A 72,089-nucleotide genomic window follows, 5' to 3' on the forward strand; every position below is an offset into this window, starting at 1 on the left:
ATGAAGATAAAGCTGCAAACCTTTGCCTATCTGCTCATCAAAAGAACAAAAAGAAACAGGTACGACATGCTAAATATGAAAAATCCTCTAGTATGTCTCATTATGAATTACAAGCTGCATTTGAAACTTTACACTGTGAAGCTAAAGATGCCTTTAAAAGACTTGCCTCAAATAATTTTTTTTTTACTCATTTGGAACAAAAAATTCGAGAATCCGAAAGGAAACTTGAGGCACTTAAAGCTTCTATAGTAGAAAGCACAAAAGCAGGTTGTGAGGACCTTAGAAGTAGGATGATCAACTTTGGGTGTGATACTTGTTATATTTGGCAAGGTGAAGTAAGAAACCTAAAGGCCAAACTTGACAAGGCTCTTGAGTCCAAGATTACCTTTGCTATCGATAAATCAAACTTTCGAAAAAGTATGGTTAATCCATATCAAAAATATAAATATGTTATAAAGGATGAAGATAGAAAAGGCAATCAAAATGTAAATTTCTCTTGTCTTTATTGTTGCAAGAAAGGCCACTCCATTGCTAAATGCAGGTTTAGGAGATTCTTAGTTCCTAAAGGCATTTATCAATGGCTGCCCAATTGCAACCATTTCGTTACTCACCATTCAGGACCCAATAAGCCATTGGGTACCTTCTCGTGTTAATTGCATTTCCATAAGTACAATGCCTCGAGACTACCGAGAGAATATGGGTTCTCGACAGTGGATGCTCAAGGCACATGTCAGGAGACATATCACTCTTCATTGACTTCGTGGCTAAGAAGAAAGGATATGTAACCTATGGTGACAACAACCGTGGAGCAATACTAGGTAAAGGTAGTGTAGGTAACCCTTACTCCACTACTATCTCTGATGTATTGCTTGTCGAAGGTCTTAAACACAATCTACTTAGCATCAGTCAATTATGTGACAAAGGATACAATGTATCGTTTTCTAAAGACTGTTGCGAAATTGTACATAATGATGATAAGAAGAGTATGTTTAATGGCCTGCGAGTGAATAATGTCTATATGTTAGACTTGAATGAAGTATCGTTAACAAGTGACAAATGCCTTGTAAAAATGAGTGAAGATTCATGGTTATGGCATAGGCGTTTAGCACATGTTAACTTTGACTTAGTAAACAAAATAGCCTCAAAATATCTAGTCTTAGGTCTCCCCAAAATAAAGTTCACCAAGGATCACCTTTGTGATGCTTGTCAAAAAGGGAAGCAAACGAGGATCTCATTTAAATCCAAAAATATCGTTTCAACAACGAGACCTGTCGAACTTCTTCATATGGACTTATTTGGGCCATCTAGGATTAAAAGTCTGGGAGGAAATTATTACGGTTTCGTAATAGTGGACGACTTTTCTAGATTTTGTTGGACTATCTTTTTAGTAAGCAAGAGTGATACGTTCGCCGCCTTTGAAAGGTTTGCTAAGTTTTCCCAAAATAAATTAAATACAAACATTGTTTCAATTAGAAGCGATCATGGGGGTTAGTTCGAAAACCATTTATTTGAAGAATATTGAGGTAACCATGGTATCGATCATAACTTCTCCGCTCCATGTACTCCTCAATAAAATGGGGTTGTGGAGCGTAAAAATCGAATTTTGGAAGAATTGGGAAGAACAATGATTAACGAAAGTGGTTTACCGAAATATTTTTGGGCCGACGCTATTAGTACGGCGTGTTATGTTTTGAATAGGGTGCTCATTCGCCCCATTCTAAATAAAACACCGTATGAGCTTTTAAAAGGGCGAAAGCCAAATGTTTCTCACTTACATGTTTTCGGTTGCAAATGTTTTGTATTAAATAATGGAAAGGAAAACTTGGGCAAATTCGATTCCAAGGCTGACGAAGGTATCTTCCTCGGATACTCTCAATTGAGTAAAGCATATAGAATATATAATAAATGATTACTTGCTGTGGAAGAGTCTGTACATGTCAATTTTGACCAATCCTATCCGAGAAACGTCGGAAAAGGTAGTGTTGTTCATGGTGCAGGTACATCTATGGAAGACATACTCAAGGGTGGCGAGCCGGGGATTGATCAACCCGACAAAGTCAAAGTTGAGGAGGATAAAGATGTACACCATGAGGAAACCGAGGTAGCTCATCCGCCATCAAACGATGATCTCCCTCAAGCTTGGAAGTCTCCCAAAGACCATCCAATTGACAACATTCTCGGAGATATATCAAAGGGTGTTACAACTCGATCGAAGCTAAGTAATTTCTGTTATCACTTCGCTTTCGTTTCACAAATGGAACCTAAAAACCCTAAAGAAGCCCTACTCGATGAACACTGGTTTTTGTCAATGCAGGAGGAACTAAATCAGTTCACTAGAAATGAGGTTTGGGACCTTGTCCCTCCTCCGCGAGGTCATCGAGTAATCGGCACCCGATGGGTGTTTAGGAACAAGTTGGACGAAAACGGGGTAATAACCCGTAACAAGGCACGTTTAGTCGCGCAAGGATATAACCAAGAGGAAGGCATCGACTATGAGGAAACTTATGCGCCGGTTGCCCGACTCGAGGCTATACACCTTCTCCTTGCCTTCGCTTGTGCGAAAGACTTTAAACTATTCCAAATGGATGTTAAGAGTGCGTTCCTTAACGGTTACATAAATGAAGAGGTCTACGTCGCACAACCTCCGGGTTTTGAATCTCATGAGTATCCCGATCATGTTTACAAACTAAAAAGGGCTTTATATGGTCTCAAACAAGCTCCTAGAGCTTGGTATGAGCGACTAAGTAAATTTTTACTTGATCAAGGTTACTCAAGAGGAAAGGTCGACACAACCCTCTTCATTAAACGTCAAGGAAAGAATTTGATATTAGTACAAATTTATGTTGACGATATTATATTTGGGTCTACTAACATGAATCTCGTGAGAGAGTTTTCTGATCTTATGCAGGGTGAATTCGAAATGAGTATGATGGGGGAGCTCACATACTTTCTCGGTTTGCAAATTAAACAACTCAAAGAAGGAACATTCGTGAGTCAAACAAAGTATTGTTTGGACCTTATCAAGAGATTTGACATGGCAAAAGCTAAGGCCATTGACACCCCCATGCCAACATGTGCAAACTTGAATAAAGATGAAAACGGTAAGGACGTAGAGGTAAAAAGGTATAGAGGTATGATTGGATCTCTTCTCTATCTTACTGCTTCTCGTCCCGACATTATGTTTAGCGTGTGTATGTGCGCAAGATACCAATCATGTCCCAAGGAATCCCATCTAAAAGTTGTCAAACGGATACTTCGATATCTATCCGGTACTCCGAAGTATGGACTATGGTATTCCAAAGGAAATGATTGCTCATTGGTAGGTTTCTCCAATTCCGATTTTGCCGGTTGCAAATCGGATAGGAAAAGCACTAGTGGCACTTGTCACTTATTTTCAAATTCCTTGGTCAGTTGGCATAGCAAGAAACAAGTTTCAGTTGCTTTGTCAACCGCCGAAGCGGAATACGTTGCTGCCGGTAGTTGTTGTGCACAAATCCTATGGGTTAAGCAACAACTATTGGATTTTAATCTCAAACTCGAATGTATTCCCATTTTCTGTGACAATACAAGTGCCATTAATCTTACCAAAAATCCTGTGTTGCATTCTCGCACCAAACATATCGAAATTCGACACCATTTTCTTCGGGACCATGTAGAGAAAGGTGATGTTGTATTTCAACATGTTGACACTAAAAACCAACTAGCGGACATTTTTACAAAGCCGCTAGCTACTGAGCCTTTCTTTCATATTCGCCGAGAACTTGGTATTCTCGACATTTCGGAACGAGCGTTATAAATTGCTTTCTTTATCTTATTTCATTTAAAACTATAATCTTGTACTTCTAACAAGTTGATGTTGTTGCAAGCACAAGTTTATTGTTCATCAAGTTACTCCGACATCGAGGTGATATTGTTCCTTTACCCTTCTCTCTCTCTCCAAATCTTCATGGTTAAATAGTTGTATTACATGATAATATTGTATATATATGACTTGTTTCTTATACCATATCTGTTTGGTTGTTTAATGTTGTGTGGCATTCTATTTATGCATCAAACATGTGAGCATATGTGCAGAACAGTGAAAAACTGTAAATTTTGCCTGTATGAGTCGACCATAACAGGGCAATGGTCGACGCACACTTCAAAAAATTTCTTTTTTTCAAAATTCAAACAGTATGCGTCGACGCATGCATAGTGTATGGTCGACGCATCGCACGAAAACTCAGTTTTTCTCTGCAGAAAACCTTCAAACTTCCCATGCATTTACATTCAAATTCTCATTAAGTGTGCATTTACATTTCAAACTTCCCACTACATTGTGAGTTGCATCTACCTAGTGCCTATTGTCTCTCGGCCTCTCCTCTTCCCCAAAACCCTAAATCCTCATCTATAAAAAGGGAAAACCTCCTTCTTGCAAATCATTCTCATTGTGTGTTGCTGACAAAATAACGGATGGTTGTTTCCGTCGAGGACGAGGTCATTAGGACATAAAACTGCATATGCATCTGTAATTTTTGTTGTTTGACTGAACTAATTTTCTGTTGTGCTCGTTTGTGCAAATCCAATTTAATGTTATCTTCTTTTTAATTTGTTCAGTAATAATATTTGGTATGATATTGTTATATGATTCACTATCTCCTGTTGAATATCATGTTACGTTGAATAATAGTTCCTTTTCTCTTTTTGATGTTGTCAAAGGGGGAGAAGAGCATGTACTAAAGGCAAGCCAAAATACTCACAACAATTAACAGTTTGTTTTGCAGACAGCCTTAGATTACAAAAGAAAGGGGGAGTGTGTATAATGTGTGTAAATATTGCATGTTGTTGTCTCTTTGGTTTCACACAGGTTGTCATCATCAAAAAGGGGGAGTATGTAAGGGCAAACTGTCATACAACATACGATCATAGGTTTCGATGATGACAAATGACCACCATGGATGAATCGGCATTGTCGATTCCACCTCTACAAAACAAATGCAACATATCACCTATCATATCTTTTTCTATGCTCATCTAAACTGCTATATTTCATACAACATATGTGGATAAAATGTGGTCATGACAAAATGCATGAAAACCACAAAAATCTGAATTTTTGCAGATTTGCAGGGTTTGAGTCGACCGTAGGGTCAACGCATAACATAGTGCATTTCCCACGGGTCAGTGCACAAAAGGCTTGATTCGACCACAGGTCAGCGCATAACATAGTGCAGTTGGTCACGGGTCAGCGCATGGAGGCTTGAGTCGACCACAGGTCGGCGCATAACATAGTGCAGTTGGTCACGGGTCAGCGCATGGAGACTTGAGTCGACCACAGGGTCGGCGCATGAAGCTTTCACTTTCCCACGGGTCAGCGCACGCCGACCTATGGTCGACGCATATTGTTGTGCTGTTCAGATTGTCCAAAACTGCAGGCTATGCGTCGACACATAGACCTGTTATGGTCGACCGTTCGTGCGCAAATTCAGTTTTTAAGTATTTCCCACTCTGTTTTAAAAGTTGTTAAGTGGGTTGGTTGGTTTGTTACTATAAATAGAAGTTTAGTTACTTGTATCAACTAACATTTGTCAAATTGATTCAAGTGTTCAAAGAAACAAGAAAAAGTGAAATAGGTGTCCAAGATTCATCATCTTCATCTTCAACATCTCACAACACATCAACTACACACAACCATTTTTGAAGTGCTTTGTGATTGGTTAAAGGTGATAAGGTTCGAAGCCGTGATTGGGGAATCCGGTTCGGGTTGAAGATTGTGACAGGTTTTTTCTTGAATAAAACCGTTGGGGTTTTGTCCTCCAAGACTGGTTTGCGTTTGGGGGTTTTGGGACGAATTTCTTCATCAATTTTCAGCTGAGCGAAGGTGATTGAGAAGAGGAAGTCTTCGTCAATCTAGTAGCGGATTCAGTGATATTGAAGGGTAGAATTCGGGCTCGATTTGTTGAAGTTGAGATCAGCTGGGCCGAGGGTTTGAAGAACTAAGGGTTATTCAACAAAGGGGCTGGAATCAGAGGTCTATCAACAACAATCGAAGGGCTTGATTCATCTTGAATCAAGGAACAAGGAGTGAAAGCAACATTCAACGTCTTGAGAATTCTGTTGTATATTTGCTTTGCAATCCTTGTATAAACGGTTATACTCAACAGGTGATATCTATTAAATCATCTCAATTCTAGTTTTAGAATTGAGGGCAGACGTACCCCGAAGCGAGGACGACGGGGGAACTGCCTCATCAAATCTTTGTCTTCTCTAATTTTCTGCGTATTTGTTTTTAGCTTAAAAATAAGTCATTTTCGTATAAGCACTTTTATCAAATCTTGATATTAATTGAATAAGAAGTTGAAACTCTATTTTTGAATCCAAAGTACAATAAAATATTGTACTAGACTGATTAAAATCACTTACTCAACATAAATATCACTTGGAGTGTTTTTACACACCAAGTGTTTGATAATTTGCCTAAACCAAAATTATCTTAGTTGTGTATCTAGTTTGGTTTGCTCTTTAAATCATTGGAATTGGGAATCCTAGTAAGTGAAACAAATCATTGATCGTGTGACTAGTGTAGTGATTCTTATTCCACATTGTCACTAATCCATAGGCTAGACGCATTTCCGGTTTTCCAATAACGGTTCGTTTTAGACTATATTTTCCCCGGCCGCTTCCGCACTTAAAACAAATTTTCAAAACCAATTTTTAATTGGTAGCGCCGACTCAAATTTTAATTGGGATCTATTCACCCCCCCCCCCCTTCTAGATCCGTGCCATAGTCTAACAACATGATCAGAGTCTAAACCTTCAAAAGCTGAAGCACCATGTTCAAAGTCTGGTCCTTCAAAGTCATCAGATTCTGATCCATTAGAATTTGAGACATTCATCTTGTCAACAAATTCTTTCAGCAGGGTCAATTCTATGTTGAATTTAAACTTTCTGATCATGCAGGCTTGAACATATGTTAGTATACCCAATTGTTCTTTAAGTACTTTTTTATCATCAAAACCCAAGGGATATGAACAAATATTGTTCCAACAATCTCCCCCTTTGGGTGATGACAAACAAACACATTGAAGAATTGTGGTTGGTCAACTTGACTAACTTGACAACATCAAAGTATGAGGTTTATAGGTTCCCCTTAAGTATAATAGTTCAAAGGTTGAGCTTTGTAAGCATCCCTTAAGTCCTATCTAAGTTAGTTAAACTTATCTTGATATGATAAAGGATACATGTTCATATTAAAGCATTAAATAAGTCTGGATGAGGGTTCAGGTATATAATAGCATTTCAAAAATAATTTTATCCTCTTAAATACTCCCATAATTTTCTCCCTATTTTGTCATCAACAAAAAGTTAACTAATAAACATGTTAGTAGAGAGAGAAAAATACTTAAGAGTTCTCTTGCATAGAAAGGCAAAATTTGGGTCTGTTTGGTATTTAAAATATCTTTCACCATGATGATTTGAAGACAAGAGTTCTTCATATACTCCAGTTAAAAATGTTTAAATAGGGACAACTGTCATACTCCTAAATTTCACCCTGAGTTTTTTAATTGCATCAGCATGGTATAATCGATCTATTTTATCGTGCATTTCATCAGTTAAAAGCATTTATCAGGGTTTAGATGAAAAGTCAGGAGTTCTGGCATTTCATCTGGTCTTGATGACATTCATTCAGTCATCTGTTGATTAAGAAGTCAAAGGACTTAACTTTTCAATATCAGTTCATCGTTCAAATCCGTTGCATCATGTTTTCAGAGGTTTAGAAGGTGATAATCAAGAGTATTGTTGTCATCTGAATCTTTGTAAGGTTTTGTTTGTGTTTGAGAATCAGAAGCAAATGGTGTAACACCCTAATTTTATCAATTGTTTTATTTTGAATTATTGGTGATTCATGATGATTTTTGGTGTTTTATTTATTATTAGATGTTGGTGTGATTTAAAATAAATTATTTGAATATGTGTCATTTGGGTGTGATAGGAATAGTAGGGTGCGGTGAGACGATATAGTAAGTTAGAAAATGATTATAATAATTAGAATTTCATTTATTATTATTGATAAAATAAGAAATTGAAGAGAATAGGAGTTTTGGCCAATTGTGGGATTTGAGGAGAGTTTGTGGTAAGAAGAGGGAAGCTAGAATTAAATTGGGAAAATATAATAATTAAGAAAAATTAAGGAGGTTACTATATATTTTAAAACTTGGGAGAGAAGCTAGGTTCTTGGGAGATTTTGTCAGGTGAGATTGGAGTAAAAGAGGCAAAGAGGGAGGACCAAAACTTGAGATTGAAGAAGAAGATCAAGAGCTTTTGCTGGAGATCAGGTAAGGGTGAGAACCTGTTGCAAAAGTAAAGGGTATGGTGGAATGGTAGAATGGAGGAACCCTTAACCTCCTTAGGGTTGAGTGTTTTAATTTATAATTTTGAATTGGGAAGCTATGATGGTATTTATATAATGATTATATGATGAACAACTCTAGGTACAAATGCAGACTTTTCATTAGGCATCCTAAAACGGTGTATATTGATATCCAAAGAAAACTGTATTTCAGTTTAAAAGAAATGACGTGTCACTAGGTGAACGGTTTAATCGAAGGTAGATAATGGATCACAAAAGATATGAATGATGTCTTATGTAACACCCGAGGTCGGAGAGGCCTAAATTAAATAAATATTTAGTTTGGGATTAAATATTTGGGAATTAATGTTTAATTGGGTTAAATATAATATATATTGTAAGAAGGGTGTGACAGGGAGGGGAAAAAAGGAGGTTTGAAGCATATCATTAAACAGCGCATCTAAGTTTGTGGAGACCATTTTGGGAGCGATCCTGGGGCAGCGATTTGGAGAGGGAGGAACATCAAGACCTTGAAAGCTCAATCGATAAGGTAAGGGGAAAGATTGCTTACTATAGGGCGGGTTTTAGGCAGCAGAATGATGAAGGTTCCCTTACCCTCTCATCAGCGCTTACTTTTCATCTCTGTGAAATGTATCAAATCAAAATACAAATATTGTTCTGACCATATGGGGTTTGGCCCAACCCCTTTGTTATGTATGATTTTTTTATGAATAATATATTTTTGTATTGAAATTTTGGTTTTGGGAGTCGATCGTTGTTACGATCTATGCCCAAATGGGATAATCCCATTTGGTCATTTTTGGTGATCAATATAATTTTTTGTGATCGATATGATTTTTGGTGATCGATATCACTTTTAGTGATCAATATAATTTTTGGTGATCAATATGATTTTTGGTGATCGATATGATTTTTGATATGATGTTTGGATCGATAAAATGGTTTTTGGTGATTTGTTAATAAAATTGACTTTTGATGTTAAATCATAGTATAATATAATATAAAATTGAAGGTTTGTGATTGTTTTATTAAAAAGTATCGATCCCTGAATGTTTGGTCAAATTGGTTTTTCCCAAAATCCTTTGTCAATTCTATATGATAATATCTCACAAGTGTAACACTTGTGAGATATTATCATATAGAATTGACAAATGATTTTGGGAAAAACCAATTTGACCAAACATTCAGGGATCGATACTTTTTAATGAAACAATCATAAACCTTTAATTTTATATTATATTATACTGTGATTTAACATCAAAATTCAATTTTATTAAAAAATCACCAAAAACCATTTTATCGATCTAAACATCACATCAAAAATCATATTGATCACCAAAAATCATATCGATCACCAAAAATTATATCGATCACCAAAAGTGATATCGATCACAAAAAATCATATCGATCACCAAAAGTGACCAAATGGAATTATCCCATTTGGGCACAGATCATAACAAGGATCGACTCCCAAAACTGAAATTTCAATATAAAATATATTATTCATACAAAATCATACCTACCAAAAGGGTTGAGCCAAACCCCATATGGTGAGAGCAATACTTGTATTTTGATTTGATACATTTAACAGAGATGAAAAATAAGCGCTGATGAGAGGGTAAGGGAACCCTCGTCATTCTTCTGCCTAAAACTCACCCTATAGTAAGAAATCTCCCCCTTACCTTATCGATTGAGCTTTCAAGGTCATAATGTTCCTCCCTCTCCAAATCACTGCCTGAGGATCGTCCAAAAATGGTCTCCCCGGATTCAGATGCGCCGTTTAGCGATATGCTTCAAATCTTCATTTTTTTCCCTTACTGTCAGACTATTCTTACGATATATATTATATTTAACGAATTAACGACTAAACCCACAAACTAACACGGGCCTTTTCAGCATGTTTTGTCCCAACTCGCACACTTTCCGGATTAATTTTAGAGTCTTTAGATTTCCCCCAAAAAGGTTACAGTTAATCATAACCATAAAATAAAGGACAAAGAGTAGCAAATGAGATTATCCTATGAACACTTGTGAGATATTATCATATAGAATTGACAAAGGATTTTGGGAAAAACCAATTTGACCAAACATTCATGGATCGATACTTTTTAATAAAACAATCACAAACCTTCAATTTTATATTATATTATACTGTGATTTAACATCAAAATTCAATTTTATTAACAAATCACCAAAAGCCATTTTATCAATCCAAACATCATATAGAAGGTCACCCATACTGATCACCAATACTTTAGCATGTTTTGTCCTCACTTGCACGTTTTCCGGGAAACTTCCCAGAAGGTCACCCATCCTAATACTACTCCAAGTCAAGCACGCTTAACTATGGAGTTCTTATTGGTTAGGCTACCGAAAAGAAGATACATCTTGTTGGTATAGGTAGTACCAATTAATCCTTATAAGCCTTCATTCAACCATGCAGTCCCCATACCTGCATAGCCTTAGGATCCCTCTCATTCTGATGTGAATTCGGTTTTTCCCCTAGAAGCTGTTAGGAGTGTCTTATTGTCATGCCTTGTGCATCGACAACGACTCCTTTAGCCCTCGGATGTTACATGTAACCACTCTTCGGCCTCTCCGACCTCGGGTGTTACATGCGCACCAGCTTCCGCTTGGTTCATCCCCGAACCACATCGTACTGGGAGAGGTATGGCTTTGATACCATTTGTAACACCCCATACTACTTCCAGGATTATCGACTGACCCCACAAACCAACACGAGTCTTTTCAGCATGTTTTGACCTCACTCACACACTTTCTAAGAAACTTCCCAGAAGGTCACCCATCCAAGTACTACTCCAAGTCAAGCACGCTTAACTATAGAGTTCTTATCTGTTAGGCTACCGAAAAGAAGATGCATATTGTTTTCGGTAGCCTAACCAATAAGAACTCCATAGTTAAGCGTGCTTGACTTGGAGTAGTATTAGGATGAGTGACCTTCTGGGAAGTTTCCCGAAAAGCGTGCGAGTGACGATAAAACATGCTGAAAAGGCTCGTGTTGGTTTGTGGGGTTAGTCGTTAATCCTAAAAGCAGTCTGGGGTGTTACAAATGGTTTCAGAGCCATACCTCTCCCAGTACGATGTGGTTCGGGGAAGAACCAAGCGGAAGCTGGTGGACATGTAATACCCGAGGTCGAAGAGGCCGAAGAGTGGTTACATGTAACATCCGAGGGCGATAGGAGTGGTTGTCAATGCATGAGGCATGACAATGAGACACTCCTAACAGCTTTTAGGGGGAAAACCAAATTCACATCGGAATGAGAGGGATCCTAAGGCTATGCAGATATGAGACTGCATGGTTGAATGAAGGCTTATAAGGATTAATTGGTACTACCTATACCAATAAGATGCATTTTCTTTTTGGTAGCCTAACCAATAAGAACTCCATAGTTAAGTGTGCTTGATTTGGAGTAGTATTGGGATGGGTGACCTTCTGGAAAGTTTCCCGGAAAGCGTGCGAGTGAGGACAAAACATGCTGAAAAGGCCCGTGTTGGTTTGTGGGGTTAGTCATTAATCCTGAAAGCGGGAAAAACCGAATTCACATCGAAATGAGAGGGATCCTGAGGCTATGCAGGTATGCGACTGCATGGTTGAATGAAGGCTTATAAGGATTGATTGGTACTACCTATACAAACAAGATGCATCTTCTTTTCGGTAGCCTAACCAATAAGAACTCCATAGTTAAGCGTCATTGACTTGGAGTAGTATTAAGATGGGTGACCTTCTGGGAAGTTTCTCGGAAAGCGTGTGAGTATAGTTAAGCGTGCTTGACTTGGAGTAGTACTGAGATGGGTGACCTTCTGGTAAGTTTCTCGGAAAGCGTGTGAGTGAACAAAAAGCATGCTGAAAAGGCCCGTGTTGGTTTGTGGGGTTAGTCGATAACCCTTAAAGTAGTTTGGGGTGTTACAAATGGTATCAGAGCCATACCTCTCCTAGTACGATGTGGTTCAGGGACGAACCAAGCGGAAGCTGGTGGGCATGTAACACCCGAGGTCAGAGAGGCCGAAGAGTGGTTACATGTAACATCCGAGGGCGATAGGAGTGGTTGTCGATGCATGAGGCATGACAATGAGATACTTCTAGCAGCTTATAGGGGAGAAACTGAATTCCATCGGAATGAGAGAGATCTTGAGGCTATGCAGTTATGGGACTGCAAGGTTGAATGAAGGCTTATAAGGATTAATTGGTACTACCTATACAAACAAGATGCATCTTTTTTTCGGTAGCCTAACCAATAAGAACTCCATAGTTAAGCGTGCTTGACTTGGAGTAGTATTGGGATGGGTGACCTTCTAGGAATTTTCTCGGAAAGCGTGTGAGTGAGGAAAAAGTATGCTGAAAAGGTCCGTGTTGGTTTGTGGGGTTAGTCGATAATCCTGAAAGCAGTCTGGGGTGTTACGCCTTAAGGCAGAAGAAGGAATAATTAGGAGTATGCTCGCCAAGGATTCACATCCTCGTGCCTACGTATTCTCATCATGCAATGAGAAAATTAGAGCAAACGTAGTTCGTGGAACTACGAAAACAAAGGAAAGAAAAAGAAGTGTTTGCCTAAGCAACTAGGACTAACAAGACAAACAACTTCAAGAATATGATTGTTGTGATGGATAGTGTAACTTGTACCAACAGAATGGTAACATGGGAAATCCACAAAGGCAACTTGGCTTTGAATAAAAGAGTAAACAGATAGACCAATAAGTGAGGGCCCCAAGGCATGGTATCACTGTAGTGGAATGACTGGAAACATAGAGAATTAAATGTCTGACAATAAGTCAAACAACTCTTGATACAAAGATGGACATTAATTAGGGCGTTATAAAAGGGTGAGTACGGAATCCAAAGGAAGTAATGATTAGCATAAGGAAACATATATCACTTGTTGGGGAACAAATAATTTGAAATCAAAGGAGAACAGTATCTTGGATCCATGAAGGAATAAACTATGAACTGCAGATTAAAATTGGTATGAAACAACAAGTGAAGGGCCTATAAGCCAAAAAACTCTTAATTCACAAGGCAAACTATTCATTATGCGTCCTAAAAGGATGTGCATGGAATCCAAGGAACAATTATATTTGATCTCAAAAGGATGGTATTGATTTAATGAAAGAAGGATTAATAAATAGGGTAGCTCGCGGAGAATCTGAATTCTCCTGCCTACGTATTCTCATTATGCAATGAGAAAGTCAGAGCTTTCGTAGTTCAGCCCACTAGGACTGACATCAAGATGATTGAGGCAAAAGAAATGATTGATTGATTATGGAATATGAAGACACTTGATAGTTTCTTGATAATAATCACACTAAAGTCTATGAATAAGTGTGAATGCTTTGAATAACTAGGGCCTACGCCCCGTACGCAAAGTCACTCTAGACAAGGGTAGGAGAAACTTCATCTAATTTTTCCTTATTACTTAAGGCTCATGGTGCATGATACTTCTCATAACTGACAAGTTGTTGGAGAATAATCCTCATTGTTTCTCCTTGTGTTGATGTTGCTTTGTATGAAGAAGACTTGGTAGTTTACTCGATCTGTATTGCACTAAAGTCTATGAATAAGGGTGAATGCTCTGAATAACTAGGGCCTACGCCCCGTACGCAGAGTCACTCTAGACAAGGGTAGGAGAAACTTCGTCTCATTATTCCTTATTACTTAAGGCTTGTATCTTCCAATTTGAATCGTATTTACCAAGTGTTGACCTTTGATTTATCTTGTATAATCCGCTGCTCAATGTCACTAGGATATCTTGCTTGAAAAACTGGTCTTGAAGCTTGGAGATCCAGAGCGTTAGAATTAATCCTATCAAGTGATCAAGTGAATTTTGATCACTTGAATGGAATATGGGGTTATACATGATCAAAGGATTTAATTGATCAAAATTGCTTTTGATCAATTTCAATCGGGGGGTTTGAATTAATTTGGAAACTATGACTAATCGTAATCTAATTGTTAGAATTAAATTCACAAACTACTCCTAAGGGGAACATGCATTGGTTAGTCAAAAACTTGATTAAAACTAATCAAAATTCTAAGTCAAAATCCCTAAGGGAGCATGTTATATGACTAAAATAGTAAGATAAACCCTAAGGGGCAAAATAGTCATTTCACTGAGATATCCAATTACGAGCACAAATTTAAGTCTAATTACAATCTAATTAGAGCTTGACACGATTACGTCCTATAATTTGATTCTGACATAATGGTAGAAAATTAAACTACAATCTAAAATAGATTAAACCTAGTTACTCCTAATTTCTAATCTAATAAAAAATTACACTAATTCTAATTTCTAATTAAATCCTAAATTATTTCTAAAAGTCTAATTAAAATTCCAAAAGGCTAATTAATGTTCTAAGAATCTAAATTATTCCTAAATTTTTTAATTAACCTAATTAACAAACACTAATCCTAATTAAGTCAAAATCTAAAATGGATTAAACCAAAAGGGGGGCCGAACAAGGATTTTATGAAGTAGATGGGCGCAATCTAAATCCCAACTTTATGAAAGGGGTGCAGATTTGATACAGAGGTATGAAGAGACCAAAGTTTGGTCCATTTGGGCCTTGGGCAGATCTGATTCTTTCTTCTCTCCTCTCGAGATCTCCTACTATTATTGTATTCCTGTGTAAGCTTGGTTCTTAAAGCTTCTTCGTGTTTGTAATTGGAATCAAATTCCTGTTATTTTTCTTTTGGTTGTTGATATGCCATTAGTTATTCAAAAAACTACTATGTTATTTAGTTAGCTTGACATTAGTTCTATCAATTTGGTTAGTGAAATGAAATTGTATGTAAGTTGGTTTTGTTTTGAAATGCAAGTGAAACTTGAGCTGCATGTTAAAGTGAACTTTATTGGTGAATCATTAGTATTCTGTTAGATGCATTTCTCTTTGAGTTGCTTGGAAAGTATTGTAACAAAAGGCATGCGTTTGGACTGATTTGAAACTTGCAAGTTGAATCTGAGTTTTATTCTGATGTTCTGAGCTTGAATTTGAGCATGGTATAGAGTGTTAACCTTTCAATGGTGCAGCTTGGACATATTGTGCAAAAGCTGGTCTTGCCTTGGCTTGTGTAATGCAGTTCTTTTTGTATTGGTTGTGTGGAGTGCAGGTTCAATGGACATGCTAGTCATGGAGCTGTAGTGGTGATAATTGAAGAATGACTTAGGACTTAGGATTGTCCATGGTTGGATTTTATGTAAATTTTGAAAAGCGACATTGTATTGGTTTGAATGTAAGGTTATGTATAGCCATGCGATTTGGAATATAATTGGATGAAATTATGTATTAACTTGTGTATGGAATTGAACTTTGTCAAAATGTAAGATGTGTTGGAATTTTAATGTAATATTCTTTTAGTGTAATTTTTATTAAAATGGAATTAGAATTTGTTGTATGGTGCAATCATGGTTATGGTTAAATGAATGTGGTTAGGGTTAAATGCTGGTTAATGATTGCTAATGATTTAGTAAATGCTAATGATTGTTAGTGGATGCTAATGATTGATAATAATGAATGTGCCATGGTTTTTGTATTATGTTGAATTTCTAATCTCATTTCAAATTCTGATCTTGATTCAAAGGCTTGTTTTGCTAGGTTTATGTTCATCAATCAAGCAAGCTATGAAGTGGACAATTGTTGGACAAAACTTCATGGCATCCAAGTTGTAATTCAAAGTATCCATCATGGAATGGTCAACAAAAGATCGAGAGTCAAATATTGAATATTGGATTAGAAATAGGATGGGGATTTAGGGTTTTAGGATGGAGAGGGGTTGAGTTGGCTTTGGTCAAAGTTTACCAAAAAGTCAACTGTTGACCAAAGTCAACATTTGGTCAACATGTTTTTGTGTGTAATTTTTGTAATGTATGTACACTTGTGATGGATTGTAATGATGGAATTGACATTTTTGCATTGTAACTTGGTTGAATATGGTAATGAATGAATTTTCTTGAGATTGTCATGAACATGACATTGAATGCACTGTATGTATGACCATGACTTGAAATGAATTGTACGGATTTGAACATGAGCCAATACATGATCATGAATTAAACATGAATTGAAAGGAAGAGGATGCAAGGTATTCAAACGGATGAACACCTTATCATGATCATGCCTTGAACTAAAGTAATGAACATAATAGAATGAATCCATCAATGATCATTGACTATGAATGAACCAAAACCCCACAAATGAAACATGAAGGATGGCACAACGACATTTGAATGAGACATGAAAAAATGGCACAAAATGGGCTATGAACAAACACCAAGTAATGACAATGGAAAGAGGTTGCATTTACCAGATAAAACGGGCCTAGGCAAGCCATGAACTAGGCACTAGGTATGAGGATGACCAGGCCAAGAATGAAAGTTGATAAAGATAAAGGTGTCAAGTGTTGGTGTAAGCCCTAGAGGCCAATACTTTTGGTACTTGTATCGAATTATTTATTAATAATAAAAGGCTTTTTCTTTATTATGTTTGTTTAATAAAGTCCATAGAATAAATAGTCCGTTTAATGTATCAAGTATGACTTAATCATGAGATCACATTAAACACAAGGACACTATTCTTAAAGTATCCGTAGTCGAGCTTTATTGTGAAGTGGGATAACATTAAAGCATTAAGACTATTATGTTTGTAGACTGATGATCGCATCTCATGGATCATGGATAAAGAGTTATCAAGTCTTAAACATAGGTATGAATATTAAGAGTAATATTTATACCGGATTGACCCACTATGAGAATACTATACAGAAAGTTATGCAAAGTGTCATAAGTTATTCTCATGGTGATAATGGTGTATACCACTCTTCGACCTGAAACCACTATGGACCCTAGATGTATAGTCGAGTGCTTTATTGCTGATCCAACGTTATCCGTAACTGGATAACCATAAAGACAGTTGATGGGTACTCCACGAAGCATGCTAAGGGACATGAGTGACCTAGATGGAATTTGCCCATCCTGCGTAACAGGATAAATGTCTATGGGCCCAATATTGAACTGGACAAGGATGACACGATCTATGCCTTGTGTTCAATATAGACATAGGGGCAAAGGGGTAATTATACACATGATTATTATCACAGAAGGACTTGTCAGATCACATGACATTTTCGTGACTTGGGTAGCAGTGATGTGTTGCTAGATACCGCTCACTGTTTATTATGTTAAATGCGTGATTTAATATAATTGCCAACGTCGCAAAAACCTACAGGGTCACACACAAAGGACGGATTGATGAGAGATAGAGTAACTAAGGAACATCGTAAGGTACGGTGCACTTAAGTGGAATACGAAATATGGTAAGGTACCACACGCTTAAGTGATTTTGGGCATATTATAAGATATGGGCCAAAATACACTTAAGTGGGCTTTTTAGCTTGAAGCCCACACATGTGGTTCTATAAATAGAACCCTTGGGTAGAAGCATTGTCACTCAAGTGAAGACTTGGAATTTCGTTTCCCTCTCTCTCTCTCTCACTCAAAGCCTTCATTCGTACCAGCTAGCACTGGGATTGAAGGAACCCGTTCGTGTGGACTGAGTAGAGACGTTGTCATCGTTCAACGTTCGTGATCGCTCCGTGGATTTGTATCCAAGGTTTTGATCGTTACAAGAGATCTGCACCAAAGGTTTGAATTGCCATAAGAGGTAACAATTCTATCACTAATCATGCCCATTCATAAGGATCACTAAATGGAGAAATTTTTAAATTCCACTGCGCCTTGGATGGCAATTCTCCTTTAACGACATGAAACATGAAGGATGGCACAACGACATTTGAATGAGACCTGAAAAAATGGCACAAAATGGGCTATGAATAAACACCAAGTAATGACAATGGAAAGAGGTTGCATTTACCATATAAAACGGGCCTAGGCAAGCCATGAACTAGGCACTAGGTTTGAGGATGACTAGGCCAAGAATGAAAGTTGATAAAGATAAAGGTGCCAAGGTCATGACCTCAGACCAATGGAAATTGACAAGCATAAGGTGCACCTATGGGAGCATGAAATTAATGGGATCAAAACCAAGAGACCAACATGAATGGTCATGCACAAAAGGTTATTGGGTGAAGCTTTCCAATCAAGAGAATTAAGTCACAATGGAATGACGAAGAATCAGATGACACTAGGGTTAGGAGGTCACACAAAGGGTGGTAGCCAAAAATAGGGTTTACAAGCCCAATCAATGCACAAGAGGTTAAACACAAGATCCCCTAATAGCAAAGATTAAGAATTAGGGTTTGGATTCCCAGATGAATGCCCTGATATAGACTTTGAAAGCCAAGGTCCCAACGAATCCATAGATTAGGGTTTCTTTCCACATGATGAGCAATACCATAATCTTCAGGCCAAAACCCTAATTTTTCTTAACCCTAATCTTGAATCAATGATATTGGTTAGTAGGTGTTAATTATGAATGAAGGATACATATAAATGAGCCACAAATGAGTTTAGATGGATCTCCAATTATAGGTTAGGTGAAAAGCAAAAAAGGGAGGGCAAATTTTGGGGTACAACAACTGCCCCTATTTAATCTTCTTGAACCTGAATACAAGAATTACAAAAGCTTTTAAGGTATTCAAGGTAGAAGAGAATTAAATACTAAAGTATCCAAAAAAAATCCCGTTGAGAGTGGATGTAATGTGATGAGAGTTTTTTGGTTTGCCAAACTAAGGTTAGGCTTTGGGCGAGTCAATAAAAATGGATTTTTGGCTTTTCTCGTTTGAACGGTTTCATGTTATGCTATATGAATGTTATGCATGAGTGAAACAACATGATTTATGCATGAAGATGATTCATGCAAAGGTTAAGCCAGATGCTCATATAGACATGATTCTCCGACATCTACTTCAAGCTCAACAGCTATTGTAAACCTCTAGATTAGGTCTAAAACATGGAGAAAGCTTGTACCTGCATGGCCTACCTGTGCCCCAATATATTGAATATCTACACCAACTGCCCTAGTTACTAGTTATGGAGTAGTCTCATAATCCGAGTATTTCCAACAGGATTGCCCCATCGTCTTAAAACAATATTCTCTCGATTAACCATCTTGGGAATGATTGACTTCTCGTGCTCTCGGGGTAGCCTGTCCCAATGTGAGTCTTGAAGTAACTTCGCCCCTATGTAGCTGATTTAGAGAGATTTGTAGAATCTCGATGTGGTTTCCCCAGATTGATTGACTCTTGAAGAGATCTGAGCTATAGGGTATTAGGAAATTGTTCAACCTTCCTATCATGTAAGCTTCCTTGATGTCAAATGACCGCTCACATGTAAAATGCTCATTTTGAAAATAATAATTATAATGTCATGCTCATGCAAGTTTTGAAACTCAAGTGTGTTCCCTAAGATTATGACATATAGCGAACATATCACAGATTAGAATGTCATATCAGTATCAATACAAGTGACAAGAAAATATTTAGGATTCAGCTTAACACGATCTTACCATAGTATGCTTTAAAAAAATACTGCTTCAATTAGGTCTTTTGAGGGTTGTAACGTGGCCTGGTTCACAGTTTTAGAAAGAAAGGATATAAGGCTTAAAACCTATTTTAACCCACCCGTTCTTCGTGGTGTTTTCTAGTCCTATGTTCAGTTAGCTTAAAACAAGCGTTCATCTATCAGAAAAGGATTTTGGATATTATCAAAGATGGTTATGGAATCCAATAAAAATTTGGAGCGACCGTCACTTACCTTCCGCTTTCGTTTGCAGTCACAAAGATTTGCTCTTACTAAGGATTTTGATATTGATCCTCTTATTATTTTTCTTCCCTTATTTTTGCTTGAACTGATCCTTTTGGACTGAAGCCCACCGGGATGCCCTAACCTTTTCCTAAGTCAATCTTGTTTTTAGGTTTTTGACTTAGCTGACTTTTCACTTGCGTTTGATCTTTTTTCATTTCAGCATTTTTTGAGCAAATCCTGTGATACTTAAATTTGTTGATTCATTGCACGGGTCGTAACCATATCACTCATTTTATAGGTAAGGGATAATCATTATGAATTTGTGATCCCATCCTCTTGAGAGGGATATGATATGATTGATCACTTGATGGAGTATTCTCCTTCTGAAATTTGAACGCAGGTTCAAGTTAACTGAAGACTACCCTTCTCTTGGTTAAACATGAGGGTTTTATGTGTTAAAGAAAGAAAACTCCTACCTCAAGACCCAAATGGGCTGACTAGGGATTAACTTCCTTATATCTCCGGTGTTTAGGGATTTGAAAAATGCCTTACATCATCAACATAGTCTTATTCAAATGCATACAGGCGATGATCTTGCGTACTTTATTGCATCATTCTCTTTTGATTTTGTTTGAGCAATAATTTGATACTGACAAATAAAGTATGACTGAACACAAATAGATTTAATCAAAACATGCACATTTATTTCATTATGATCATTATTAAAAAACAAGCAAGTTCACAATTGAACAACACATTGACAAACAAGAAAATATTACAAATGAAAAAGATTGAAAGACAACATGATTGTTGGCGCGATTGGCCTCATTATTCTTTTGTAGATGCAACCTCAATTATGGGCATTATTCATCAATGACTGCACTTACCCTCCTCAATCTTGACATTAGGCCCTTCACTAGAGAAGGACAAGATCTTCTGATCGATAAGTTCTTGTACCCTGGTTTTGAACAGACCACAATCCTTAGTAGCATGTCCTATGTATCCGGTGTAGAATGCACAAGAAGCCTTAGGATTATACTTCGGGCCATTTGGGTAAACAACAAGTGGTTTTCCCTTTGGCTCAATGAGTCCTTGCTGGACAAGGTAAGATAGCAACTGAGTATATGTCATAGGGATCTGATCACGTTGAGGACGCTTCTTGTTATATACTAGTTTTACTATATTATTATTATTATTATTATTATTATTATTATTATTATCATTTCTATTATTAATATACATATACTCACATTATTATAATTATAATTATTATATACTATTATTATTACTATTATTATTATTATTATTATTATTATTCATTTTTACTAATTATTTCCTTATCATATTTGTTGGTTATTATTTGTTAACTATAATTGTTATCATTTAATTATTGATGTTTGTTGGAACAGGGATAGAGTATCGGGATTTGTTATCGTCTCCACAGGGATTATGTGATATTGTCGCCGTTCGACAGTTGTTAAGTTCTTAACTTATAGTAACAAGGGGGTTTTAGTTTTCGGTTACGGTAGCTTGCATAAAAAGTAAGAAATTGCGGTAAAAGTTTTGGTTTTACGATTTGAGAAAGATTGTCAAAGTTAGGGTTCGACGATCACTTTGCATGCATATGTTCGATCAAACAAAACTCGTAAACTCCATTAGATGATAAACACATTCACAAAATCCTCCCAATGTGTTTATTTCTAACACACATTGTGGGTTTTCCCATTTTGATCCATTGTTGATTTCTCACACAATCTATCAAAATGACAACTTTTAGGTTTAACTTTTTAGTGAACAAACTCATTCAAAACTATCTCTAGCTAAAGAACAAGGATGGATGAAAACCTAGGTCAAGAGTTGGAAAACACCTTTCAATAATAAACCAACACAAAGCGTTATCAATAAAACAAGGTTTTCACCATACATTCATCATCAAAGAGTTTACAAATGAAGATCAACCCATATACATACAAAGCTTATGATCATTTACATCTAACCTTGACAAAATGAAAGACTTAGCTACTCATTTTCATGGTAGCTTGAACAACAAGTTTCGGAAGAAGGTTGATCAACATCCGAGTCGAAGAATTGAGATTGGATGGAAATCCACCTTCTTTTTGTAAAATATTGTTAAGAGAAGAAGAAGAATGAGAAATGGGGTTTCTAGGGCACAAAAATCACCTCTTAGCAAAAAAACAAGTAAAAAGATGATAAAAAAGTCCTGTTCCAAAAAGTAGCCCATACTACTTATAGAAATGGTTGCTGAGCTGTCATGCTCGCTAGGCGAGCAGAATGGTTCGCTTAGCGAGCCCCAAAATAAGTCACCAGAAGAGCCTGCGTCCAGAGGAATCATCCCAGACAAGTTTGCATCTGTTCGCTAGGCGAACAATCCTTCGTTAGGCGAAACCCTCACTTCTCTCATTCGCTCCAGCGAGTCTTGATGTTTTTGCTACTAGAAGTGTTCGCTACTTGCTCGCTGGATGCTTGCCTAGCGAATACTTCGCTACTTCCCTCGCCACAACGAGTTTTGATCTTTTTGCTACTGGAAGTGTTCGCTACTTGCTCGCTGGATGCTCGCCTAGCGAATACTTCGCTACCTCACTCGCCTAGCGAGCTTGCTTATGTTTGCTTTCTTTCTTGGTTCCTTTGCCATCTTTCTTGTGCCTTAGTTTTCTACTCTTTCATGCCTAATTCCTGCATAATAACACACAAATTAAAGGTACCAAGATCATTTCACATAGTATTGCAAATCAACAAAAGCAAGGGCGGTTTCGAACACTTTTTCGACAAAAAGGAGTGAAAGATGCCCATATTTGATAGCTCAAATAAGCAAACTTGGGCATCTAACAATGTTATTTATTTTTATTTATTATTATTGTTTTTCCTTCGAGTCCCTTGGCTTTCTCTTGAGTCTTCTTACAACGAGATTCTTTTATTTTTTCTCAACTTTCTTTTAGATTTTTATTGTTTAACTTATTGTGTTGTATCCCCATTCAGCAAATTATACCCCTATTCATGAAATTGTGTAATAAATTTACTGCTTTCATTTACTTTATTGTATAAGTTGATTGTTAATTCAAGAGATTAAAATCAATCTTTTTCAGAAAAAGACTCGGTCTAACATCGAGTATTTTTTCCAAATCAAATCCAAATAGAATGCAAATTCGAGTATACACCCGCCACATCCAAATTCTTTTCATAAATCAACTTTAGACACTTGATCCAACGTCAAGTCGTCCTCCTGTTTTTAATGCTTTTTCACAATAAAAATGGAAAAAACTGATTAGGTTTAGACTTTCTGTTTTTTTGAATGTTAGGATCATGTTGTAGAGCTCCATGTTCAAACATTCGACTTCCATATTAAAACACAATAATTACCAGAATTAGGTCATTTCTCTTATAGAAGAAAAATATTGGTTAGGTATTGTTAGATACCCAAAAGTGCTTATTTGAGCTATCAAATATGGGTATCTTTCACTCCATTTCCTTGCTAAAGTGTTCGAAACAACCTTTGTTTTTGATGAAATGCAATACAATGATAAACGATCTTGGTACCTTTGATTTGTGTGTTATTGTGCAGGAAGTAGGCATGAAATAATAGAAAATGAAGACACAAGAAATTTGGCAAAGGGATCAAATAAAACAAGCATTCATCAGCTTGCTCGCTAGGCGAGGGCTGTGGCGAAGGACTCGCTAGGCGAGCGTCCAGCGAGAGCCCAGCGAAAAGCTCCAGTATTTTACAGTGGCAAACATCACCACACTCGCTAGGCGAGCTCCCAGCGAGCATTCCAGTAGCAAAACCTCTCAACCTCGCTGGAGCGAAGGTTGAAGCGTGGCCTTCGCTAGGCGAAGGTTTTGTTCGCTCAGCGAACATGACAGTCTGGCAATGGTTGTTTCTCTGGGCGCAGGTGCCTCAGGTGCTTCATTTAGGGGCTCGCTAGGCGAGCCATTCTGCTCGCCTAGCGAGGATGACAGCTCAGTAGCAGCTCTATAAGTAGCAAGGGCTACTTTTTGGAGCCATACTTTACCTTCCATACTTTTGTACTTTTTCAGATATTTTTTCCAGCATTGCTCTTAGGATCTTTTGTGACCTAGAAACCATTTCTCTTCATCTCTAAGCAATCTTTCACAAAAAGAAGGTGGATTCCCATCCAATCTCGATTATTCGACTCGGATGTTGATCAACCTTCTTCCGAAACTTGTTCAACAAGCTACCATGGAAATGAGTAGCTAAGTCCTTCATTTTGTCAAGGTTAGATGTAGATGATCATTAGCTTTGTGTGTAAATGTAAGGATCTTCATTTGTAAACTCTTTAATGGTGAATATATGGTGAAAACTTTGTTCTTATTGAAAACTCTTTGTGTTGGTTTATGATCGAGAGATGTTTACCAACTCTTAACCTAGGTTTTCATCCAATCTTGTTTGTTAGCTAGAGATAGTAATGAATGATTTTGTTCACCATAAGGTTGAACCAAAAAGTTGTCATTTTGATAGATTGTGTTAGAGATAAACAATGGATCAAAATGGGAAAACTCACAATGTGTGTTAGAGATAAACACATTGGGAGGACTTTGTGAAATAGTTTATCATCTAAAGGAGTTTCTAATTTTTGTTGATCGAACATATACATGCAAAGTGATCGTCGAACCCTAACTTTGGCAATATTTCTCAAATATTAAAACCAAAACTTTTACCGCATTTTATTACACTTTTATGCAAGATACCGTGATAAACACCAAAACCCCATTGTTACCTTAAGCTAAGAATTAAAACAACTGTCGAAAGGCGGTGATATCTAACAATCCATGTGGAGACGATAACAAAAACCCGACACTTAAAATTACAATTCAACAAAATGGCGCCGTTGCCGGGGATTGTGAATTGATATTGCGAGCATCGCAATGGTTGCTTAATTTTTAGATTTCGAATTTTTGACTTGTGCTTGTAATTTGTTTGGTTTAGTGTGCAGCCTACGTTTTATGCGAGGGCAAATCCCTGTGGACGAACTTCTTTTTGATCCCGAGATCGAGAGAACCGCAAGGAGGCTTAATAGCAAAACGAGACGAAGGAGGCAACAGGCTAGACACAGACAAGAACAAGGAGAAAGTTCTTCTACCACACATCCACCACCATTCATACCTACCATGGAACCACCACCACCACCCATTTCCACTCCATGCATAAACAGTCCAAGAAACACTGCTCAGTTTGCCAACCACACGGGAAGGCAAGCTGAGATGAAAACGGGAACTCTCAATTTATTATATGGAAGTCCTTTCACCAGAATGGACCATGAAGATCCCTTTGCTTTTCTCACAAAATTTTATGAGATAGCATTGGCGGCCGGAGTGGATCAGGCTCAAGAGCTCCCGTTGTTCAGAAGATTATTTCCCCACGCTTTGCTCGGCAAAGCAAAAGATTGGTACTTAGATCAAACACCTGCCGTCATGACAGACTGGAATGTGTTAGAAGAGAAGTTCATCGAAAGGTTCTTCTCCCATAACCGGTTCATGGAATCCAAGACGGCCATCTCAGTGTTTTCACAAGGAATCAATGAATCATTAAATGAAGCGTGGGAAAGATTCAAATCCATGCTTCAGAAGTGTAAAGGGCATGGATTTGATGAATTGACTCAAATCCATATTTTCAAAAATTGACTTCAACCAAACTGCAAGACGTTGTTGGATGCTACCTCGGGTGGCTCTTTATTGTCTAAAAGTGCCGAAGAAGCTACAAATATCATAAATCGAATGGCTCTAAATGATCTTCAGAGTCAAAGTAGAGGCAACTCTTTGAAGAAGCCGGGAGTGCTTGAACTTGGGACGAACGATGCCATCCTTGCCCAAAACAAACTCATATCACAACAAGTGGAACTCTTAACGCAGCAAATAAAAGAGTTGAGAGAACCTTCTAAAGCTAAACAAATAGCTTGCTGTGAGCTTTGCAAAGGTGAGCATGACACCGGATTCTGTCCACCTCCGGGGTTCGAAGACGTAAACTACATGGCAAACCAAAGGGACTACCAACCGAGACAACAACAACAACAACCTTATCAACCACACCCTCAAAATCAACAACAACATTTCCAAGGGAACCAAGGGTTCCAACCTAGGAGTAACTATTATCATAACCAAGGTTATGGAGGTGGTTCTTCTAGCCGTCAAAACCCTCCCCAAAATCCTTATCAACCTCAACAACCGCCGGTCGTAACTTCTAAGTTGGAAGAGACATTGACACAATTCATGCAAATGTCAATGGCTAACCAAAAGAGCAATGACGCGGCTATAAAAAATCTCGAGACTCAAGTTGGGCAACTTGCTAAGCAACTCGCGGAACAACAATCCGGTCCTTCCTTTTCGGCAAACACGCAAACAAATCCTAATGCACATTGTAAAGCAATCATGACGAGAAGTGGGAGAGAGTTGATCAGTGAGAATAAAAAAAGAGATGAGAGAGAACAAAGAGAGGAAAAGGAAGAAAATAAGGAGGAAATATTGGAGGAAAATATTGATGGTGAAGTGGGGGAGTGGAGTGAGGAGGAAAAAGTTGAAAAGAACGAAAAGAATGGTGAAGTTGAAAAGAAAGAAAGTGTGGAAAGTGAGAAAAACAAGAGTGATGAGGTAATGGGGGAGGAAGTGAAAAAGCCTAGATGGAGGAGTTCTAGAGTTGCAAAGGGAAAGGAGGTAGTGAGCGCTACTCCAATCCAAAACCTTTCTTATCCTCATGCCCCATCCAAAAGGGAGAATGAACGGCATTACGCCCGGTTCATGGATATTTTTAAACAACTGCAAATCAACATTCCGTTTGCCGAAGCCTTGGAGCAAATGCCCAAGTATGCCAAATTCATGAAGGACATACTTACAAAAAAGCGGAGGTATACGGAACCGGAGACCATCGTCCTAGATGCGAGCTGTAGTGCCATTATTCAAAGGACGCTTCCGAAAAAAGAGGTTGATCCGGGAAGAGTCACTTTGTCGGTTAAAATTGGTGATATCTATGTCGGGAAAGGACTAATTGACTTGGGGTCAAGCATTAATCTTATACCTTTGTCTATTATAAAGAGGCTTGGCAACATTGAAATGAAGTCCATCCGAATGACGTTGCAATTGGCAGATAAGTCGACTACCCATCCTCATGGCGTAACCCAAGATGTTTTGGTTAAAGTCGACAAATTCTTTTTCCCGGTCGATTTTATTGTTATTGATATGGAAGAAGATGATGATGCTCCGCTCATCTTTGAACGACCGTTCATGAAAACCGCGCGAATGATGATAGACGTTGATGACGGTTTAATGAAGGTGAGAGTCCAAAATGAGGAAGTAACATTCGATCTATTCGAAGCAATGAAGCATTCAAAAGATAGAAATGATAGCTTTCGCATCGATGTGATCGAAGAGGCAATTTTGGAGGTTTCTAAGCATATTCATGAGATATCTCCTATGGAGTTAGCTCTTGACGACTCATTGGAAGTTTTCACAGCTGAAGAAGAGAAAGCTCTGGAGGAATGCTTAAGGGAACTTGATGGTTTAGACGAACTACAACCGTGGGAAGTTGAGGAGGAAGACTTGAAGAAGGAGGTTAATGACGAAAAAGCGCCTATTGAATTGAAAATATTACCTTCTACTTTGAAGTATGTATTCCTAGATGAGACCGAAGCAAAGTCGGTCATCATAAGCAACCTTTTGTCAAATGATGAAGAAGCCCGCTTGATCAATGTGCTAAAACATCTGTTTTGTAAATATGATGTGGAAAAAAAAGGAAAAAAAATATAGAGAAAATAAAAATGAATGCTTGCTTGGAAGAAAAACAAGAATTGAGTTGTGAAATAAGAGTTGTGAAGGTTTCAAATGAGAAATAAATGGAACGAAGTTGAGATGTGTTAATAATGTACAGTGAATGTCTCTTTTGCATCGGCAATTTCGTTTTCAATGGCCTTAGAAATGACCCTTGTTTGTTAACCTAACCAAGCTTCAACCGAAAAGCCCTTAGTGATCTTCGTGCTTCCACATTACCATTTATAATTGTTAGACATTGTATGAATTGAATTGATTTCTTCATTGTTTGTTAGAGAGTGAGATTATTCCCGCGGTTGCAAACGCGTAATTTCTTCAATCCTTATTCGAAGAGGAGAGATAGGGTGATTCATTCAAGATAATATTGTTGTAGATAGATTCATATTTCGCATTGCTACTAAGTCTTAGTTCTTGTGTATTATTTTATTCGAACCGTTGGAAATTTGTATCTGCTGATTCGCTTGTGTTTGAGCAGTTTTATCCAACTTCGGAGAAACCTTTCTCTTAAAGCAAATCCTCTTGTCCTTCAAGAGGCATACTTTGCTTGAGGACAAGCAAGAATCTAGTTGGGGAGAGTTGTTAGATACCCAAAAGTGCTTATTTAAGCTATCAAATATGGGTATCTTTCACTCCATTTCCTTGCTAAAGTGTTCGAAACAACCTTTGTTTTTGATGAAATGCAATACAATGATAAACGATCTTGGTACCTTTGATTTGTGTGTTATTGTGCAGGAAGTAGGCATGAAATAATAGAAAATGAAGACACAAGAAATTTGGCAAAGGGATCAAATAAAACAAGCATTCATCATCTTGCTCGCTAGGCGAGGGCTGTGGCGAAGGACTCGCTAGGCGAGCGTCCAGCGAGAGCCCAGCGAAAAGCTCCAGTATTTTACAGTGGCAAACATCACCACACTCGCTAGGCGAGCCTTTAGCGAGCTCCCAACGAGCATTCCAGTAGAAAAACCTCTCAACCTCGCTGGAGCGAAGGTTGAAGCGTGGCCTTCGCTAGGCGAAGGTTTTGTTCGCTCAGCGAACATGACAGTCTGGCAATGGTTGTTTCTCTGGGCGCAGGTGCCTCAGGTGCTTCATTTAGGGGCTCGCTAGGCGAGCCATTCTGCTCGCCTAGCGAGCATGACAGCTCAGTAGCAGCTCTATAAGTAGCAAGGGCTACTTTTTGGAGCCATACTTTACCTTCCATACTTTTGTACTTTTTCAGATATTTTTTCCAGCATTGCTCTTAGGATCTTTTGTGACCTAGAAACCATTTCGCTTCATCTCTTAGCAATCTTTCACAAAAAGAAGGTGGATTCCCATCCAATCTCGATTATTCGACTCGAATGTTGATCAACCTTCTTCCGAAACTTGTTCAACAAGCTACCATGGAAATGAGTAGCTAAGTCCTTCATTTTGTCAAGGTTAGATGTAGATGATCATTAACTTTGTGTGTAAATGTAAGGATCTTCATTTGTAAACTCTTTAATGGTGAATATATGGTGAAAACTTTGTTCTTATTGAAAACTCTTTGTGTTGGTTTATGATCGAGAGATGTTTACCAACTCTTAACCTAGGTTTTCATCCAATCTTGTTTGTTAGCTAGAGATAGTAATGAATGATTTTGTTCACCATAAGGTTGAACCAAAAAGTTGTCATTTTGATAGATTGTGTTAGAGATAAACAATGGATCAAAATGGGAAAACTCACAATGTGTGTTAGAGATAAACACATTGGGAGGACTTTGTGAAATAGTTTATCATCTAAAGGAGTTTCTAATTTTTGTTGATCGAACATATACATGCAAAGTGATCGTCGAACCCTAACTTTGGCAATATTTCTCAAATATTAAAACCAAAACTTTTACCGTATTTTATTACACTTTTATGCAAGATACTGTGACAAACACCAAAACCCCATTGTTACCTTAAGCTAAGAATTAAAACAACTGTCGAAAGGCAGTGATATCTCACAATCCCTGTGGAGACGATAACAAAAACCCGACACTTAAAATTACAATTCAATAGGTATCGACCTATTCTTTCCCTATTATTTGGATACTGCAGTAGAGCCCCCTGTCTGAATAATCATCTTCCTTTAATGAAATTTGATCTAATTTACCATACATTTTCATAAATAAACTTTTGGATGAAAAAAGAGTGATTGGACTTAGGCCTCTTTCTTTTCGGGCATTTGAGCACTACAGTAGAGCTCCTTACTTGGATGTCTGTATTCACTTAAAATAAACTCAAACTCATCAAACTTGTTTTCCTCCCTTGTGCAACCCCTAAAACATTTTTAGAAAGGAGTATGCTAGATCCATTTTGACGCACAACAAACAAATACTTCAACCTCCAAGAGCGAGCAACAAATAAAGGTTTAACCGCTCAAATGTGATCCAAACACCACTCTCTTTAAAAGAAATTCATCTAGTAGTTATTTTTTAGTAGAACTACGTATTCCTTGAGTTCTTCATAGCACCTGAAGATAAGTAGGAGTAAGAATATGAAATCTTGCCAGGCACATTAATACTAAAAATACCTAAGTCTCTCGTTTCTTTCTTTCTTTTTTCTAACTCAATAAGTAGAAGTTCTCAAATGATATCACACTCATACTTTAACACAAAACTAATTAAATGGGTCCCGTTGAGTATAACGGATGTGAGGGGTGCTAATACCTTCCCATTGCATAACTGACTCCCAAACCCGATTTGGTTGCGATGACCATTTCCTTTTGTTTTTTGTGGGTTTTATCGATATTTTCCCTTTCCCTCTTTGGGAATAAATAAACTTTAGTGGCGACTCTGTTTTGTTTATTTTTCTAGCGTTCCTTGCGCTTGGGTATTTTTCACGTCGCGACAATAGGATGATCCTCAAGATCAGACTTGGTACATCTAACAGAGAGAGGAATCTCTGAAGCAACGATAGAATTTTTCTTCATCAAATTCATGTTAGCCAGAATAGAAACAGATAAGATATTTCCATAAATCTCATATAGATCTCCATTGTCAGATATGTTTTTAAGGGCATCAATTAGACGTTCCTGAAAGAACCATATTGATGAAAATCTAACATAGGGCACATTCTTCATAAAAAGCTTTATGTTGTCCTTGATGACTTAATAAATATGGTTGAAAATGAAAGCTGATAGATTTGTCTTGTCTTCATTCTTCAGGTAGAAAATGAAGTGTTTGTGAGCCCATGAAATCTAATCAAAACTTCCTTCTCTAGGAATCAGACAACCAATTAAAATTTTGAACAAAAACCTGAAAACATTCTTCATGTTCTTGACCTTTCTGAATTTAGAAGAACATAAATTATCAGCATCATCAAATAAACACCACTTGATAACATCTACTTCAGGACTATTATCTTTGGTGCCCATAAAAAATCTACTAGAGTTTGGTGAACATAAGAGTTTAGCAATCATTTTCTAAGTAATGACCACATCAACACCCATTACGGAAGATCTTATTTCAACCTCTTCAAACTTCTTCAAACCTACGTCTTTCCTTGCCTTTCCCTTCAAGGAACTTTCATTTTCCACCAGAAGTCTAAGTTCCTCACATTCAACAAGTTCATAAAAAACTTTTTCCCTAACCTAGAAATTGTTTATAAGATAAGGATATGTATGAACATTCAACATACCAAAGATAAGATACCACTCTTGAACTATGAAAAAACTCCAAAGATCATACCCATTTTGGCTAAGTGAGTCAATGTCGATAATCTGTTCTACCAGAAGCTTTAGATCATCTTGATTCAAATCCATGGTCTTGGGCTTGATAGTCATAATTTTTCCAGTTTTGACGATGATGTGTGCATTTGAAGAGGATGCCATTGATGAATAAAGTTTTCGGGTTTTAGGGTTATTTTTGAAAAGGGGTTTTTCAGAGAAGGTTAGAGAGAGAAAAAGTGTAGGCAGTGAAGTAGTGAGTTATGTGATTCTAATATAAATGAAGTGTTTTTTAGTGAAAAATAAATTTTTAACACAAAATCATAAAATGTAGTAGGGAAAAAAGAAAAATTTAACTACAACATAACTAAAAAGAGGGGAAATATTTACCCAAAAGATTCGCTCCACGTGCCAGGAGGCGTTTCACATTAATGACACAAAGCGGGACAAGTGCCAAAGGTAGTTACTGTGAAGCGACCATTTGTAAACACAATAGAGGTATATACTTGTATTCATAGTATCAGAGGTTGTGATACTTCATAGGCTATTTGTTTATAAGAACTTGTTAAGGAGCTTATGATCAAGGTAGCTTCTGAACACCATCATATTCTGATATAAAAAATATGTTATTTACCATGTTTTCTTTTCAATAACAACTATCGAGATTATTCAAGAGGAACGATATAGTTCCAATAATGATCTTCTTTAAACCATCAGAAGTCTCTTCAGACTTCTTAGAACAACTTGATAAACTTTAGAGACATGACCAAGAATTTGGAGCACCAGTTCAATTGTGGGAAAATTCCAGTCTTCCCAATACTAGTAATCTTGTCTTATTGGTTTCTTCCAGATTCCACATCTCATTCCTCCTTCAAAGTGAGGATTTGGGATGTAGGCCTTCTTCTTGTTGAAGGTTGTAAGCAACAATTGTCCTGGAGCAGTTGTTACTTTGTTCTTTCCTTTGAGCATATTTGCAACAAAAATAATCTCATTCTTTGGTACCCATACTTTTATGGGTCCTCTGAGGTTAGTCTTATAGGGTTTCTTCTTGCTTTGTGCCTTAGCCTTATAGTAAGGTTTAGACTCCTTCTAGACTAATTGTCTAGGATAAGTCTTAGCCTTGACTTCTGAACCTCTAGGAACTTTAGATATAATAACTTTAGGTTCTGAGTTTTTCAAGATCTTTGACTTGAGAGTTTTAGGTTATAATTTTCTTAGAACTTTTGACCCTTGAGTCCGAGATCTTGAATCCTTCAGAACTTGTGAGTTATTTATCACAAGTTCTTATTGCTTTAAAATTCTACCATTTTCAGCAGCAGGCATAAAGTAAGCATTCAACCACTTTTGAGCAGTGCTTGAAGAAGAAGGATTTATGCCAGCTGCTGAATCATGGAGGTTTGTTAGACATACTTTTCACTCAAGCAATTTGTTCTTTCTAAAAAATCTTTTTTAGAAAGATTTAGCTCATCTTTTAAAAGATCGCATTGCTTCTTCAATGTTTTTATATGGCTGGCTTTCTGTTGGCATCTTTCCATAAGATTATGACATAGAGTACTTAAATCAGATTTGGAGATTTTATAAAATACATGTTCCATGTCTTCTGACTTAGAGTCAGAATCAGCTTCAGATTCTGAGTCTGAGAAAGTTAAGACCATCACATAAAGATTGATTTCTTCATCATCTCCATCATAGTCAACTTCTTCCTATGTTGCCATGAGACTTTTCTTGAACTTGTTTCTGAAAGTTTTCTTCTGCAAGCTCTCATTTTTTCTTTTATCTTTTTGAAGATCGGGATACTTAGAAATGAAATAACCACACTACTTACAGTTGTAACTGCCATCATGGTCTTTACTCAAAGAACATGGCCCTTTAAAGTTATCTCTCTTACTAGAGTAAATGTTCTTCTTCCTGGCCAAGTATTTAAATATTTTGATGATAAAGGCTAACTCATCATCATCAGACTCTTCATCAGAAGCTTCATCATGAGTGGCTTCTTTGAGCTTTTGAGAGGATTTCTCAGATCACGAAACAGATTTTAAAGCCACATTTTTTACTTGCTTTTTAGGATCATCTCCATTTAACTCCATTTCATGACTTTGTAGATTTATAATAAGACCTTAAATACTTAAAGAGTTTAAATCTTTAGCCTCTTGAATAGAAGTCAATTTGGGTCTATATTTGATAGGAAGACTCTTAAGAATCTTCTTGATATGATCCACAATGGTATAGCTCTTATTCAAGACCTAAAGTCCAGACACAATAACTTGAAATCTTGAGAACATAGATTCAATGTTCTCATCATTTTTCATTCTGAACAACTCATATTGCTGAACTAGAAAAGTAGCTTTATCTTCTTGAACCTGTTGATTACCTTCATATGTAGCACATAGAGATTCAAAGATAGTCTTTGCAGTAGACTTATCAATAATATTTATATACTAATAATGAGGTAAAGAATCAACAAGAATGCCTCTGACTTTATGATGTTTTATATAAAAAAAATTCTGATCAAGAATGAGAGACTTTCTTTTAGAAACCATTCCAACACCATTGACCTGAAAGTCAATTCCATCTTCCAAGACATCCCATTACTCATCAACCATACCAATGATGTTAGTGTACATCTTGATTTTCCACCATTCAAATTCACTAGAGTCACTACTGAATCTTGGTGGTCTAGCAGTATAGTTGTTTTGACCAGGTGTACTTTGATCATGGTTTTTATTACCATGAGGAGATCCTTCAACATGGCTAGTTACTTTAGAACTATAAACCATGATGTTTCATACCCCAATTTTGTCCCTACCCCGATACAATTTTCATTTGATCCATGACCCTACTGCACATGCATATATTCATTATTTCTAAAAAAATAAAATATATTTGGGTAACCGGTTACCCTAATCAGCGTAACCGGTTACACAGGCCCAAAATTGAGTTTTTGGCCATTTTTGACTGGGTAACCGGTTACCCTAATTAGGGTAACCAATTACACCTGCGCAGGCAGCTGTAATAGGTCTATTTTTTACGCAGTGTTTTTTTTTATCACCCCCTTTTTCCACCAACTTTCCCTATAAATAGAGGTACTATTTCACCTCATTTTTATGCTTCCTAGCCCCAAAAAGTTATGTCCAAGTACCATTTACTCACCTCTCTAAACCTAAGCCAAAACAAAAAATATTTCTCTCTTAGAAAAGTCACCCTACCAACTTTTTTGCCCACTTTCATATTTTTTTTCAAAACTTCTTACTCTCTAACACTCATAACTCAGCCCCTTCACTATACTTCCACCATCAACACTTTCATCCCAAACTCCTTGCTCTATATCCAAGCTCAACACCACTTCAACCTACCATTTTTCAACATTTTTGGGTAATGATTTTAGCTTAATCTTTGTTAACTTTTTGGTTCTGTTTTTATGTTGAAAATGCTTGTTCATTCTTGGTTGATCTTTTGAGAGGTTTTAGACTCAAGATTGTAAAAATGATTAACTTTGGTTTACACTCATTTTTGGGATTTCTTGCTCTTGCTACTTTTAACCACTATCTTTAATCAAACTTAGTATTTTGTTTCATTTGCTATTTATTGTTGACTTGTTGTTCATATTTATTTGGTTGATGAGATCTATTAGATCATGGCTATGGTTGTTTAGGGTTGATAAAACCTTCAATGTTTCAAACCTATTAATGATTGATCAATAGATCCTTCATGATACTTTGAGGCATTGATAGGTTGCCTCTATTTCAACCATGTTTGGGTCATTTGATACATAGATGAAACCATTTCCTAAACCTTGTTTCTTGTTATCATTTAATGTTTATTGTTGACTTTTTGTTACATTTATTTGGTTGATGAGTTCTATTAGATCATGACCATGGTTGTTTAGAGTTGATTAAATCTTCAATACTTCAAATCTATTAATGGTTGATCAATAGATCATTCATGATACTCTGAGGCATTGATAGATTGCCTCTATTTCAACCATAGTTGGGTCATTTGATACATAGATGAAACCATTCTCTTTACATTAACTTGTTATTCTATTTGCTTATTGTTATTCTACTAACCACTAACCATTAACTACTAACTTCTAACATTTATATTATTGCACTTTACTTCCTTGCAATTTATTTTATTGTCATTTACATTCACTAACCATTATTATTGTGATATTATCTTTCTTTATCTTGTGATTTACTTTTATGTCATTACTTTGTAATTTATATTCAAGTACTCATTATCATCATCATTGTACAAACTCATCATGCATGTTTATTTGTTTGTTATTTATTTTATTGTCATCATATATTGAAAATAACCAAAACATGATAAAATGATAAGACCAAAAATATTCACTCAACTCTTAAGCAAGTTGGACTTAGAGAATCTCATCTTAGGACCTTTGCTTGGAAACCTTCCTTCACTCTTTGTGATACTTTGTAAACAATTGGATTCTCACCCGTAACTTACATGCATGTTTGTAAGACCATTATCCTTTGTTTAACTTAGGTCACTTTAGCACACAAAAGGCTTTCTCTTGGGCTACCTTACAATGAGCCTCTTTTCTTGTTGGTTATTTTTGCATTCAAGTTGCATAAGCTAAAATTTATAAGTAATCTCATTTTGAGACCATTGTCATAATTCGATTCATATGCACATGTAAATACAAACTTCGGTCAATATCGAGTGCGCCTTTCTCAAATCAATTCAAAACACCCTTGTAAGTCGATCGCTTTTAAAACATCGCCATCAAACTCACATAGCTTACTCTTGGGCTTTCTTACAATGAGACCTATTCGATTTTTATCAAGTAGAAGAGCAATACACTAAATAAATTCATTTCATTCAAAACACAAATCTAAAACCTCGATCCAACGTCGAGTATTTTCTCTCAAACTCAATCGAAATACCCCAATTAAATCAAAACATTTTTTACAATAAGTTGAATGAAAAAGGAGTTGACTTTGAGTTTTCAACTTCACTCCTCAATTGGACGAATACGAGTTTTCTTACTCGGTCAGTCGAACAATTGTCATTTTCCGCCAAACATACAACTTAATCAAATCATTTCCTTCAGAAAACTATACGAAAAGGGAGATGGTCTTGAGCTTTCAATTCCTCTTATCAAATGCTTGGATATGAGTTATTTTACTCAGTCATTCGAGTATTTGTCGTTCATGCTAAAATACATCAACCATACGAAAACTTATTTTCGTAATCACTCAGATGAAAAAGAAAGCGGTCTAGAGTCTTCTACTCCCTTTCCCGATTATTAGGATACGAGTTGTCTTACTCGATTATCCGAGTATTCGTCATCCATTTAAAACACCTTAATTATTATCAAATCCTTTCTGCAATTAAGGATGAAAAGGGAGATGGTCTAGAGCCTTCGATTCCTCTCCTCGACTATTAGGATACGAGTTGTCTTACTCGAATATCCGAGTAATCGTCATCCGACCAAAATATCTCAACACAACCAGTCAAACAAAAAATCCAACATATTAATCCAACTTGTCACCCCCGTGTGACCAAAACTCTTTTCAGAAAAAACATTGTTAATCCTTTCTAATGCGCACAACAAACCAATGCTTAAGCCTCCGCCGAGAGTAGACAAGCCAACGTTTAGCCTTTGGAATGTGATTTAAAACAGTTGTTCACTAAAAGAGACCAACCAACTGTAGTTTCCCGAACTACGAATGCTCTAATTTTCTTATTACCATAAGGATACGTAGGCAGAAGATTGTTGTATCTTCGCGAGCACACTAATAAAAAACCTCCCCTTTTCCTTTCTGAGGTTCTCATCCATTTCTATTTTTAATAATTTTATAACCCAAAGATAACAAACAAACATAAATTAACACTTAAAACGCACATTAGAACTAAAAGGTTCCCGTTGAGTACAACGGACGTAAGGGGTGCTAATATCTTCCCCTTACGTAATCCACTCCCGAACCCGAATATGGTTGCGATGACCATTATTCTATTTCCTAAAGGTTTTATCGATATTTTCCTATCCCTTCATTGGGATAAATAAAGTTCGATGACGACTCTGTTCGAACGTAATTTTTTCCGCGACCATCGCGAGGAATCGTATTTTTCGAGATGCGATAGATGGCGACTTTGCTAGGGACTAGCTCCAAGCAAAAGAGAGTGAAGCCTAATTTAGTTCTGTTTTTTTTGTATTTGTGTGTTAATCTTGTTCGTTTGTTTGTTATTTTTATTCTGTTACTATTCTGTTGTAATTATTGTGTTATGGATTATTGACTGTGTCTTATTTGGGGCTATCTGTTAGTGGTACTTTGTGAGATAGACTCTCTACCTGAGTCTGAGAAAAACCATAAGATTAAGTTGGTGGTTGAGTAGTGGGCGCCCACAAGGAGTCTTCCTTGTTGGGAAGAAACGAAGACCCCACCTAGAGGAGATTCTCTTGAAATATTATTGCCCGACGAGTTTTCGTTACGACGATAGTATTCTCAAGTTGGATCAATGACTCTAAGGACCTTTTAACCCATTATATCCGGTGGTTATGTAGTATTTACCTGAAAAGTCTCAAACTTATTAGGTTAATACGAAAGCCCCAATCAGATGAGATCCCTTGGGCATATTATTACCTTACAGTGGTATTCCCAACATCGATCTATGACTCTGAGAACCTTATTAGAACCCTGGACTCGAGAGTTGTGTAGTATGGACCCACTAGGAGTTTTCCTCTTTGGGACCATACGAAGACCTCACCCAAACGAGACTTTGTTTGGAGAGGTTATTTGCGGATGAGTTTTCATCATGACAATAACTTTCCTAAATATTGATTGATGACTTTGGGAACCTTTTAACTTTAGCATCATCCCAAAAGGGTTTTGTTTAGTAACCAAGAGTACCCTCTCTCACGACCTGTATATTAACCTACATGTGGCACACATAATATCATTCATAACATTCATACTATTTTATTTCCAAGGAATATGAGTATCATGAGTTGCAGGAAGTCAAGAAACATGGAATCAAGCAAAAGAAATATTTACTCATTCAAGTTCAAAGATCCCGATCTAAGGAGCTTACTGACTTGGTCTCTCAGATGCACCCAGTATACAGAATCAACTTTGGAAAGAATTATGGCAATTTGCTCAGCATCCTCAATCAACAAGTGGATCATGCTGCCTTAATCACTTTAGCCCAATTTTATGACCTACCTTTAAGATGCTTCACATTCCAAGACTTCCAGCTAGCACCAACATTGGAAGAATTCGATCGTCTGGTTAGGATTCCTATGAAGAACAAGCCACTATTTGAAGAGACAGATGAATCTTTGCCCCTTGAGGTCATTGCTAGTGCGCTTCACATGGATGAAGAGGAAGTAGAGGCTAACTTAGAGAACAAAGGGAATACCAAAGGATTTTCACTAAGTTTTCTTTTGGAAATAGCTCATACCCTATTGAAGGCAGAAAGATGGGATGATTGTTACTCTGCTATTGTGTTGGCCATCTATGGCGTCGTCCTGTTCCCGAATATGGATGGTTTCGTAGACATGACTGGCATTTGTGTCTTCCTTACTGGGAACCCAATACCCACTTTGTTAGCCGATATCTATTATCACATAAGTCATAGATATACTAAGAAGAAGGGATTGATTGCTTGTTGTGCTCCTTTATTGTATCAGTGGTTTCTAGAACATCTTCCTGTAAGACCCCAATTTTGGGCCCTAAGATCCCTCATGGCCCATATCATATCATATCATAACCTCAAGGATCATTGCGTGCCTTTGTCCCCTCTTAGTGGGTAGATTGCCTTGTGGGTTGATTTCTTGATCACCAAGCATACTTTGCATTTGTATATCTTTGCTTTCATATGTTTATCATTCAAAAGTACAAAAATATTGTCAGTCTAACCTTGTTGATTGCAGATGAAGCAATTAGGTCAAAGTCAGTCAACAGTCAGTCAAAGCAGTGGATGGTGGCCATTCTTGCAGAATTTGGGCACCATGACCAATAATCAAGAGTTCATATATCTTATGACATCATTTGAAGTCAAGTTCTCAAAGAATTAGGGTTTGGAATTCATCAGAAATGCATCAGTCATCCAAAACCCTAGAAAAGTCAAACTTGGTCAACAGTTGATTTAATCAGTGATTTGATGGATAGAATTGATTTGAAGGAGCTCATTCATGCTTGTATAGGCCTCATCTATCATGTTCAACCTCATCATGGAAGAAAATCAAGTCAAATCAGAAATTTTCCAGAAATAGCAAGTGGACCTGTAATTTCAACTGCCAAAAATGGAAACTTCTTGATCTTAAACTTACATCATGATACAAGCTTCAAATGAATTTTTGCCCAACATGAAAGTTGAAGATCTTGTCTTCCCATTTTCAAAAAGTCCAAGAACATCAAAATCCCATGTGTGGTTGTCAAGATATGATCAAATCATTTTCATCAATTTTTGAACTTCAACAAGCCATAACTCTCAAACCATAAGGCCAAATTTGGTGGGGTTTTTTCCTACAAACCACATTTTTCATCCTCTTTCCAAAAATATAAATTTCATGACCTAAAACCTTACCATTCAAAATGGCATTTTTGGACCTTTTGCATTTAAATTCAAAGTTTGACCAAACTTTGACTTTTGGCTTCTTTGACTTTTTCTTGATTTTGCCAATTGGGAAATGTTTCATATATTATTTGTGACTTGTCTCAAGCTTTAAATCATGTCCATACCATCATTCCACCATCATTTTGGATCAAAAGCACAATTTGGCAAAATGTGCCAATGGGAGCATAAGAGTAAAAGGCAGGTACAGCAGTACATGTACAACCACAAACAGCATTTTGCAATGTCCTTCTGCAGCCTTTCCAGCCCAAATCGACCAGCTTTATACCTCCCTTCTCCACTTACATACCAATTAGCAAAATTGCAAAATGTGTCATTAAGCATAAACAAGTTTACCATTTGATTAAGCCTTGCAAAACAGAAGTATAAAAGCAATTTTTCTGCTGATTTCAACCCTAGTTTTTGCAGCCTACCATCACAGAACAACACATACTCTCCTTCTTACATTTTGGCCAAAAGAAAAATTCTGCAAAAACCCTTGAAGAAACTCGAGCACACTTGGTTCCTCCATAGTCCAAACAACCTTTTGAAGCTTAATCAACCTCCATTCCCTTGCTGTAACCTTGTTTCTCGTTGCTGCTACATGAAGCCATGTCCATGGTGAAATTTGATTTGAGCTGGATTTGATGGTTTTGAGCTGAGCTTCTCCAACTATCCATCATCATCAAGCATTGTGGATCTTTATTCGAGCTGGAAACATCCAAACCATCACTGTTTCAACAATTTCTTCAAAACCAAGTAAGCAATCGACTTCCATTATATGCCTTGCTATGCTATGTTTGTGAAAGGTCCTTGAATGTTGATTCTAGAATGCTATGCCTTGTTTGAAATGGTGCTCTTATGTTAGAGAAATCTGAGTTTCTTATTTTGTGTCCAAATGCATTTCTGCTCGATTGGCCATGCTTGCATTAGCTTGATGAGTTTTGATGCTATATTCTTTTTGCCTATTGCTTGATGATGCTATTGGTACCTTTGATTTCAATTTCTGGGCACATTAAATTTTCGAGCTCATGGTGGATGAATGTATGCTGCCCTGTTCATAAGCGTATTCCTGCCCAGATTTTTCCTATGATATGCTTGTTTCATCGTTGGTTGAGGGTGCTTAATGATGATGATGTATTGCTTGTTTGGATTGTTGATGTTGGTCACGATTGATGTTTGAATGATGAATGATTAATGTTGAAATCGTGTTGCTGCATAAGCCAAACCCTCATACTGTTTCCAGAAATCCAGCTCATATGTTTTGGTTGCTGTGTGTTATATGTTGTATAAGCATCATGAGTGTATTATCATGTGGTGTCCATGTTGTTGTTTGAGTTTTATTTGTTAATGAACATGAAGATAATGCCTGCTGCTGTTATAATGAGTATGCCCAGGAATTTGGTCTGAATGTGTATTGGTTTGTTGCATCATTGCCATGATTAGTTGTTGCTGCTGTGTTGTTTTGAAAAAAAACTCTAAGATTAATTCCCATAAATTTTCCTGCTGTATGCTTGATGTCTATGCATGATGAAACATGATGATGGTGTTGTATGCTGTGGACTGCTTGCTGCAAGAACCTTGCCAAATACCATGCTGCTGTTTGTTTTGTTTGGATGTTGATGAACACATGACGCTGCCAAAACCTTGCTGTTGTTCAAACTTTTGCCCTGTTCAGAATTTTCTTATGATTTTGTTTGGTTTGTTGTTAATATGCTGTATGCTGTTGTTTAGCTGCCATGAGGATTGCCATGACAAAATTTCGATTGTTGATGATTGATGAGCATGAGGAACATATACTGCTGTTTGAAACCCCATGAACATCCCAGGAAATCCATATGAGACATGTTGCCTGCTGTTGTTTGTATTTGCATGAACACGTTGTAACTGTTATGCTATCAGCCATGCTGTAAATTATTGATGAACTTGATATCATGACTATTGCTGTTATTGAACCCTGCTGCTGTCCTGTCCAGACTTTTGTTGTAATGTTGGTTGTTGGTGTTGGCTTCCATTGCCTTGCTGTTTCTAAAACCCTAGTGGCTGCCCAGATTTTTGAATACCATGTTGTTGCTTGCTGTTGAATGATGAACATTAATGATGGTTGTATGCTGTTGTTGGTTGATGATACATGAGTTTGAATGCTGTTGTATGCTGATCGAGTTTTGGTGTTGATGTTGGAAATATCATGAGGCTGCCTGGCTGTTAAAACCCTAGGGTTTTAGAACCCAGTTTTGAACTCATTTGCCCGAGTTACTGTTCCATTGGCTGAGAGCCAATGAGAACATTTCGTTTTGCCTTGCCAAAACGCAGTAGTTTAGATTAGTGAGTCCCAAATTACGCTTATGCCATCGTTGACTCTCATGTTGACCAATTGCCATGCCATGTTCTTCATGTTTTCATTCAAATTTCATCCAACTTCCACAATTTATTTCTCCTTCACATTTCATCCAAAAATTGTGAAATTTTTTCCTCATACTCATGAATGTGTCTAGAATTTTATTATGAATTTTAATTATTTTTCCAATGGCTGGATTTTAATTGATAATTATTTTCTTCACATGTGTGCATAAATGACACCCTTTGCCATTTCAATTGTGAAATTCTCATGTTGCATCCAATGCCTTTGAAATTTTGTGTGGTGAAACTAGACACATTGACCTTCATTTCCATATAAAGTTTGTGCATTTATCATTTGTGGATTGAGAGTTATGATTTTCTGAAGTTATGTGTTGAATTTGGTGCTATACCATGATCATGCATTTTCCCAATTTTTGTTCACATGCTTCCTCTTATCCAATTGACCCCAAATTTTGCATGAATCATATATCATATGTCTAGTTTGTTTATGAATTTTCCTGGAATTAATCTTGCTGTTTTCCATTTATTTGAGAATTGTCTTCCATGCTTAGTCATTTGTTGACTTTATGTGATACACATTGCCAAATCCTTTGTGAAATTCTCAAATCTTATTGTATGATCATGAAATTTCGTATGTGATAACTAGACATCTCAAGCTTTGCATTGGTGTTAATCTCATTCATTTCTCTTCTGTTTTCAAATTGATATGATTTTTTGAAGTTGACCCATGTTTGTTGACTTTCACCATGCTTACTTGAATTTGGTTTGACTTCATGATTTTACTTGACTGCCTTCCTCTCATCCAAATGCCATGAAATTTTGCATGTATACCATGTTAGATGTTAGGATTGAGTGTGATTTATTTCACAATTTTTGAGATTGTTTGAGTTGACTTTTGAATGAAGTCTTTGCTGTTGACTTTTGCATGCTTCTCTTGCCATGCTTTGCATCCTTTTGCATATGAAATGACCATGATGCATGATATAGTTATGAATCCAATTGAGAATGCTTCTTGATTGTTCAAACTTGGTTTGGGTTGACTTTTTCTTGCTGCCTTGACTTTTTTCTTTCATCTTTGACCCTAGGCTAGTCCTAGTGGTCTTCTAAGCTTATGTTGAGTTCATCTGTTTCAGGTTGAGCACCAATGCCCCAAAGACCTTTCAATTTTGATTGAGTTGGTTTGTTTATCATGTGCTAACACTTGTTTTTGTAGGTTGACTCATATGCTTGAGTCCTTGTGCCTTGCACAATTGATCCCTCTGTGGTTGACTTTTGTTTATCCATTTGCCTTTGATTTTGACTGTTGACTTGCTTACTAATAAGTTTGACTTTTTCAGGTACTTTAGTTGCTTAAGTTCTTTGAACTTGCTTGCTTTGCTATTTAGCATTTGCTTTGAGGTATAATTACTTCTTCTTCATGTAGTCTGGAGACCCGGTCTGTTATTTGACCGGGCAAACTGTCTGAAGCCCTCCTTAAGAGGCAATGCCTGTGTGTGTTTAAATTTGTCCTAAGCAGGAAAAGTCCTTCAAGTAAGGCAATTGGTGGAAGGTAGGGATAAGTAATCTATCCCCCACTATTCAGTGTGTCCTCTCTTTGCTCCCATTACATGGTTGAAGCAATGAGATAAATACCCAAGATCTAATCGAGTCAATAATGTGGAGAGAGTTCCTACTTTCTGAACTCCCACACTTTCTTTGATGCTCTCCCTGATCAGGGATAGAAGCAATGAGGCACACCCCTCATCTCCTTTTCATCTGCTTCACCTGAGCCCCTCAATGGCAAGGTTAAGAGCGACCTTCACCTATTACAGTGGACTTTCAAAGTCAAACCCTCTTGTGTGAGCCCCCATTGTTTGGCTATAGAGTGTGCTGTTTGATATTCATTGATTGACTGATTGCTTCATATGCATTTGCTTGCTTGTATGTTATGCATTCATCATCATCAATTGCCATTAATGCACCATCATCTCATTTGCTTGTGTGCTATCATTGTTGTTTGCCCATTGAGGACAATTGTAAGTCCATTGCTTTGGCATTTGCTCCTATGATATGGAAGGATAGAGTGTAAGACCTCATTTGGTCACTCATATCTTCTGTTTTATCTGTTTGTATGTGAGGATACAGTTATAAGTCCCTGTAAGTTGGCATCTGCTTTCCTGTGATCATAGTTTGTTTTATCTGTTTGTATGAGAGGTTGCAATTATAAGTCCCTGTAAGTTGGCATTTGCATACCTGTGATCATATTGTTGCTTTTGTTCTTGTATGTGAGGATCCATTGTAAGTCCCAGTAACGTGGCATTGGATTTCCTAGGACCATACTGTGGAGTTAACCTAAGTCCAGATAGATTGGCAGTTGACTTCCATTTCACTCTTGTTTTCTTTTGAGGAGATTGGTGTAAGTCCATTGAGTGGCATCTGATATCCATTTCTGTTTTAGGAGACTGGTGTAAATCCATCTATTGGTATCTGGTATCCGCCTTTTATTTCTTTGCCTGAGGAGATTAGTGTAAGACCATTGAGTGGCATCGGATATCCCGTTTTGTTTTAGGAGATTGGTATAAGACCATTGATTGGCATCCGGTATCCGCCTTTCCTTGCTTGTTTATTCGCTATTATCCATTGCTTATTCCAAAGGACACCCTTGAATCATCTCCCATATGATCTCAAGAAGTGAACCTTCTAAGAAGTTTTACTATCCACCTTCATCCATTCATCATTCATTATGTCCTAGACTTTTCACACTTTATCTTTCAAACTTGACATAAGTGTTGTGCAAACTTCTTCATGTTTTTCAAACTAAAAACCTGGACCCCAAGTCCTTGACTTCTTTTTCAAACTCATTTTCATAATACTTCTCTGAATCAATCTTAATCATACTTTGACTTCATTTTCACAATCACAATCAATTAACTTCACTCATTCACTTGTTTTGGCTCTGTCCATTGTTAATCTTTTCACATTAGCCATAGGTTTCAATTATCTTTGTGGTTGATGTAAATCTTGCCTATCCTTAGTGAGTCGACAGTAAGACTTCCGTACTTCAAACAGGGCTAACCCCTCTAGTACGTCGAAGCTATCCTCGCGTGGTGGATGTTGTTTTTGGTCGAGTGTTCTCCCATTGATAATGAAAAGCCTCAGTGCTTGTGTTTAAAACTGAATCCACCAACTTTTGGAAATCTTTTAGCCGAACTACGGCGTTTTGATCCTTACCTTTGATGGAAGGTACGTAGGCAGCGGGTTTATCCGTTCGAACACAAAAATAAATAAAACCCAATAACACAAAAATAAATAAAACTTGTATATTCTTTTCTCATCATCCCAATCATGTTTGCACAATCTTTATGTCATAACAAATAACAATCTTTTACAACAAGTGTGAAAAGGGCTCCCTAGGAGTACCTAGGACGTAGTGGGTGCCTAACACCTTCCCATTGCGTAATTTACCCCTTACCCAGAATCTCTGATCTTTTTATTAGTTTTCTACGTGTAAAACTTCTTAGGCTTTTGTTCGCTTTTTAGCCAGTCCTTTGGATAAATAAAAGTGCGGTGGCGACTCGAAATTTTCAATGTATCTCTTAGCTTATGATTTAATCGATAGATCATATAGCGACGAATACACCGCTACAGAAAAGTGGCGACTCTGCTGGGGAAGATCTCGCCAGAATCCTTGGTGGTATTGCCTACTTTTCACCCTTGTTGTGCTATATTATTATTCTTTATCTGACATATTTTGTACAATTTGGGATAACTGTATTGATTGTAATGTGTGAATTGCTTGATATACATTTGCTGTTTGCTTTGGTGATCTGTGAGATGAGTTCTATACCCGAACTCGAGTGCTCTCTAGGATAGGAGAATGGCATAGTCTTGTTGACTGGTGTGGAGTAGTCCTTAGCCAGTTGACTTGCGAGCCCATTCACTTGGTGGAGGTCATGTTGAACTAATAATGTCACACAAGTTATTTGTGGTTAGACATTATTCTTTCAATCATGTTCCGCAGAAGCCAAGGACCTTAGTTTACCAAACCCATCTTGGCCTATTTTTAGGACCGTAGTGCGGAGGTCGTTCAGATGTCAGTTCTGATACGATTGTTACGCGATACTACACTCATAAGAGTTTCTCTTGAGAATATTCTTGGAATACGAGTATTCGTTCCTCCGAAAATATTCGAAAGATGGAACGATGACTATGGGAACCTCTGATAGAACATGTCTGGCAGGTTTAAACCCTAGTACACTCCCTTTGGGTGGTTCTTAACCGAGACCCCATGCTCGTGACTCTCAACAAACCCGTGATTCGTGGTTGAGTCGTTCAAACATTGTTAATATCAATGGATCCCGGATCAGGTGTAAAACCTAAAATCCACCAAAGCGGCTGGTTGATATTAAGAATGTTAGAACCGGTTCATGTACCGTTAATATCAATGGAACTTGGGTGTCGATAAGGTGAAAACCTAAATCCACCAAAATGGATGATTGATATTAGGGATACATAGAGCTTTCCCACGACCTTTGTTTGGCGTGCTTTGCTTGATCCTTGAGTGTGATTGTTGCATTCATGCATTCATACATTCATCTACATCCATGTCATCAGAAAAAAGAAAATTTTCAAGGAACTCAAAGGAGTTTATTTGCAAAAAATTTCAAAACATGAAAAAACCGGGAAAATTTTTTTCACCTGATATATCTGATGAGATATTCTCATGTATGATCAAAATGCTTAAATATTTCAAAGTTTGCAAATAAAACCCTCGGGTTCCTTTGATAAAAAACAAGCATATGCATAAACACTTCATGCATCATTTGCATAAACAGGTGTTTTGTTCCGGTCTCCCGTCCTGTGGTTTGACCCTGCGATCTTCATTTATTTTGAAGACGCACTTTGCCGGTATTATACCAGAGCCAACTCTGCCAGATTGATGGATCATCCTGAGCAGTAGAGCTGTGAATTCAGAGAGGATTTTGCCAGCCATGTACTTTTGATGGATTTATTCCTGTTGATGGATTTATTCCTGGTTAACCAATCCCGGGCTGGCATTGGCTACTGTTCTGGGGCACTTAATGAGAAAGGTTTATTCAAGTGGAGGATTCATCCATGCCAATCAACCCGAAGAAGCTGCTGCTATCTTGGAAGTATATGCAGAAGACCTGAACAATTTCATCATTCCTGGTGGTGTCTGCCACATTTGGGTCACTGTGGATGTTCCTACGGTCATTCATAAATCAGCATGATTTGTTCACTTTGTTTGAAACCCTTCTCCCACGCCAAAAGGAGAAGTGATGACATTGTTGGCAGCATTTTAATACAATGATGTTTTCATTCAATTAATGCATTGTCAAACATTTGTTTTTCCACCTGTTTTCACTTTTTGCTCTTTTGCATGAAATCAGTGATCACAAAAAACCATGAAAAACAAAAATAACATTTTCATCTGCATAAATGATTTGCTTGTTTAAAATTCAAAAGCTTTTCATTATCCAGAATCATTATGCAGGGATTTCTAAACCCATTGAACATAATGATCCAACGCCATCTCCCAATCATGAAGTCCTTGTATCTGAGGCAGAGGAAGATGATGTTGAAGGGGATTCCTGACGAGATTACCCGCCTTCTTGAGCACAAAAGAAGCTCATTCAGCTGTATCATGAGAATCAGCAAACCAGTCAAACTGGGGCATTGCAAATGCAAAAAAAAAAAAAAAAAAAAAAAAAAAAAAAAAAGAAGAAGAAAGAGGGTGAAAAAAATAAGAAAAAATCAAAAACCAGGAAAATTTTTTCAAAATTTTTCCAAGGGAAAAAGAAAAATTATACCCTCAAGTCCCTAGTTGACTGATGCTGAATGGATTCAGAGTCGTTATGACCAACTGAATTTGATTGAAGAAAAGAGATTGACTGCCATGTGCCATGGTCAGTTATATCAGCAAAGAATGAAGAAAGCATTCGACAAGAAGGTCAAGCCTCGTGTGTTCCGAGAAGGTGACCTCGTGCTCAAGAAAGTTCTGTCTTTCGCGCCCGATTCCAGGGGCAAGTGGACTCCAAACTACGAGGGTCCATATGTTGTTAAGAGAGCCTTTTCAGGCGGAGCTTTAATGCTTACAACAATGGATGGGGAGGATTTCACTCGTCCTGTGAACTCAGATGCAGTTAAGAGATACTTTGCCTAAAAAAAAGTATATGCAAATGAAAAAAAAACAGAATAGCTCGCTAAGTTGAAAACCCGAAAGGGCGGCTTAGGCAAAAATGAGCGTCTCGGTGGAGAACCCGCAAGGGTAATTCAGGCAAAAATTAGAGACTTGAAAAAAAAGATATATTTGCATCCCGCTAGATTGAGTACCTCACTCTGGGGCAGTCTAGGCAAAAATTAGGGATTTGGCAAGTAATTGCATCCTGACAAGACTTTCTGGTTCATCAGTCGTCATTTCGTCAGAAGATTCTCGATTCGTCGTCAACTGAAGCTTCGGATACATCGAGATTCAAATTGGTAGAGAAAGGATCATTATGTTCAATGTAGCCCTCTTCCAATATATATCACTGATTTCAAATTTGTACAGATCTATGGAGGCTTGCCATTTGCAGACTACCATTCTATCAAATCAATTTGAGCTTTTTATCCAATTATTTGCACTCTTATTTGTTTCAATTCAACAAATGTTTTGCATGTTTTAAATTGATAAAATGTCATTGTTTTAAACAAATCAAATTTTTTCAAATAAATTTGTTTTATACAAAGTGAACATTCACAAGATTGAAAGGATACTCAAGAATATCTCAGTGCTCTCCCGAGGGTGGCATGATTCCCAACAGGTAAGACATTCGTTCATATTCCTGGTTTGGTGGTATCTTCTTTCTTCAGATCTTTGTTGAGGTTGTTCCTCAGACAAATTGGTTGTTGGGGTTGTTCCCCAGTACAGTCGCAGAGTGTTGTTGAAGACTTCGTTTTCTCCAGCAGCAGTTCCCCCAGCATGGGTGTTTTCTTGTAGAAGTTTCGGTGGTTGATGGTTTGTCACCTTGGTGCCCCGTCACTTTCTCCAGTGGGTCGCCTACCCCATACTTCATTTGTCTCCTCAGCATAGTCATGAGTATAACTGATTGATTGATACTCCCCTTGGAGTCGCGAGTAGGGCTGTTGCTGATATCCCCACCAGGGTTGCAAGCAGAGTTATTACCTCTTTTCCCCATGCAGTGTGCCAGCAGGATTTGTCTGTTTCCTCAGCATGATCGCTTTCTCTTTGAAGATTCGGTAAGTCAGTGGTTTGATACCCAGTACTTTACCTTTTCCCCGGCGAAGTCGTCTGCGGAATTGTTGCTATCTCTCCATCAGAGTTTTTCTCTCCAGCAGAGCAGGATTTATTTTCCTGAGCAGTTTTGATTTGGGTTGACATCCCAGTTTTGCAATCATCTTTTCCTCAGCTTAGTCTGCGGAATGTTTGTTGTGGCAGTTTCGCCAGTTGAATGCTCTTTCAATCCCCGGTATGGTCGGATGATGGCTCTAGCCTCCAGAGAACGGATTAATTTCCTGACTGTTTGTGATCCCCAGTAGAGGGGCTTATATTGCAGAATCTACTTGGTGTGATCAGTTTGCTATGTATATTCTCCCCAAGTGGATTGGTTCGTTGCAGAATCTACTTACTTGATCTGTCCTCCCTTAGTGGTTTTTGTTCCCCAAGAGAGTAGCCGACAGTTTTCCCCAGTAGAGTTGATTATGCAATCAGATTCTATTTGGATGATATCATTCTCCCTCAGTGGGTTGTTCCCCGGTGGAGTTATGTGGAGTTGCTTCTACAGCAGTTCGTGCTTATGCACCCTTTTTGTTTCTCAGTCGACACTGGGATCCCCTGCAGATACTTTGGGACTTCTCTTGTTCCCCTACAGATTTGTCTTGGTGGCTGTTTTGCCCGTTGTGACTTTCTGTACCCTGATTGGGTTTGTTTCCTGATATCTATGATTCTCTGCTTCTTCAGCAGTACCTGCAGATCTTTGCTTTACAGCATGTGGATCTCCGCAGATTGGCTCTCCAGTTGGTTTTTCCCCTGGAAGTATAATACCGGACGTTTGGTTCCTGAACCTGTTTGTGTTAGAATTGTCTGTTTTGTCAGCATTCATCAAACATAAATCACGCATATTCATGCATATTCATGAAACATTCAGATATTCATGTCGCATTTCTTGCCATATATCTTTTGTTTGTCGTGTCTCCTGCTATGGTGATATAGATCTCTTTACAGATCTCCCCAAGCAGATGTCGGGTGTTATAAATCTCTCCATATAGAGTCAGCCCCATAAGCAGAAAAAGTTGCCTTTCCTTCTGCAGTTCCCCACTGAGATATATCCTCGTGGATGACGGTTTCTTCCGTTTCCTCCCAACACATATATTGGGATGGATTTTCCTATTTGAGTTATATCCTCATTAGGACGTGTCTTTATTTAGTCTGTCTTTTCGGATCGTTCCCGAATTGGCTATTTGTCAAATGTCTTGTACTTCCCAGTGGGTTGTTCCCCAGCGGAATGTCTTTGGGCCTCTGCCTACAAACCAGCAGTTGTAAGTCCTACTTTTCCTGGCTTTCTTAACAGAATTTGTGGTTATACACCTTTTATTCTCCAGCCAGAGTTTTTGGTTTTCTACCTACTATCCCGGTAGTTGTAAATCCTATTTTCCTGCTCTTCAGCAGTTTGTGGTTTGTTATAAACCCTATTTTGGTTTCCCGTGCGGATTTGTGATTTGTTTTATCCCCACGCGGAGTTGTTGGTCTTCTACCCCGTATTCGGTAGATGTAAACCCTAATTTTTGTGGTTATCTTCATCTAGTTCTTGATGTTGATTTTCCTTTGCTTGGATAAGTTGCTCAGATCAGCACTTATATCCTCAGCAAGTCTTTTGTGGATAATTGCCGTATGCTAGCAATTTTATCCCCAGCGGGTCTTTTCACCGTATGCTAGTGATTTGTTCCCCGGATCATTGGTTGTTTACCAATGCATCCCCAGCTAGTCCCTGTCGATAATTGCCGGATGCTTGCAATTTATCCTCAGCAGTTCGCCTTTCATTTACCCTTTTGTTGGTAATGTCTGTTGCTCCTTTTGATTGGTCATCATTATATACCTATTCTGGTAATGTCCGATGCCTTTCTTTTCGGATTTTTATCCTTAAACAACCCAGTAACCGGTTCAGGATAATCTTCCATGCGAGTATATTATTCACGGTCTGCCGGTAATGAATAATATGTCTCATGCGCTCTTTAGTTGGAATCCTTTGTTGATTTTCCCCAGCTGAGCAAGATTCGCATTCTTTGTAGAATCGAATGTCCATCCTTTAAACAAGTCTGCTGTTCTAGCTTTCTTTCGGATGATGAGTGTTTTGGAACACACACCAATTCACGCTTTTTTGTCCATCCTTTAAACAAGTCTGCTGTTCTAGCTTTCTTTCGGATGATGAGTGTTTTGGAACACACACCAATTCACGTTTTTTGACCATCCTTTAAACAAGTCTGCTGTTCTAGCTTTCTTTCGGATGATGAGTGTTTTGGAACACACACCAATTCACGCTTTTTTGTCCATCCTTTAAACAAGTCTGCTGTTCTAGCTTTCTTTCGGATGATGAGTGTTTTGGAACACACACCAATTCACGTTTTTTGACCATCCTTTAAACAAGTCTGCTGTTCTAGCTTTCTTTCGGATGATGAGTGTTTTGGAACACACACCAATTCACGTTTTTTCAGCCATCCTTTAAACAAGTCTGCTGTTCTAGCTTTCTTTCGGATGATGAGTGTTTTGGAACACACACCAATTCACGTTTTTTGCCCATCCTTTAACCAGTTTGCGTTTTGGATGATGAGTGTTTTGGAACACACACCAATTCACGTTTTTTCAGCCATCCTTTAAACAAGTCTGCTGTTCTAGCTTTCTTTCGGGTGATGAGTGTTTTGGAACACACACCAATTCACGCTTTTTTGTCCATCCTTTAAACAAGTCTGCTGTTCTAGCTTTCTTTCGGATGATGAGTGTTTTGGAACACACACCAATTCACGATTTCGGATTTTTATCCTTAAACAACCCAGTAACCGGTTCAGGATAATTTTCCTTTTGAGTATATTATTCACGGTCTGCCGGTAATGAATAATATGTCTTGTTTGTTGCTTTCCCCTCAGAGTAAGATTCATTTTCCTTGTGGAATTGAATGACCATCCTATAAACAAGTTTGCTTTTCTAGCTTTCTTCAGGATGATGAGTGTTTTGGAAGTGAAATCCAACTCACGCTTTGGTCGGTCACCTATTATATATCCAGTAACCGGTATCCCTGGTGTTCCCTCCTTTCTGCTCCCTATTATGACCTCGGTCCCCCGGTGGAGTCAGATTTTCCTGAGTTTGTTACCCGTATGCCTGGTAACATCTCATTTTTGCTTGTTACTTCCCCAGTGGAGTTTTCTGTTGCTTCTCCTCAGGAGTCAGCTTGTGTCTCTCCAATGGATTTATTTTCCATTTGGAATTCATTTCCCAGTGTGAGTCCTTCACTCCCCAGTGAGTTCTCCAGTCTGTTTTCTATTCTTCTAATCAGAGTCGTGTCTTGTTCACGTTATGTCAGTGTTGTTTATCCCCATAGAGTCTTGTTAGAGTCTCTGTTCCTGGTGAGTATACCACTCCGATGGATCGTCTTTTCTTCTGTGTGAATCATATTCCCCACGGAATTTGTGTCTTTTGCATGCGTACATTTGCATCATGAGGTCTCTTAGGGACCAAAATTTGTCTCATTACTGTTATTTAAGCCCATTCTACCGCGTCGAGTTGAAGATTTCTAAACTTCACTTCTCCGGCTAGAATGACCTTAAATAGGGGCATCTGTAAGACCCCAATTTTGGGCCCTAAGATCCCTCATGGCCCATATCATATCATATCATAACCTCAAGGATCATTGCGTGCCTTTGTCCCCTCTTAGTGGGTAGATTGCCTTGTGGGTTGATTTCTTGATCACCAAGCATACTTTGCATTTGTATATCTTTGCTTTCATATGTTTATCATTCAAAAGTACAAAAATATTGTCAGTCTAACCTTGTTGATTGCAGATGAAGCAATTAGGTCAAAGTCAGTCAACAGTCAGTCAAAGCAGTGGATGGTGGCCATTCTTGCAGAATTTGGGCACCATGACCAATAATCAAGAGTTCATATATCTTATGACATCATTTGAAGTCAAGTTCTCAAAGAATTAGGGTTTGGAATTCATCAGAAATGCATCAGTCATCCAAAACCCTAGAAAAGTCAAACTTGGTCAACAGTTGATTTAATCAGTGATTTGATGGATAGAATTGATTTGAAGGAGCTCATTCATGCTTGTATAGGCCTCATCTATCATGTTCAACCTCATCATGGAAGAAAATCAAGTCAAATCAGAAATTTTCCAGAAATAGCAAGTGGACCTGTAATTTCAACTGCCAAAAATGGAAACTTCTTGATCTTAAACTTACATCATGATACAAGCTTCAAATGAATTTTTGCCCAACATGAAAGTTGAAGATCTTGTCTTCCCATTTTCAAAAAGTCCAAGAACATCAAAATCCCATGTGTGGTTGTCAAGATATGATCAAATCATTTTCATCAATTTTTGAACTTCAACAAGCCATAACTCTCAAACCATAAGGCCAAATTTGGTGGGGTTTTTTCCTACAAACCACATTTTTCATCCTCTTTCCAAAAATATAAATTTCATGACCTAAAACCTTACCATTCAAAATGGCATTTTTGGACCTTTTGCATTTAAATTCAAAGTTTGACCAAACTTTGACTTTTGGCTTCTTTGACTTTTTCTTGATTTTGCCAATTGGGAAATGTTTCATATATTATTTGTGACTTGTCTCAAGCTTTAAATCATGTCCATACCATCATTCCACCATCATTTTGGATCAAAAGCACAATTTGGCAAAATGTGCCAATGGGAGCATAAGAGTAAAAGGCAGGTACAGCAGTACATGTACAACCACAAACAGCATTTTGCAATGTCCTTCTGCAGCCTTTCCAGCCCAAATCGACCAGCTTTATACCTCCCTTCTCCACTTACATACCAATTAGCAAAATTGCAAAATGTGTCATTAAGCATAAACAAGTTTACCATTTGATTAAGCCTTGCAAAACAGAAGTATAAAAGCAATTTTTCTGCTGATTTCAACCCTAGTTTTTGCAGCCTACCATCACAGAACAACACATACTCTCCTTCTTACATTTTGGCCAAAAGAAAAATTCTGCAAAAACCCTTGAAGAAACTCGAGCACACTTGGTTCCTCCATAGTCCAAACAACCTTTTGAAGCTTAATCAACCTCCATTCCCTTGCTGTAACCTTGTTTCTCGTTGCTGCTACATGAAGCCATGTCCATGGTGAAATTTGATTTGAGCTGGATTTGATGGTTTTGAGCTGAGCTTCTCCAACTATCCATCATCATCAAGCATTGTGGATCTTTATTCGAGCTGGAAACATCCAAACCATCACTGTTTCAACAATTTCTTCAAAACCAAGTAAGCAATCGACTTCCATTATATGCCTTGCTATGCTATGTTTGTGAAAGGTCCTTGAATGTTGATTCTAGAATGCTATGCCTTGTTTGAAATGGTGCTCTTATGTTAGAGAAATCTGAGTTTCTTATTTTGTGTCCAAATGCATTTCTGCTCGATTGGCCATGCTTGCATTAGCTTGATGAGTTTTGATGCTATATTCTTTTTGCCTATTGCTTGATGATGCTATTGGTACCTTTGATTTCAATTTCTGGGCACATTAAATTTTCGAGCTCATGGTGGATGAATGTATGCTGCCCTGTTCATAAGCGTATTCCTGCCCAGATTTTTCCTATGATATGCTTGTTTCATCGTTGGTTGAGGGTGCTTAATGATGATGATGTATTGCTTGTTTGGATTGTTGATGTTGGTCACGATTGATGTTTGAATGATGAATGATTAATGTTGAAATCGTGTTGCTGCATAAGCCAAACCCTCATACTGTTTCCAGAAATCCAGCTCATATGTTTTGGTTGCTGTGTGTTATATGTTGTATAAGCATCATGAGTGTATTATCATGTGGTGTCCATGTTGTTGTTTGAGTTTTATTTGTTAATGAACATGAAGATAATGCCTGCTGCTGTTATAATGAGTATGCCCAGGAATTTGGTCTGAATGTGTATTGGTTTGTTGCATCATTGCCATGATTAGTTGTTGCTGCTGTGTTGTTTTGAAAAAAAACTCTAAGATTAATTCCCATAAATTTTCCTGCTGTATGCTTGATGTCTATGCATGATGAAACATGATGATGGTGTTGTATGCTGTGGACTGCTTGCTGCAAGAACCTTGCCAAATACCATGCTGCTGTTTGTTTTGTTTGGATGTTGATGAACACATGACGCTGCCAAAACCTTGCTGTTGTTCAAACTTTTGCCCTGTTCAGAATTTTCTTATGATTTTGTTTGGTTTGTTGTTAATATGCTGTATGCTGTTGTTTAGCTGCCATGAGGATTGCCATGACAAAATTTCGATTGTTGATGATTGATGAGCATGAGGAACATATACTGCTGTTTGAAACCCCATGAACATCCCAGGAAATCCATATGAGACATGTTGCCTGCTGTTGTTTGTATTTGCATGAACACGTTGTAACTGTTATGCTATCAGCCATGCTGTAAATTATTGATGAACTTGATATCATGAATATTGCTGTTATTGAACCCTACTGCTGTCCTGTCCAGACTTTTGTTGTAATGTTGGTTGTTGGTGTTGGCTTCCATTGCCTTGCTGTTTCTAAAACCCTAGTGGCTGCCCAGATTTTTGAATACCATGCTGTTGCTTGCTGTTGAATGATGAACATTAATGATGGTTGTATGCTGTTGTTGGTTGATGATACATGAGTTTGAATGCTGTTGTATGCTGATCGAGTTTTGGTGTTGATGTTGGAAATATCATGAGGCTGCCTGGCTGTTAAAACCCTAGGGTTTTAGAACCCAGTTTTGAACTCATTTGCCCGAGTTACTGTTCCATTGGCTGAGAGCCAATGAGAACATTTCGTTTTGCCTTGCCAAAACGCAGTAGTTTAGATTAGTGAGTCCCAAATTACGCTTATGCCATCGTTGACTCTCATGTTGACCAATTGCCATGCCATGTTCTTCATGTTTCCATTCAAATTTCATCCAACTTCCACAATTTATTTCTCCTTCACATTTCATCCAAAAATTGTGAAATTTTTTCCTCATACTCATGAATGTGTCTAGAATTTTATTATGAATTTTAATTATTTTTCCAATGGCTGGACTTTAATTGATAATTATTTTCTTCACATGTGTGCATAAATGACACCCTTTGCCATTTCAATTGTGAAATTCTCATGTTGCATCCAATGCCTTTGAAATTTTTTGTGGTGAAACTAGACACATTGACCTTCATTTCCATATAAAGTTTGTGCATTTATCATTTGTGGATTGAGAGTTATGATTTTCTGAAGTTATGTGTTGAATTTGGTGCTATACCATGATCATGCATTTTCCCAATTTTTGTTCACATGCTTCCTCTTATCCAATTGACCCCAAATTTTGCATGAATCATATATCATATGTCTAGTTTGTATATGAATTTTCCTGGAATTAATCTTGCTGTTTTCCATTTATTTGAGAATTTTCTTCCATGCTTAGTCATTTGTTGACTTTATGTGATACACATTGCCAAATCCTTTGTGAAATTCTCAAATCTTATTGTATGATCATGAAATTTCATATGTGATAACTAGACATCTCAAGCTTTGCATTGGTGTTAATCTCATTCATTTCTCTTCTGTTTTCAAATTGATATGATTTTTTGAAGTTGACCCATGTTTGTTGACTTTCACCATGCTTACTTGAATTTGGTTTGACTTCATGATTTTACTTGACTGCCTTCCTCTCATCCAAATGCCATGAAATTTTGCATGTATACCATGTTAGATGTTAGGATTGAGTGTGATTTATTTCACAATTTTTGAGATTGTTTGAGTTGACTTTTGAATGAAGTCTTTGCTGTTGACTTTTGCATGCTTCTCTTGCCATGCTTTGCATCCTTTTGCATATGAAATGACCATGATGCATGATATAGTTATGAATCCAATTGAGAATGCTTCTTGATTGTTCAAACTTGGTTTGGGTTGACTTTTTCTTGCTGCCTTGACTTTTTTCTTTCATCTTTGACCCTAGGCTAGTCCTAGTGGTCTTCTAAGCTTATGTTGAGTTCATCTGTTTCAGGTTGAGCACCAATGCCCCAAAGACCTTTCAATTTTGATTGAGTTGGTTTGTTTATCATGTGCTAACACTTGTTTTTGTAGGTTGACTCATATGCTTGAGTCCTTGTGCCTTGCACAATTGATCCCTCTGTGGTTGACTTTTGTTTATCCATTTGCCTTTGATTTTGACTGTTGACTTGCTTACTAATAAGTTTGACTTTTTCAGGTACTTTAGTTGCTTAAGTTCTTTGAACTTGCTTGCTTTGCTATTTAGCATTTGCTTTGAGGTATAATTACTTCTTCTTCATGTAGTCTGGAGACCCGGTCTGTTATTTGACCGGGCAAACTGTCTGAAGCCCTCCTTAAGAGGCAATGCCTGTGTGTGTTTAAATTTGTCCTAAGCAGGAAAAGTCCTTCAAGTAAGGCAATTGGTGGAAGGTAGGGATAAGTAATCTATCCCCCACTATTCAGTGTGTCCTCTCTTTGCTCCCATTACATGGTTGAAGCAATGAGATAAATACCCAAGATCTAATCGAGTCAATAATGTGGAGAGAGTTCCTACTTTCTGAACTCCCACACTTTCTTTGATGCTCTCCCTGATCAGGGATAGAAGCAATGAGGCACACCCCTCATCTCCTTTTCATCTGCTTCACCTGAGCCCCTCAATGGCAAGGTTAAGAGCGACCTTCACCTATTACAGTGGACTTTCAAAGTCAAACCCTCTTGTGTGAGCCCCCATTGTTTGGCTATAGAGTGTGCTGTTTGATATTCATTGATTGACTGATTGCTTCATATGCATTTGCTTGCTTGTATGTTATGCATTCATCATCATCAATTGCCATTAATGCACCATCATCTCATTTGCTTGTGTGCTATCATTGTTGTTTGCCCATTGAGGACAATTGTAAGTCCATTGCTTTGGCATTTGCTCCTATGATATGGAAGGATAGAGTGTAAGACCTCATTTGGTCACTCATATCTTCTGTTTTATCTGTTTGTATGTGAGGATACAGTTATAAGTCCCTGTAAGTTGGCATCTGCTTTCCTGTGATCATAGTTTGTTTTATCTGTTTGTATGAGAGGTTGCAATTATAAGTCCCTGTAAGTTGGCATTTGCATACCTGTGATCATATTGTTGCTTTTGTTCTTGTATGTGAGGATCCATTGTAAGTCCCAGTAACGTGGCATTGGATTTCCTAGGACCATACTGTGGAGTTAACCTAAGTCCAGATAGATTGGCAGTTGACTTCCATTTCACTCTTGTTTTCTTTTGAGGAGATTGGTGTAAGTCCATTGAGTGGCATCTGATATCCATTTCTGTTTTAGGAGACTGGTGTAAATCCATCTATTGGTATCTGGTATCCGCCTTTTATTTCTTTGCCTGAGGAGATTAGTGTAAGACCATTGAGTGGCATCGGATATCCCGTTTTGTTTTAGGAGATTGGTATAAGACCATTGATTGGCATCCGGTATCCGCCTTTCCTTGCTTGTTTATTCGCTATTATCCATTGCTTATTCCAAAGGACACCCTTGAATCATCTCCCATATGATCTCAAGAAGTGAACCTTCTAAGAAGTTTTACTATCCACCTTCATCCATTCATCATTCATTATGTCCTAGACTTTTCACACTTTATCTTTCAAACTTGACATAAGTGTTGTGCAAACTTCTTCATGTTTTTCAAACTAAAAACCTGGACCCCAAGTCCTTGACTTCTTTTTCAAACTCATTTTCATAATACTTCTCTGAATCAATCTTAATCATACTTTGACTTCATTTTCACAATCACAATCAATTAACTTCACTCATTCATTTGTTTTGCCTCTGTCCATTGTTAATCTTTTCACATTAGCCATAGGTTTCAATTATCTTTGTGGTTGATGTAAATCTTGCCTATCCTTAGTGAGTCGACAGTAAGACTTCCGTACTTCAAACAGGGCTAACCCCTCTAGTACGTCGAAGCTATCCTCGCGTGGTGGATGTTGTTTTTGGTCGAGTGTTCTCCCATTGATAATGAAAAGCCTCAGTGCTTGTGTTTAAAACTGAATCCACCAACTTTTGGAAATCTTTTAGCCGAACTACGGCGTTTTGATCCTTACCTTTGATGGAAGGTACGTAGGCAGCGGGTTTATCCGTTCGAACACAAAAATAAATAAAACCCAATAACACAAAAATAAATAAAACTTGTATATTCTTTTCTCATCATCCCAATCATGTTTGCACAATCTTTATGTCATAACAAATAACAATCTTTTACAACAAGTGTGAAAAGGGCTCCCTAGGAGTACCTAGGACGTAGTGGGTGCCTAACACCTTCCCATTGCGTAATTTACCCCTTACCCAGAATCTCTGATCTTTTTATTAGTTTTCTACGTGTAAAACTTCTTAGGCTTTTGTTCGCTTTTTAGCCAGTCCTTTGGATAAATAAAAGTGCGGTGGCGACTCGAAATTTTCAATGTATCTCTTAGCTTATGATTTAATCGATAGATCATATAGCGACGAATACACCGCTACACTTCCGAAGACAGGTGCTTGGGTTGAACAGACAGATGTTAGTTGGCCTCAGAGATTGGGATCACTCGGATCTGATGATCTCTCTTGGTACTCCAAAGAATACATCAACATGGATATCATATTCAGTTGTGGAGATTTCCCAAATCTACCGCTTATTGGAACTCAAGGATGTGTGAATGCTAATCCAGTTCTATCACTCAGACAACTCGGCTACCCAATGGAAGGCCCTGCAGAGGCAAATTCTTTGGAAGCTTTCTTTTTACTTGACTTTGGGGTTGAGAATCCTAACTTATTCCAGCGAATCAAAGAAGCTTGGAAGGATGTCAATCGAAAAGGGAAAGCTGGGTTAGGGAGAGCAAATGGGATTACAAAAGAACCATATTTTTAGTGGGTAAAGGAAAGGGTGCAGATGATTAAAATGCTATTTGTCATTCGGACACCTATACCTCTTCCTGAACCTAAGCTCACCCATGTCCCTATTGAAGAAATGGAGGAACTCAAGATTACCATGGCAAAGCTAGAAAAAGAGAATGAAGAGCTACAGATAAAACTCCAACAAACCATCAATGAGAAAAACAATATGAAGTGGGAGCTCGAGAGAAAAAAGGCACAACTTCAAGCCCACGTGGAAAAGTTCAACAAGGAGGAGCATAAGAGAAAGAAGATCAAAGTGGGATTAGAACAAGCTGATCATTGTTTAGATACCCTTAAAGGTCAACTACGACAAGCTCAGAAAGAATTTCAAAACAATGAGCGTTGGTGGCATTTAGCCACAAAGGAAAACAAGACGATAAGGGATACACTTGGGGCTCAGATAAAAGAACTCACCAATTTTGTTCGCCATGCAAAAGCTGAAGTAGATCAGAAGCGCCGACTCAAGAATATAGCCACTGAAGCTTCTAGGGTGTCACCCATGATATGGGAGGAGAAGTGTCGAGAAGTAAGAGATGCAAGGGAATCTTTCAGCTATTGGAAGAACCAGCTAGAGTCATTACGCCAAGACAACTCCATATGACTGAAAGAGCAAGACTATGTGATTGAGGATTATGAATCCTTTAAGAAGACCATAGACTTCTTACAAGGAGATAGGGATAAGTTTCGTACAAAGCTCGATGGGCTAGTAGGGTTCTGTAATTGGGCGGTTAAAGAATTACCATGGAGGTTGAGAGATGCAGTTGAAGAGTTGAAAGAAGATAGCACTCCTCCAGCCATAATCAGTTTCATTCTGCTCTGTAAAGGGTTGCTGAAGAGATTCAATGAGGAACTAGAAGAGCTTCAGGCCAGAAAGCCAGCTGTTTAATTTGCTTATGTCTTGTATTCTGTTCCTTTAACAAATGTACTTTTGAACTATGACCTTTTTGGGACTTCTATGTTATGTACTTGAATGAACGACGTTTAAAAATTACTCCATTGTTTCTATTCCAAGTATTTTTTGTTTCTTCGAATTACTAACAACTAATGAAACTCGAATGATTCCTTGAAAATAAAATATGCATAAACATTCACATCCTCATTATGCACCGTGTTTCATAAAAATTCAAAAAAACTTACCCAACCTTTTTACCCTTTATCCAGCCACACTGACTATCAACACCGATACGAGACGCGAAGCAAATACAAGATAACATTAGAGCATGTTGAGGCCAATCAGGTTACCATGAGGACAGACATCAATACGATCCAGGAGAAGATGGATCAGTTGTTGGAGACAATGCTCGCGATCGCTCAGAGAGAGAGGATTGAGGAGGAAGAAGCTAGGGAAAAAAGGAATGATAGCACGCCAGGTCTGAATCCCCAAGACGAAGGTCACGTCCCCACCAAGAAGAGATTGGTTCGAATACCGGTAGGAGGCAAAGGAGATGGAGACCGTGCAGAACTTTCTGATACGTCTACTCATCATGGATCCGAGATTGGAGATGACCAATATGATGCATTCTATATGCCTGATCAACCAAAATCTAAGATACTTCCAAATCCTGCTGCAGGTAGGCTCCGTGCCCTGGAAAAGAAGATCAAAGCCATGGAAGGAAACAATATCTTTGATGCTTCTGCCATGAACATGCGTTTGGTATCGAATTTAGTCATCCCGGCTAAATTTAAAACTCCTGATTTCGAGAAATACAAAGGACATACTTGTCCAAGAAGCCATCTGGTAATGTACTTCAGGAAAATGGCAGCTCATACCGAAAACGACAAACTACTTATACACTGTTTCCAAGATAGTCTGAGTGGAGCATCTCTGAGATGGTAGATGAGCTTAGAACAGGGGCGGATTCAAAGTTGAGAGGATTTGGCTGACGCATTTCTCTGTCAGTACAAATACAACTTAGATATAAAACCCGACCGGATGCAGTTGCAAGGGATGGCTATGAAGGAGAGTGAGTCATTCAAAGAATACGCCTAGTGGTCGAGAGAGTTGACTGCTTAGGTAGAGCCACCATTGTCTGAGAAGGAAATGACCAGGATATTTATGGACACCTCGAAGGATCCATTCTTTGATCGATTAGTGCGCAGTGCAGCATCTGACTTCGCACATCTAGTCACAATTGGAGACCGCATAGAGAAGGGGTTGAGGGATGGAAAGATTCCAGGAGCAGTGACACCACCTAGCGCACCGAAGAGGTATTCTGGAGGCTTCCCAAAGAAAAGAGAAGGTGAAACAAACACCATATCCAGGAACTATAAAGGGAAGCAACAAGCTTCATATGGTCAAGTCGCCGCCGTGGTACCTATACCCAATCAACAACCAATGCAGCAACAACAAATGTATCAACCACAACATCATCAACATCATCATCAGCAAAATACCGCACCACCAAGACAATTCAAGCCAAGACCTCCAAGAAGGCAACTTGATCCCCTACCAGTACCTTATAGTCAGATATTCCCATATCTACAAAAGGAGGGCCTTCTAACATTGAGGGAGTTAAAACCAGCTGTTTTTCCATATCCACCTGGATACGACGCTAATGCCCATTGCGAATTTCACATGGGAGCACCTGGTCATACCTTGGAAAACTGTTTCGCATTTCAGAATCGGGTACAAGACTTGATCGAAGCCAAGGCCGTTTCTTTCACTCTAAGACGCCCGAACGTGAACACCAACCCTATGCCGACGCATAAGGATGCTTCTGTCAGTGCCATTGAGGAGAGTGATCAAGGCAAATTGATCCGTAAGGTTGAAGAGATTCAAACCCCTATCACCATGATAGGAGCACAATTGTTGAAGAGTGGTCTGATCCCGGAAGAGCTGGTTGAGGAAGAGAACAATGAAGAGTTGATGAGTTTTATACAACAAATGCTGGATCGAGGCGAGTTACAGATAAATTACCGTGTCAAGAACAAGTGCTAGGAAGAGATAGCCGTGGTAGACATCCCCTATGATGAGGTTAAAGTAGAAATACCTATAAACCCGTTGGTGATAGAGTTTCCAGCACCATTCGAATATAAAGATGAGAAGGCAGTCCCATGGATATATCAGCCCAGAGCTTTTAAGCAGGGGCAGGAAGATCAACCTTTGATGATCAACGAACCGAATGTCACTTCAGTTGTGGGGCCAGCAGGTATGACGCGTAGTTGTCGAGTGTTCGCACCAAAAACTGCTGATACTTCTGAAAGAGCTAAAGGGAAGGAGGTTGCTGTTCAGATCCCCGTCCCTAATCAAGGAATGCAAGACATGCACCTGTCTCCTAAAGCCGCTGTCACTCGTGAGGAGGCTGAGGAGTTTTTAAGAATAATCAAGAAGAGCGATTATAAGGTGGTGGATCACCTAAACCAAACACCTTCCAAAATTTCCATGTTATCTCTACTGCTCAACTCAGAAGCGCACAGGAATTCGTTGTTGAAGGTATTGAGCGCCGTTCATATCACAAAGGATATAACAATAGAACAGTTTGATGACGTCATAGCTTGTGTGACTACTGGGAATTTCTTGGGTTTTAATGATAACGAACTATCGATTGAAGGAAAGAACCATAATAAGGCTCTCCACATCTCTTTGAAATGCATGGATACTATACTGTCAAGAGTGTTGGTAGACACAGGTTCCTCATTGAACGTCATGCCAAAGACGACTTTGATAAAGCTGCCATTGGAAGGGATAAGTATGAAGCCCATTGTCGCATCCGCGAAAAACAACCGGCGGGCTAAAAACAAAACAAACAGAGCCGCCACCGTGCGTTATTTATCCCAAAAGAGGGAAAGGAAACGCTCGAAGTAAACCTGGAAAAGACATGGTCTCGCGACCAAAGAGAGATGGGATCGGGAGTCGGTTATGCGAAGGGAAGGTATTAGCACCCCTACACATCTGTCGTACTCGACGAGATCCACGCTCAAAAGAATAGAAGAAGGTTGCTAAAACTACTCAAAACATCACACACTGGACACAGGTGGAAGAAGAGGGGAACGGGCTCGCTAGGATATCGCATCCTATGCCTACGTATCTCATCTGGAATGAGAATCAAAGCTACCGTAGTTCGGCTCACGCACGCCAAACAAAACACACGCAGGAAACCGACTGCCAATCGCTGGACTTACGTCAGACTCCACACAAACAGGCAAACATGGAAACCGAATGCCAATCGCTGGACTTACATCAGACTCCGAACCAAACAAACCCACACTGGAAACCGACTGCCAATCGCTGGACTTACATCGGACTCCAAGCACACAACAAACACCAACAGGATACGGACTGCCAATCGCTGGTCTTACATCCATCTCCTAACATACAAGAAAGTTAACCAACAGGCAAGTTAATAGGGAGTCTGGAACTCGAGCCTAATAACTGTCAAGCAAACACACTTAAAAGAAAAAAAGGGTGCCCGGAGAGATCTCGTACGATCTCCTGCCTACGTACCTCATCTGGTATGAGGATCAGGGCAACGTAGTTCCCCTTAACAGGGGAAAAACTTTCTCCTAACCAGAGACTAGGAAATGACAAACTAGAAGGGAGACTGACTCGAGCCTAATAGTTATCATGTAATCCACAATGGTCCTAGGTTGAGGTTTCTATCTAACTTGCACAGGCAGCAAGCTATCCTAAACAGCACAAGCAAAGCAATCATACACACAATTAGCACACACTATATACAAACAAAGTGGGCTCACACAAGGTTAGGCTGTGAAACACAAGCCAACTGGAATCGGGTGTAGTTAGCTCTTAACCCTAACATTGAGAGTTAGGGTGAAGCAGATGAAATGGGAAGTGAGGGTAAGACCTCACAGCTGTTATCCCTGGCCTGGGAGAGCTTCAGACAAATGAAAGTGTGGGAGTTCAGAAAGTTGGAACTCTTCTCCACATATGACTGACACAACAAAGATCTTGGGTTAATATCCACAATGCATCAACACAAAGTGTGTGAGCGAAGTGGATGACACACTGAATAGAAGGAGATGGATTGCACATCTCTTTTATCTGCCAATTGCCTTATCAAAGGACTTTTCCTGCTTGGCACAAAGATAAACATTCACAAGCATTGCCTCTTAAGGAGGGCTTCAGACAGGTGCCTGCCCAAGTAACAGGACAGGTCTTCCAGACTACATGAAGTCAGAGAGTTATACCTATGTGGTTAAGCAACCAAGCAAAAGCAAGTTCAAATTGAACTTAAGCAACTTATGTACCTGTGGAAACATCAAACAAATCAGTTCAACTGTACAGACAAACAGATAACATGAATATCAAACAGTCAAACCTAATGAGTAAAGGCATAAGCCAACAAGCCAAACTCAAATGAATTAACAACCCTACAAAACACACAATGTTAGTGGTCATAAGTAAACACCACAGGCTCAAGTGAGGTTGCATCATGAACCATATAACCTGGATGTTGAACCTGAAATCAAAGCTCAAAGATGAGACAAACCACTAGGTCAAGGCCTAGGGTCAAAGAGGGAGAAAAAATTCAAAACAGAACATGAAATTTCACATGAATCAACCTCAATCAATTAAGAATACAATCCAAAAAGTCCCACATCAATATCAATTACCAATTTCATTTCATGATCCAAATATGGCAAGGTATGCAAGTTGAAAGCACATTGTGACAACAGAATAAACAAATGCATATTAAATCAAAAATGATTCAAATAATCTTGAGAAAATTCATGGGTAAACAGAACATACAATATGATCAACACACAAAACATTAGAGCATTTGGACAACATTTGGCATGGTAATCAAATTGCATAAGCCAAGGCAAGCATAATCAAGCACATATAGGACACCAAATGTTACACCAACTTAGCACAAGCCTAAAACAGAAATGGTAATTGGTAAAAACCTCAAACCAAAGCCAAAACAACCTTTAACATGTCTATAAATAGTGTGCAAAAGTTCACATCCATAGGATAAAGCACAAGCATTTCACAAACAAATGAAAATCAATGCCATTAAAAAGTTCACAAATGATCATCCAGAATGAAAAATCTCAATCAAATCAGAAATCAATCCAAAAATTCCACAAAAAAAATCATGAGCATTCACAACATTCATATCAAGCACCATACAAAAGAATCAGAACATTTGGAGCTCATTTGACATGGCAAATGCATCAATCAAATTGGACAAGCAAAGGTGTGACACAAATTGTCACACCTAACTTAGAAAAATCATAAATCAGCAATGGCAATTGATAAAAATGCAAACTCAACACCAAAATGTCCAGCAAGATATCTAGTCTCTACATGTAAAATTTCATGAGCATTTGGATTAAAATTGGTCATTTCACAAATGAAGAACCAAGGCAAGGTCAATATATGATACATGTACAAGAACCCTAGGGAAAAAAATAAACCAGCCATGCACAATTTGCAAAATAATATTCATAAAACTAGACAAAAAATGTGACATCATGCAAAAAACCACACAATTTTTGGATCATTATTTTATTTGTTTTGATTTTTTAAAGATGAAGAAAAATAAAAAATGCATGTGGAGCATATATGAACATGTAATGGAGAAAATGAAATGAAGCAATTGGAAATGTACACGGCCAAGGTTCGAACCGAGTAACAATTTGAAACAGAATTGGCGCGCTGCATGGCAAATCCATGCAGCCAATCAGGTTGCAACCCTAGCGCGACCTAAGAGAACACTTTGGCATGGCAAATGAAATTCAAAAAACCGTGGCCAAAACCTATCATCATCATCTTCAACAGAAAACGCGCCATGAACAGTAGATCTTCATCATCATCAAGAACAAATGTTCCAGATATCAAAATTAAATACACTAATGCCTAGATCTTTCAATGGAGAGCACAAATCAAGCACGCATTAAGCATGAAACATCACATAGCAATGGAATCGAGCATATCAAGAATCATGCACAAAACTTCAAATCACCATAACTCGTTCAATATTGCATGGATTTTAGTGGTTCAAAGCTCAGAATCACAAGCAATGCAAGATCTACAAGTATAGCATAACAATTTCAAGAAATAAGAGGATCGAATTTGTGACCTCTTGATGAGCAGTTTTGAAATTCGTGTGTTTCTGGCTTTGCAATGCTTCAATCTTCCTCTAGCAAGCTTGTACAAGTGTTTGGAAGAGATCTTGAGGTTCAATTGGTCACGATTCAACAGAATTTTGATTTCACCATTGATGAACTCAAGCTTTGAATATGCTTCAAACTGCACGAATCCTCTTGGTTCTAGCTTCAATCTTGCTCCATGATAATTCCAGATGATGAATGAGGCAATGAATTATGGTTTGATTTGAAGAAATTTGAAGAAAAAAGTGAGAGAGAACTTTTGAGATTTTGAGAATTCTAGATCTAGAATTGGGAAAAATGTGATGAATTCTGTTATGATTTGTGTTATATACTCCCTCCTAACCAAGTTCTAATCAAGATTAACCAATGCTAATGAAAATGGATTAAGTTTGGAGGTGTTTTGCAAATTTTGGTTTTCACCCTTATGAATGGAAATGGCATGTCAACAGTACACGAATTCAAGTTAATTTCACTTAAAATGAATTTTTGAAACCAATGGTGAAGGCAAAATATCCAAATTATGCACCAAATTTAAATAATGAAATTTCCCTCCAAAAATCCCAAAATTGGCAAGTGCTCATGAAATGACAAATTATGCAATGTTATGCAAGATTTGGAAATTATAGGTCAAAACAAGAATGTTGCAAAAAGAGCCACTTGATTTGGACTTTTGGTGAAGAAGTTATGCTCATTTGAAGTTCCATGTTCACTTGGCCAAGTTTTGATCATATCTCCTTAACCACACATGAGAAATTGATGATCTTGGACTTTTTGGAAATGGGAGAGAAATATCTACAACTTTCATGTTCAACATAATTTCATTTGAAGCTTTATTGATGATGTAATCTTAAGTTGAAAACCGTTCCATTTTTGGCAATTTTGAATTAGAGGTCACTTTCTATTTTGGGAAAGTTTTGTCCTGACTTTATTTTCTTCAAATTTGATGTTTGAAATGTCAAATGAGACTTGTTTGAACATGAATAAAGTATTTCTAATCACTTCCCACCTCCAAATCCAACAGTTGACTTGTGGTTGACTTTTGCAGTTGATAGATGACTTGGCCATGCACAGATGAATTTGAGCCTCAACCTCTTGATGAAATGGCTCCAAAATGAAACCCTAGCTTATACAAGCTCAACAAAACCATATGATGATATCCATCTCATTGAAGACCTCATCTCCTTGAAAATCCCTGACTGGCACAATGCAACTGATTAGGGTTGACCAGAGGTCAAAACCCTAATCCCAAGGAACATGATCAGGAATAATGAACCTTGATGATGATGATGCACCATTTCAACCAAGATAATACTCCACCTCCTTGAGGACCCAAAAAACCTAATTGAAGCACAAACCCTCAGATGGCTAGTGATCAATTCAATAAGACCCTCAGGCTTGCATCCCTTAACCTTTCTATCTTCTGAACAAGACTTAGGAGGATGACTTGCTAATTGTTTCCACATGATATGCAAAGATGCAATGACTAATGACCTACAAGATGAAATGCAATATGCTAAGCTAGTCCCAAGAGAGGAGGGCAAATTTTGAGATGTTACAGTTGCCCCTATTCAATCCACTGTGAACCGGTCGATATGAATAGCCTCGGCTTTCAGATGATCAGGATGAAGAGTGATTGAATACCAAGAACAGACGCACAATTTGCACTCTGACGGGAAAATAATTAACAATGCCTATCAGAATCGGCAAAGAAGCAATCTCAAAAGAAGAATCCGTCTGGCATGGAGAAAGTCGGCCTGAATACCGTACAGAAATATTGGCCTGGATACCAAAATGAATGGTAACACGAGAATCACCATGGCCTGAACGCCGCTCATCAATCTGAATACTGAACATCATAGTATGAGAGTATTGATATCGGTCTGAACACCAAGAGATTGGCCTAAATGCCCAACAACTGACCTGAGCGCCATTTCGGTCTGAATACCGGAAAGCTGGCCTGAGTGCCCAACAACTGGCCTGAACGCCATTTCGGTCTAAATACCGGAAAGCTGGCCTGAGTGTCGCAAGCTGCATCGATCTGAACTTCAGAAGCTTCTTCGATCTGAAAATCGGAAACTGGTCTGAATACCACAAGTTCTTCGACCTGATCGTCGGAAACTTCTTCGATCTGAAAATCGGAAAATTTGGTTTGAATACCCACCTCAGCCTGATCGCAGGAAACTGGCCTGAGTGCCGCAAGTACTTCGACCTGATAGTCGGAAACTTCTTCAATCTGAACATCGGAAACTGGTTTGAATACCCACCTCGGCCTGATCGCCGGAAACTGGCTTGAGTGCCGCAAGTACTTCGACCTGATAGTCGGAAACTTCTTCGATCTGAACATCGGAAACTGGTCTGAATACCCACCTCGGTCTGATCGCCGGAAACTGGCCTGAGTGCCGCAAGTACTTCGACCTGATAGTCGGAAACTTCTTCGATCTGAACATCGGAAACTGGTCTGAATACCCACCTCGGCCTGATCGCCGGAAACTGGCCTGAGTGCCGCAAGTACTTCGACCTGATAGTCGGAAACTTCTTCGATCTGAACATCGGAAACTGGTCTGAATACCCACCTCGGCCTGATCGCCGGAAACTGGCCTGACTGCCACTTCGGTATGAATACCGGAACTTCTTCGATCTGAACATCGGAAACTGGTCTGAATACCCACCTCGGCCTGATCGTCGGAAACCTTCATGCCCGTCAGCATCGGCGAAATAAGGAACAGTGATACATGAGACGGCACGTGTGCCAACGACCCATGCTGGGGATAACAAGCCACGAACCGGCTATTCTCTATTCAACCCTAGCCAACGAACACTTTGTGTTTAGCTGGGGATTATTCTTTCTCTTGCTTGCCTTTCTTTTTGGACCCCAAAACTTCTTGAATTATCATTTCCGTCCCCGCCCGACAGAAACTCTTCCTCCAATATCGCACTACTGGGGAATACTGTTGATTCAAAATCACGATGCCAAACTCCTCGGAGTAACATCTTCACCATCCGGCGAAACCAAATCTCAAGCGGTAACCACGGCTCGAGTCTAGCTTATGCTTGCAATGATGACGCATGACTTTTAGCGTAATGCTCCACAATCATGGAAATGCTACGCAATTTATTATGCAATATGCTATGCTTATCTAAATGATGAATGCATAAAAAGTATCCCCCTCAAGGGACTCTTCTGGGGAGCTCAAGGCACTCTGCTGAGGAACTCGCCAACACTCCGATCTCCACCCTTCTGGGGAATAACACTGCTGCTGGGAGAAAGGATCACCCTTACCAAGGATGACCTCCACTGAAACCCGATCCACTTGGGGACTTCGCTGGGGAAACAAACCACCAACGCACTCTGTGGGGAAAACAAATAATCTCCGACTCGCTGGGGATATAACAATCCCGACTCTGCTTGGAGAAACCAATACCAATAGATAACTCCACTGGGAAATAGCAACCTTCAGGCCTGGCTGCTGAGGAAACACCGATCTCAAACCCGCTGGGGGAGATAACCATCCCGACCCTGCTAGGGAAGACACAGACCTTGAATCTGCTGAGGAGGTAACAATCCCCACCCTGCTTGGGGAAACCAGGAAGTTCTGGCACTAAACACCTGTCGACTCGTCGAACCATGGTATTCAACATCCAAACCCAATGTCCACTTTCCAATTTTGAGAACTCCCAGACTCGTCTGGACTTTTCTGATTCATCACCTTGTATTCCCGACTGCTCCGTACTCTACGGAGAGCGAACTCCTTAGATTGGCACAAACTTTCCAATCTTCAGACTTTGAAGAGTCTTCTTGATTAATATCCAGGATCGTCGTACGTCTTTCGTCTTCTTTTCACCATTCTTCAATTCTTTCGTCCCTGATTGGACTCCGTGGGGATTCTTTTATCAAAAGCTTCCACATCACAACCTGCAAGTGAGTGAAAATACCTAACAGTACCTGCAAAAGAGATCGTTAGATAAAAACGTGCCCCAGGCGTGTCAAGATTTCAACACTTGAGTCACTCAACCTTCCGAATAAGATGTCAAGTTTTCAATCTTATAAACATGCATTGGAAGGGACCTGTATGTCTTAAAATGCAAAATTCTTTATCACAAACAATTGGATGTTTTCGCAATCAAAGCGGTAATGAAAACAAAAACAAAATTATTTGACTGAATATGCATTTTATTGATTGAAAAATGTGGCTCAAATTGAGCAATACAAAGGAAGCAATTCCTGAAAAGAGGTAATTGCGCACAAAAGGAAAAATCTATCCTAATGGCAATGTGAACCCGTGATCTCATCGAGTTCCAACTCGGTTACACCCCATATGTCCTCAGACTCTCCGTGCTTTCTGCTTTCTAAACAAGACGCTTCCGAATGATCCATACCGGGGATTATCCATGTGTCATATCCAAAG

The sequence above is a fragment of the Lathyrus oleraceus genome, chromosome 7, assembly GCF_024323335.1.
Source record: "Lathyrus oleraceus cultivar Zhongwan6 chromosome 7, CAAS_Psat_ZW6_1.0, whole genome shotgun sequence".
Lineage (NCBI taxonomy): Eukaryota > Viridiplantae > Streptophyta > Magnoliopsida > Fabales > Fabaceae > Lathyrus > Lathyrus oleraceus.